The following is a 72089-nucleotide window of genomic DNA, read 5'->3' as shown; positions in this document are numbered from 1 at the left end:
TGCCTTTTGAACTAAAAAAAGGGTCGACTGTCAGGACTGTCAGTTTAATTGTGGCTCTGGAAAATGACAGACCAGGAGAATAGGTTTTGTTCAATCAGTGCGCATGTGTATGGTTTCTATTCCTTTTCATTAAATATGTTGCTGTATAACAGGGGTGGACAACCCAAGGATCAGTTTCGGATGCCAGCACAAGGGACATGGATGCACCACGTGTCAGCCTCTCCCAGTTGGTGAACACTTTGATGGCTGGGTGCTTCCTTTCTCGTCCTTATTTGCATTTTCAGAGGCGTGGCCAGCAGGGGGTCTCATTTTCAAGGCTGGGGGTCACAGGCTTGCTACGCTCCTGCCTAGTTCTCATGATATCAGTCCTCAATCCCACCAGTTCAAAGGACTGATCCCTGAGATCTTACTGTTGTAGTTTCCATTATCCCTTCCCTTGTCTTAGTGAATCCCTTGCAAAAAGCTTCTTACTCTCATATGGGTATTGTTTCCCCACTCAGATTTAACCCCCTTTCTTAGGGAGTCCTTGGGTCAAGCATGAAAGATTTCTCCTGATTGACCTAATGGAGGTGCAAGGGAATTAGGCAGGAATGTCCATCCTTCTGTGCAGGGGCACAGCAAGGCTGGATGGGCCTGGGGCAACATTTGAAAATGCCCCCCTCTTTCTCCCCTTTCCCTGCCCCCCCCATGACTTTGCTGCAGAGGAACTTTAAGAGCATGTGTAATATTGTGTACCAGGTTAACAAGGGAGACAAGTACAGTGTGGGAATGAAGACATTGTTGGAGATGAACTTCCAGTGCATTGACCTTTTGCACCAACTGTCCTAATGACCACTAGGGGCATTGGGTGTAGAGATAGTGAGTCAGGGTCTCCCTGTCTGTCCCTACTCTATGTGTTTTGCTTGGGCATCTGAATGAGCTTGCATATGGGTGCTCATGCACAAAACCACTGAAAATAACAACTAGCTTGGCCAGGTGCAGAGTATCTGCACCTCTGCCAGCCCACTTCTCCCCTGCCTGCGTCTCCCCCCCACCTTCTTCTCCCCCCCCCCACTGCATCCGCCCACCTGCCCACCAATTCCTGGTGGCCGGGCCAGGCCGGCCTGCTGCCTCCTGTTCCAAACACTGCTTCCTGCTCCTGGCGGCCAGGCCAGGCTGGCCCACCGGCTCCTGTTCCCAGCGGCCGGCCCACCACCTCCTTCTCCCCCTGGTGGTCGGGCCAGCCCAGCCCACTGCCGCCGCCTCCTCCTCCTGGCGTCCGGGCCAGGCCAACCCTGTTTCTGGTGGCCAGCTGGCTGGCCTGGCCCGCCACCATTGTCTCCCTGTCCCCATCCTCCAGGCAGCTGCTCTCATGAGAGCTGCCACACATGGGATTAGCAACGGGTATGCTTAGGATAAATAAATATATAGATATTTTCCCCACAGAAGCCCTGAGAACTTTGCAGGAGAACCACCCTGAGAACTCCCCCCCCCCCATCAGTAAAAGTACCAAAGGTTGTTTTTGAGTAATCACAGTGCTCAGTGACTATAGATAGGTTCAACTGATCTCGATTGAACCCCTGCTCAATCCCTGATCAAACCCCTGCTAACTTGGCGAAGAGGCACCTTTTGACATGGTGATGCTCTTTATTTAGCAGGGGGAGAGTAACTGGCTCTCCACCCCCAGCATAGTACCTCCAGTGACTGTTGGTGGTGTCTATCTCATGTTTCTTTTTAGATTGTGAGCCCTTTGGGGACAGGGTTCCATCGTATTTGCTTGTTATTTCTCTGTGTAAACCGCCCTGAGCCATTTTTGGAAGGGCAGTATAGAAATCAAATAGATAATAAATAATCTCTCACACAGATATCTTTGAGCACATACACTGGGATATGGGGTGGGGGAGGAAGAAAAATTAATTTGAAAAGCAGCAATGGACACCACACATATGCACACAGGTACTCCTTGCCCACTTGGGCGCAAGGTGAATGCACCAATATGTTGCCACACAAGCTGTGTTTTGGGGTAGTGCAGAAAGCACCCCTCTATGCTCATGGGACTTTGGGTCCACAGCCTCCATTTTAGATGTCTCAGTTCATGGGATCATGAACTTTTCACCTGCATGGGTTTAGCAAGACCCACAGCTGGTCACTGAGCATGAGCAGAGCATGGGGCAATGTGCTCCCCAGTCAGATCAGCAAAGACTGAAAAGGTGATCCCACTCCTCTTTTTCAAACACAAAAGGCATTGAGCTAGCGAGCAGACCTTATTTCAAAGGATGAAGCAATCAAGGAAGGATTCTTCCCTTCCACCAAAGATAACACTGAAGTACTCCTTGGGGAGTAACACAGGGATAAACAGTGCATTTCCTGACTCTTTCTAAATTAACAATTTAACTGCCAAGGACTCAGGGAAATGAGCACATCAGAACTGAAGATGTGTAATCTTATGCACCTCAAGGCATCTCACTCTTCTGGATATTCGATTTAGCACAGCTTTATTCAACCCAAGCAACACATTAACATAATTTCCCTTGCCTTTATTGGGCAAGATCCACTCAACCTGATTATGCTTGAGCAGCAAGGAGCTTCTTTGTCTACCACATTCAGGATGGACAGCATGGCTTGGAAACTGCCTCAGGGCATGTTTGGGGGTATATGTACCCCCAGTCAAAGCACATGGCCTCAGAATCTGTTTGGGTAACTATCATAAGGACTCTCATACAAGCGAGTTGTATCCCTTAGCTCCTGTAGCCCTTTGCTCTTTCCCGCCTTTCTGCCCATCTCCCTCAAGGAAACTTTGACCAAAGTGCAACAAACACTCCAGCTTTAACTTGAAACTAAACTAACCTCTTGCCCTTCTAAGCCTCCTCACCCTCTCTTTCGCTTTCCAGCCTCCCCACTTTCAAACACTTTCCACAGCAGGCTCTGGTCAAGTACCTTAGCCAAGCTGATCAATCTTTAATTAGGACCTCAAGCTAAATTATCACCAGTTATACTCTTGCCTAGAATATAAGCTAAGATTTATTGCCTTGCCTACCTAAACGTCTGCATTCTATATCGCCATACCCCTTAATAAAACTTTTGAACTGCATCTTTGCCTCCTCATCATTTCCAAAATGCAAAACTTGCTCAAATTGATACTGAAATGAAACTGCCCCCTCTAAGCCCAAAGCACAGTTGGCGCATCTAGCCAGGGCTCTGGGGCAGTTTTGGTAACAAATAGGAAGAAGATGGGGCACCCCCATCTTCTTTTGAATCCTATTCACCAGAAATGGGCAGGATGGATCAGGATGGACCAGGGGGAAGCCTGCTGTGTGAACAAACCAATGTTTGCGGGGGGGGGGGGTAAAGAGCCATTATCAACTGAAATAAAAAGCAGCACTGTGAACAGCCCCAAATACCTCTAATTTATGCTTATTGACACTTATATGTACTTTATATAGTCCAAGGTGACCTACATCTCCATCAGTAGGGAGACCTCAAGCAGGTGTGTAGCAATGTTGGAGGTAGCTGGCCACATCCCAGTAGTAACCAGCAGAACACTAAGGAAGAGCACCCACTCCAGTTACAGAGTAGTTTGCAGGGCTTGGTTGTTGCAGCTATTTAGAGAAAAGACATGGAGATTCTTGTAGAACTTAATACTAAGTATTCATTGGTGACGTACACTTTTAGATAGGAAAGCCCTAATCCTAATCTAAAGAACTACATAATGAATAGATAAGGAGGGAGAGAGATGTTTCCGTCTTCTCTCTAGGAGGAAAGGAAGGATTGTGACTCAGCACAGGAAGTGTGGAAGAGTCAGATCAGGGGTCATAGAGTAGAGACAGGTAGAGCAGTTAGGGAGACCCTTACTTACTATCTCTACTCCCAGTGCCCAAGTGGTCATTAGGATAGTTGGTGCAAAAGGTCAAGGCACTGGAATTCCTTCTCCAGCCATGTTGGCATCAGGGGGCAAGGCCAGGATGGCCCACAGAGCATGGCCATGCTGTCTGTTGGTCTTTCCCTGCCAGAGACTGCTTTGTTCACTGGCTGGATGTTTCCTTCCTCTCTCTCATGAGTGAAGGAGAGAAAGGAAACACCCAGCTGGTGAATGAAGTGCTGACTGGCTGGGAGAGGCTGACAGGTAGCCTGGCTGCATCCCAATGCTGGCCACATGCTGGCATCAGAAGAATGCCAGCACACTGGCATCAAGGGATGTGGCCAGCATCAGGATGCAGATGGGCCACCTGCCTCTCCCAACCAGCGAGTGCATTGTTGCCAGCAGGGTACCCTGGGGGGAAAGGGGCACAGGGGCTAAGGGCATTCCCCTGGCAGCCCCTGGAACTGGCCAACAGGGAACTTTGGTCCTTCCCCCATTCAGTGGTGGCTATGATGCTCCCCTGAAGTGTGTGTGTTCGTGGACTCCAGCTCGCTTCACTACGGTGATGTGCCCTGTGAAGGGTCCTGCGGTGTCTCTGTAGCTGTTGTCTTGTGTTGTGTTTGGGATGTGTGCTGTGTAGGGTGATGTTAGGGGGTCTTCCATTGCTGCCCATCAGTGTGCAGCCTTCTATGTGTGGCTCACACAGGAGCACCACTGGCGTGCAATGCCATGATGGATGTGTGCCGTGGTATTGCCATGGATGCTGTGTGCATGTCTGCCAGTGTGATACACTCCCTGTCTCATGGACAGTGATCTTCTTCTCCTTTCTGTTCTTCTGCTTGAAATGCAGAGGCTCCCAGCTACAGTAGGCATATATTATGTCCGTGTTAGTGGCTGCTGGTGTCAGCAGGACCAAAGGATTGCACTGCCCAAGTTAAGGCACTAGTCCTTTCACTGGACTGCCCCATCTCAGTTTTCACAGGAGGAATTGCTTGCTTAAAAGAGACCCCATCTGAGTATTGCTTCAGAGATAAAGCCAGAAGTAGACCTTATTTCTGGAAAAGCTGCGGTCAAATCCTTAAGTATTCATCGTTGACTAATTCACCATTCAAAATATTTTTACTTATCTTGAGCTGATGAGCATTCTTGTCTAAACAAGCTTTTCATTCAGTTCCTGTAGTTTCCCTGGGGGCCATCTCTCCCCTGGAGGTGGTGGGGATCCTCTCAGCTTTTCAAGTCCACTTGCTAATTCATTTAATTTAATATAGCCCATTGTGTCAGCATTCACACAAAAGTTGGATGTTGAAAATCTGGCATGCCCTCCAGATGCCAACACTTAATTTCCCATCTCATGCACCTTCTGTGTAACTGCAGCAAATTAAGGACATAAGAAAAGCCCTGCTGGATCAGGCCCAAGGCCCATCCAGTCCAGCATCCTGCTTCACACAGTGGCCCACCAGATGCTTCCGGGATCTGGAGGCAAGAGCTGAGGGCATGCCCTCTCTCCTACTGCTACTCCCCTGCAACTGGTATTTAAAGGCATCATGTCTCTGAGGCCAGGAATCTGATTAAGGTGTGAGAAACGTCAAATATTTCATTTCAAAATCCTGATAAGGCTCAGACCCACCTTTGGCATTGTATACTAGCTGTGAATCATCTCTAGACTGAACTCTTTGCAACACATTTTGGTGCAGTATTTAAAACTTGGCTTCCGATTTTCACTCTTACGGTATTTAAACAAACATACTCCCCATTCCTATGTGTCATCAAATATTTTATTCAGTGGGTTTAGTGTTCAACCACAAGATTTCCTATAACTGCAATTGAAGGGTTTAGTGGTGAACATACCAGCAATGATTTCTGCAGAAGCTCACACACTAGTGCTGTGGTTGTAGAACTTTCTCCCTGCAGGGAATCTTTCCACATTGACTTGTCTGCTGGGGAATTCCTGCCTCTCTCTGCTGTAGATGCCCACTGCACTGTACAAGGTTATGACCATTTCCTAGGACGAATGAATATGAAGCACCACTAGCCAGGCCTTTTGAGTCATCTTGTTGTCTGGTGTTGGAAAGGATTGGAAAGAATGCTTGACAGTGGAGCTTGGTGGCTCTTTCACACATTTCCCCCTATAGCATTTGGGGCCCAGGAGAGGGTTCGGGGTTCGGGTGGATCTACCATTGAATGCTCTGCACACAGACTGCTGGCACTGGGTGTGGGCTGCTGAGTCTGCTGCTTTCAACAAAAGTTCCCAAACCACTTTGAGAACTTTTGTTGAAAAGTGGTATATAAATATTTGTAGTAGCAGTAGAGGGGAGCTGTCGCAGGTCCCGGACCCACCATTTGTCATCTCTTCTGCAAGCCCTCCTACCCACCCTGCCATTCACCACTTCTGCCACAGGCCACCTCCACTGGCCTCCACAACTCACCCACTACCTGCCACCATTGCCACAGGTGGCTGGCTTCCTTTTTTTGGTCATCTTGCAGTAGAATGACGTCACTGTCCAATGCCTGTTAGCAGTGGGAAGGCTTGCACTGGGGTGGTAATGTCATTATACTGTGTTGGTACCAGCAAAGGGAAGCAAGTCGGCCATGATGCTGAGTGGAAGCCAGTGGTGGGCAACTGACAGCAGGTGAGCTGAGGAGGCCAGGGTGGGTGGGGGGCTATAGCAGGAGCTTCCACCACAAATAGACTTGAGTCACTGCCAACGTCGCTACATCACTGTTAGGGGCATTCCACCTCAATAAACCCTTGCTAACACTAGAGATGATGGAGAAATGAGAGGAAGGAGTTTACTGAGCCATACACAGAAAGTCAGTCTAGCCAGCTGGCAGCACTAGTGCCCGAGAAAGGCTAAGAATACGGCACTTTTAATCATTGACTCCATGTAGCTACAATGCCTGGAGGGAAGCCCCAGGAAAATGGGTAAAATGCATTAACAGTCTTCTTGCTCTAATTCCAGGGCATTCGGTGTCCAGGATGGTTCTTCTCCTACATCCTGGACAGGATGTCCAATTTCTGGACATGTGGCAAACTGACCTAGAACATGTTGGAACTGGGATCCTTGTAGCATCTGCTCTCAGCTACAATGTCTCATAGTGACCACTGGGGAGCTCTGGGATCATGGATGAAAAGTGCTGGACCCCTCCCCTCTTTGTCCTCACAGAGGCGATAGTCTCCATTTTTTCTCTCCCAGAGATGGATGTTTGTTTAGTCTCTTTCTTCAGCCATTTGTTTCTAACCTTGTTAAATAAATCCTTGTTGTTCTACAATCCTAAAGAACGATCTCAAGACCTCTTGTTTTGCTGCTTTCTCACCAAACTGGTTTTGCTCTGCTATTTGGGGACTGAACTGCCATTCTTCCCGTGCAGAAGACATCCATCCACCTGCTGCAGCTGTGCACTGCTGAGGGAGACTTATAGAGATGGACAAGAGATCTTTCAGGGAAGCTTGTCTACCATGTGGAATACAACAAATATTCATATACTGTTTTCCAACAAAAAGTTCCCAAAGCAGTTTGATTGATTGATTAAGAGCCATCAAGTCAGTGTCGACTCTTATCTGTCTTCAGCTTGGCCTTTAAGGTATCTCAGTGGTGCATTCATTGCTGTCGTAATCGAGTCCATCCACCTTGCTGCTGGTCATCCTCTTCTTCTCTTTCTTTCAACTTTCCCCAGCATTATGGGCTTCTCAAGGGAGCTGGGTCTTTGCATAATGTGTCCGAAGTATGATAGTTTTAGCCTGGTCATTTGTGTCTTGAGTGAAAATTCTGGATTGATTTGTTCTAGGATCCATTTGTTTGTTTTCCTGGCTGTCCATGGTATCCTCAAAAGTCTTCTCCAGCACCAAAGTTCAAAAGCGTCAATACTTTTTCTATCCTGCTTCTTCAAAGTCCAGCTTTCATGTCCATAGAGTATTATGGGAAAAACCATTGTGCTAGTCTGCTGCATATTTCTTGACTTGCTGGATCCTTTACTGTTGATGGTTGATCCTAAAAGGCAGAAGCTGTCCACCACTTCAGTGTCTTCATTATTGATTCTGAGGCTGGTTGCTGTACCCGGTGTCATTAGTTTAATCTTCTTTACATTTAGTCGTCCCATTTTTTTCACTATGCTCCTTGACTTTCATTACTAGAGCTTGCAGATCATCCACATTCTCAGCTATCAGAGTGGTGTCATCAACATAGTGCAGGTTATTGATTTTTCTTCCTCCAACTTTAAATCCACACTCATCTTCTTCCAATCCATCTTCTCTCAGTATATGTTCAGCATATAAGTTGAATAAATAAGGAGAAAGTACACAGCCTTGCTTTACTCCTTTGCCCATTTGGAACCAGTTTGTTTCATCATGTTCCATCTGGACTATGGCCAGTGCCAGATTGGGGGCACTGAGAGGGCGGTGGAATGTATGTGGGGAGGGCACCGGGCTTTGAGCATAATGGGTACTTAAGGGTGGGAGTATTGAGTGCGGTGGGGCACAGCGGCACCCCGTGGGTGGGGTGCACTGGGAATATGCCCTGTTGCCCTATAGGCCAGTCCAAGCCTGTGTTTCCTGCCCTGTGTATAGGCTTCTCATGAGAACAATTAGATGTTCTGGGACACCCATTTTCCTAAGGATATTCCACAACTTGACATAGTCAATGCAATCAAAGGCTTTTCTGTAGTCAATAAAGCACATATTGACTTCTTTGTGGTATTCTTTGGCTTTCTCAATTATTCAGCGTGCATTAGCAATGATGTCTCTTGTTCCTTGGCCTTTTCTGAAACCAGCTTGAACATCCGGCATTTCCCTTTCCATGTAGGGCCCTATCTGCGTTGGATGATCCTGAGCATTATTTTGCTAGCATGTGAAATTAAGGATCTTGTGTGATGGTTTGCACAATCTGTTAGGTCTCCTTTCTTTGGTATGGGTATGTAGACTGACCTCTTCCAATCTGTTGGCCACTGTGTAATTCTCCAAATTTTGGTTTGGTTAGAGCTTTGACTGTTTCTTCTTCTGTTGCCTACCATATTTCTGTAGCTATTCCATCAATTCCTGTAGCCTTCCAACTTGGTAATGACTGGAGTGCTGATCTAACTTCATCTTCCCGTACTGGAGGTACTTGCAAGTAGGGAGTATCTTCTAGAGTATATTGGATGTTGACGTCCCTGCTGTACAGTGCATCCTTCCATTTCTGTTTGATCTTCTCTGAATCAGTTACTATCTGTCCTTTGGCATCCCTTAACATACCAACTTGAGGTTTACATAGATATAAATCAATAAAATGGCTCCCTGTCCTCAAAGAGCTCATAAACTAAAAAAGAAACTTATGATAGACACCAGGAACAGCCACTGGAGGGATGCTGTGCTGGAGATGGATGGAAATGAATCAAGGTTTATTTTAGCATTCCAAGTAATCACTTGAAAAGCTTTCCAAAGCTTTTTGAATATTCCATATGACACTTAAAAGTCTTAAGGTAACTACCCCTTCTGCAACCAAAAAGCTTTACTTTGGGGTAAAGAGAGGGGACGGCAACCATTGAAAGGTTCCCATCAACACAGCAGTGGCAGAGGACAGTGTCTTTTCTTACTGGGGGATCATGGTAGTCAAGGCCCATGATCTCCAATAGGAGTAGAAACTCTACTGCCAGTTCCGTGGTCCCCAGCAGAATGACTGTAGAAAAGATTACAAGCCCATTGATTCCCTGTAGGAAACAACACTCCCTGCCTAATTTGCCATCCAGGAAAGGCCTTATAGGGCTTCTGCTGTGTTGATGGGAACCTTCTACCTCCTAACCCCATCCCATTCCCCAAGATACTTATGTTTTGGTTTGGGGAAGGTGAAGAGACTGGCAGATGAGCAGAGCACTGCAGAGGTGGGGTGTGAGCCCAGTTCAAGATCCCAGTAAAGGTCGACTTGAAGGGGACCTGGGGAACTGTGCCTGCCCCAAACGGGAGTTGCTCTATTTGAGCAGGGGAAGAATGTATTTTCAAGCACCCACTTTCAAGCTCAACCTTTAAATGTGGATACTATTCAAGTTTAGACCTTTCGACTTACGAAGCTTTTGCAATGGCTGAATTGTAATACTTGCCATTTTACTGTTCCTGTTACTGGCTGGTTTGGGAGGGCAGAGCAAGAGCTCCGTCCTTGTAAGGAGCCAGAAACCTTGCTGTTCTCAAGGCTTGCCTCACAGCACAGCTTGCCAGGCAGGAGATGAGGAAATAATTTCTGCTTTCCGCAGAAGCCCAGGAATATGTCCCTGAGGGCTTCACTGAAGGGTGTTGTGGCTGGGCAGGATGTCATCATCCAGCAGCATCTGGGGCTGCAAGTCAGAGAACTGTCATAAGCAATGTGAACCATCATATGAAGCAACAAAGAAAGCACAGTTAAAATATACAAATATAACATCTTAAGTTAGACTGAACGACTACTGGTAGTAATAATTTATTACGGTCAAAAGACCTGAAATACAACAAGAGAATAAGAGCAGTTTGAGATGCCATTAAATACAAAGCAGCCATTTAAGATATAATTTCCTCCTACGTTTAATCACAGCTGCTAAGAGTTTTAGCTAGACTGAACTGTTCCCTCCTCCCTCTGGGACATATTTGTCAGTACAAAACCACTTACATCACACCTCCTGATCATGGCTTTACTGCATTCATGGATTATCTCACTAGTTTCAGCCTCACACATACATTATTGACTAGTGACTCCTCCTGTGGGTGTGCAAAGGTCAGACACAGGCCAGATTCATTGCTTTCCAGGAAGGAGAGAGTTTCAGGAGGGGAAAAGGACATAATTTTTCTTTCCCTTTGAGGCCTTCTCCTGTTGTACCATATAGTAGTAGAGCAGAAGTGGACAATCCTGGCCTTCCAGATGTTGTTGAGCTACAATTCCCATCTTTGGGAGGATGGGAATTGTAGTTCAGCAACATCTGGAGGGCCAAGTTTGCTAGAGAGTCAGGTTTGGGGCTCACAACAAGCCCCACATCTGAGCATTTTTTAACATGTCATTTGTGGAGGGTAGGAAGCATCAGCTTTTTAAATGAAGAGTCATCTAAGGATGCCACCTTCTCTCAGCAAGGGCCTGTAATTTTGTTGGAGATGGGAATTCTAGTGCATCGACCTTTTTTGCACCAACTATCCTAATGACCACTAGGGGCATTGGGAGCAGAGATAGCTAGTGAGGGTCTCCTTACCTGTCCCTGCTTGCCTCTGCTCCATGACCCCTGCTTTGACTCCTCAGGTACTTCCTGTAGTGAGTCAGTCCTCTTACTTTCCTCTGAGAAAGAAGATGGAAACATCTCTCTCTGTCTCCCCCTACCTATTCATTATGAAGCTGATAGATAGGATAGGTCTTTCCTATCTCAAATGTACTTCACCAATAAATCAATTTAGTTTAGGCTCTACAGTGATCTTCATGTGTGTTACTTAAATCGCACAACAACTGAACTCTGCATTTTGTAAGAGAGTGGTAGTTTCCTTGGTGAATATAACTGAATCATACATTGGGAATTAAAATATGGCTGTGATTCTAAGCATGCTTACTTAAAAGTTAATATGTTTAGGATGGGAGAATTAATGTAAAATACACTGTTATTTCTTTTTAAAGAAATATATAATGTGGAACAAAATTCATCTTCCCAGGCACTTTGCCACTTCTGCATCCCCCAATATCGCCCCCCCCCCCGGTGTCTCCACTGGCTGACATGCCACACAATAGTCCATGTGTGTTTTAATGAAGTACAGTTCCATAAGAGCACTTTTGTGCAACTGCACAGAACACACATTGAATGTTGCAGTGCATCAGTCTCTGTCTATAGCAGGGCTGCACAACTTCGGCTTTCCAGCTGTTATTGGACTACAACTCCCATCATACCTGACTATTGGCCACTGTGCTTGGGGATGATGGGAATTGTAGTCCGACAACAGCTGGAGGACTGAAGTTGTGCAACCCTGGTTTATAACAGCCTAGTTATCTGGTGTAAGCTATCACCCTTGGCAAGCACATACCATATACATGAGGTGCCCTGTATCACTTTACCTTAATGCTGCAATCCATCTCTTTCAAAAGAAAATCAAATACAAAAGTTAAATACCTCCCTTGAAGGAACTTTTTGAGGAGCCCTAATTTATGTCTCTATAAAGTCAGATTATTAGATGGAAAGTGTGATTGATGTTCTGAGGGCAAATGTTAGTTGAAGCTACTTGGGCAAGCAGAAACAGGCTCAATTGGTCTGCGCCAAAAGATTGGAGAAAAAGATCTGTGTCTTAAAAGGCTACATCTGTTACAGATTAGCTACATGCTTCTGCTTTCCAAAACACTGTGTGCTGGAACATGAAAAACAGGCCCTCCGTCTTTTCCCTTTTCTGCTTTTCTTAACTGGGATGTGACTTTTTTTGGAGCAAAAAATTGCATTTTACATGGTTTAGCGGATTTAACCCAGCCTTTGTCCTAAGGCAAGCTCACAGAAGGGGAAGGAAAATGCTGAATCATCTTTTCTCTTGCTTTCACCCACCAAGACTGCTCCCCAAAACTTTCCTGGTATATAATAAGCTGCCATCACACCCATTTATCAAGAGCTTATTCTCCCCTGGTTTGGGTGAATTTCCAGGGAAACTCTCCTTCTCTTGACTATTGGAAAAGTACACAAAAACCTCCACATGCAAGCCTACATGTGATGAGAAAACTTGGTAGAGTTGCTGAACAATCAAACTGAGGCATTTTTGCACCAGAGTAAACCTCTTTCCAGCCCCACTTTCCTGAGTTAAAAATCCACTCAAAGAGGCTGGTTAAAATTGCAAAGAACAAACAATAAAAATAAAAATAAATTTTATTCAAAATACTACAGACTGTTTCCATCTGAGGGCTTCCCAGCTTTTAGTTACAGGTAAAAGGAACATTCAGTGGCTGCAAAAATACTTCCAAAAGCACCCTCAGATGATACTGGGACAGCACACTTTAAAAATCTTGGTTACCCAGTTGCAAAGTACATAGATGTAAGAAAATACAAAAAACACCTTTAAGAGTTTACAGAGACTTTTGCAACACCCTGTTGGAATGGCACACACTCAGCATTTCTTAGCTTAGTTGCATTACAGATAAAACACCAGAGAACAATTGTAAGGATATGCAAGGCACACAAAAGCAAAAGTAAGATTCTGATGCAAACTGACTAGCAAATGGTTCCCTAGACTAAATTTCCAGAAGCCAGAAGTCCTGGCTTCTTTCCCCCCCTTGAACTCACCCCAAACTCCAGAAGAGAATTCAAGCTTCCTGCAATTCTGTCTCTCAAGAATAATGTCCTTCCATGAGAGAATTCTCCAGGCTAGCTGTTGACCATGAGGTAGCAAAATTCCATTGCTCCTCACTAAGCTTTCCGCCCATCCTCTCTCAGCTCCCACCTAGCTGCTTCTCAACAAAGGGAAGCTCTCTTCCTGCCGCATGGCCCTCAAGGTCCTACCCACTGTGTGCTGAGTGGCTGATCCCTAGAGTGCACCACCTGCCAGTCAGTACAGGGTTCACTTCTGGTTCACTTTTTAGGGGAAAGAAGGGGCTGTTCAGTGACTGATAACTACACAAGGTAACTTTTTTTTAACATGAATTTCACTTTACAAGGTTAAAAAGTACACTTTACAACAGGTGTTGTGATCCAAAGCTTGGGATTTCTAAACCCACCGTGTTACTGATTTTTTTAAAGCTGGAATTTTCAGGCCCCAAACAAAAAGGTAAGTAAGACACTCAAATTGGGATGTGCATGAACCATGGTTCGTGCACTTTTGGGGCTGGGGGACTGGAACTTTAAGAAAAAGGAGATCAGGTCCTTTAAAGTTTCTTTTAAAAAATTCACGAAAGCACACCACGCATGTGCTGTTCGAAAAAAGGGAGGCGTGGCATCCTGCCTCCTCTAGGAAGCAATTGACCAGAGAAAAACCTGGTGGAAGCACAGAAAAAATTTGGAATGCAGAGAGGAGGGAAAAAACGCAAGGAAAGCGGAGAGGAGCCACATCTAATGTGTCCCTACTCAAACAGCCCCATTAATTCCCTGAATTTAACTGCTGCAATTCTGAGGTGAAGTGGATTCACTCCTGGGATACCCCGCTCCACAAACCCCCGTTGGAAATAGCTCCTGGGCAACAAAATTATTGTAGTATTAAACCAGTTTAAGCCTGTAGAGCCTATGCATTCTAAAGGCCGTTACATGTTATGACCGTGTATAGAAGCAATGTCAATTGTGAATGGCAGACGTATGTTTACACTGCAGCTTTTCTTGGCAAAATGTACAAAAGCAGTATTCTGAACTGTTCCAATTTGTTTATATGCCACTTTTCTCCCAAAAGAACAGGTCTTTTTAAAATGTACAAGACACTAAGTGTGCAGTTTCAAAATAACATCTGTGCAGTTCAAAAATTCAAGTCATACAAAATTATATTATGTTAGATCATTACTACAATCTGCTCTACGTGGGGCTGCCCATGAAGATGATTTGGAAAGCTTCAGCTGGTGCAGAATGCTGCTGCAAGAATGCTCATGGGCGCAAGTCACTTCATGAGTATTACACTCATCCTACAGCACCTTCACTGGTTACTAGTCCACTTCCAAGCTAGATTCAAGGTGCTGGTCTTGACCTTTAAAGTCCTACATGGCTTGGGGCTAGGGTATTCTTAGCCCCATGGCTTGGGGCTAGGCTATATAAGGTATGGGAGACCGTATTCTTCCATATGAAACTGCCAGGGCTTTCTGTTTGGATTCTCAGGCCCTGCTCATGGCCCCGCCATTGATGGTGAACCAGCTGGCAGGGATTAGAGACTGGGCCTTTTCTGTTGTGTCCCCTTGACTTTGAAACATCCTCCTGGAAGAGCTTCGCCATGCTTCCTCCATCAGTGTTTTTCAGAAGCAAATGAAGACACATCTTTTCAGGGAGATTTTTAAGCATTTTATCTGCTGCTTATATCTGCTAGGTTTCTTAGTTTTTAGCTTTTAGTTATAGCTTTTAGTTATAACTTTTAATTTGAAACTTTTAAAATTTGTAACTTTTAAATGTGTTAAATTTTATAATTTTCTAAATTAACCTTTAATTGTTCTACATTGTATCTATTTTATTAATATATGCCACCCCAAGCGGTAGTGTATTGGGGGGGGGCAGGCTATAAATATGTTAAATAAAATAAATAAATAAATTTTAAAAGTGACTGATACAATGAAAAAAAGTAAGGTGAGTAGTCCAGGCTTCTCTAGAATCCAGACTCTGATCAAGTGTAACAAATTCTCTTCTCCTTGACACCGATGCTTCCTGCAGACTCCACTGCTACAGAGCAGTGCTATTCTTCATAATGAATTGTATTGGTAGACTTGGTATTCTTCACCAGTGAATGCAACACTCTTCTGCAATAATGCTGTCGAATTCCCAGTTCTGAGAATTTTCTCCTGCTCTACATAGGCTTCTAAATGGCAGCACAACAGGCATGCACAGACAAGGAAAATGCACAGCTGGGTGTTCCAGTGTTGCACACTACATGTGTAAAATTATATTCACATTCCATTGTGTAGTTCTGAATTTTCCTTTTTAAAAGCCCTATAAAGAAGGCTCACATGGCAGTAAAGCCAGAAAAGCAAACTTTAAAAATATCAGCCACCTTGCCAGCCCTGACAGCATGTGCGTGCACACTAATCCCTTCCTGGTTGTTGTTTCCATCTATTTCACTGAGGAACACTGTGATTAAAACATGACTGCATATTCCACAACTGACGTGCGGATGTGTATTATTATGCTTGTATATGTACCAACATACACTGTGTTAAGAGGTTCTGAAAGGCCTTTTATGGAGACGCTGTTTTGGTTTTTCCAGAACCTGGCCAACTCCTTATTCATGCTGCAATCATCTTCAGTGAAGCCAGTCATTTCTAACAGTCAGGTAATGTGAAATGCTGTGGTTAGATTATATTTCCCCTTGACAGGAAGCCAGTGCCATCACGCCTACTCTCGTCACTTTCTCGGGTTTTACATCCCTGCTCCAGGCAATATTTCAACTTTCCCTTTGGCTTTGCTCTTAGACAACATGTCCACTTACTTAACTTCTCCTTTCAGTCCACTACTATGAATATTTATATGCTGCTTTTCAAAGAAAGTCCCAAAGCAGTTTACACAAAGAGATAAACTCATACATACATACATACATACATACATACATACAATAAGATGGTTCTCTATCCCCAAAGGGCTCACCATCTAAAAAGAAATATAAGACACCAGCAACAGTCACTGGAGAGATGCTGTGCTGGGGATGGATACGGCCAGTTGCTCTCCCCCTGCACTACTACTACTCCTCCTCTCCCCCTGCTAAATAAAGAGAATGACCACTTTTTAAAAGGTGCCTCTTTGCTCAATTAGCAGGGGAACAAGGTTGCCTTCTAATCCCTCCAAGTCACCCCTCTATGTTTTCACTGCTAGTGTCAAGCTTCCGGCTTTTTTTCTTCACCTTCCTTTTTCCCCTCATGGGATGTTCCCCTTTTGTCTGTTTAGCCCAGATCTCCTGACATTTCAGCTTCCTTTTTGATGATGTAACTCACACATGGCTATGGCTAGAGAGAGATGATAGTATTTGTTTAAATGACTGAAGGTGGCTTGAAAGAGAGTGCTGCACAGGAGAGGATACACACAACCTTCTTTTAAAAATCAACCCTCTTGAAAATTAGAAGTGGGTACCATGTTCCAGAGGTTAAAAGGACGTCCTGGAGCTGGAAAGGCTGAAGAATACTGCTATACACACTGAGATGTAGAGATTCAATCCAACAAGCTGAGCTTCATGCAGATGAAAATGGGAAACTGGACTTGATTTGGGTTGAGGGATGGGTTGGGTTTTGTCACGGTGGCGGCTATATTAATACCATTACCAATGCTACAGATATTCCTTCCAGTCTATGTTCTGCATTGTTATTGAAAAACCAATAAAACATTTAAAAAGGGAGGGGGGAAACTGGGAAACAATGCAGACCACAGACCACAGAGTAATTTTGAATATAAACAAACATAAGGCTGTATTACAATTTTTCAACCCATATTCATTTCAAGACAATTTGGCAATGTATTTGGTTTGCTTTATTGGGAGTTAAGAACCTGGGTTTAGGTTTGGAAATCTACTAGGTTTATAAATGATCTGGCTCTTTATACTGGGAACTATGAGTTTAATTGCTACGGGTCTGGAGGGCTGAATGTCTATACCCTTCCAGAGTTCTCTATAAATAAATGGTTTATGGTGCTTATTGGAAGGGAAATGAAGAGCAATTGAACTACTGGAGGCTGAAAACAGCACTGAGTCTTCTGGGTGGGCACATCTGTAGGCATTTCATAATGAAAAATGCCAAAGATATTTGCTTGACATTGGATGTCATACAAATATCTAATGTTGGAAGTCTCATAAGACCATCTTCTGTTGCTTGCACATCCAAGTTTTGTCCAGAATCTCAAGCTCTGGACCTGGAGGATTCAGATAGGAATTCAATCTGTGCACCATTGCAATGCTTGGGATAAAAAGGAAATTATTGAAAGAAGGCCAAGAAGTCACAGCAAAGCGACCTTTTTGTAATTCTGCAGCAGGCTGTGTGGAAAACCCTGAATAAGGAGGCCATGGGTCAGCTTTAGATTTTATTAACAGAAACACTGAGTATAGAATTCTGGAAGCTATGTGGCATTCTCTGTATTGCTGAGGCCTTGAGGCTCTCCACAGGCGCAGTGCAGAGAGACTAAGAGGGTTCTGTGGGGAGTGTGGGCTTGGACCACTCTCCCTGCACATGAGCAGGCAGCTTGCCCTGGGCGGCCAGATTGGCTGCCCACACGATTACGGCTCCGTCACGGAGCTGGTTGGGGTAGTGGGGATTAGAGAGTCCCAGAATGCCTCATGTGAGTGAGCAGACCATTCTGGGGAGCCACCCAATGCTGAGAGGCTTGTTGTAGCCTCCCGGTTGGATGGCTACTTGTGAATCACCACAGCATGGAGCTGCATCAACACATGATCAAACAAATAGGGTTAGCTGAGTGCATGCTCCACTAACCTCGTATAAAGGGGGCCAATTAAGCGGGCTTGCTGCCGGGAGCCACACGGCTCCTAGCAGTTCTCACACGTGGTGGAAACCAGGCTGGGCTCCCTTGTGTACTGCATTAAGTTTTGGTTGCCAGAGGTCAGCAAGAGTCAAAGGTTGGTACGAGCAGCAACTCCTCCCAGATTCTTAAGGAGCCACTCCATGTTGGTTATAGGCCCTTGTGACCACATTTGACAGTGCTCAGCTCATCACTGTTGGCTGACCCAGATGCTGGCAGAGGCATCTATGGTGTGGCCAGGAGAGCGGAAGGGGAAGAGCCTAGTTCAAGTACGGATTTCAAAAGTCAGAGAGATAGGGCAGGGGAAGCCAGTCCCTTTCAGTCACAAAAAACGTTTAGTAGTGATAAGCCACAACATGTAGAAAAGCTGAGCTTTCTTCTTCATCTTTTGTATCCTTCTAATCTACTGCGTTCTGTTACTCTAGTCCTGAGTGGTCTTGGATCTTCTCATCATACAATAGACTACAATAGACAATAGGTGCTTGAGTGCATAGATGATATTTCTGCTGCTTCATTTTGTGGAGAGCTGTGTAATCCATATTTCTTGTCATTCACCGTGTTCACAAAGGATTTGCTCTGTATTTATTTATTTGTTTATTTATTTATTTAATCAGATTTGTACACTGCCCCAAACTTTCATCTCTGAGTGGTTAACAATAGCATAAAACAAGTTTAAAACATATACAAAAACTAAAAACAATTAAACAATTTAAAAATAAACCAGAAATTAAAATCCCTAATTTTTTTTAAGAAGCTAAGAAAGCTTGGGCAAAAAGATGGGTTTTCAAGTGTTTTTTTGAAAATTGCCAGAGATGGGGAGGATTGTATCTCAGCAGGGAGTACATTCCACAATCTCGGGGCAGCAACTGAGAAGGCTCGTCTCTGTGTAGCCACCAAACGAGTTGGCGGTAACTGGAGACGGACCTCCTCAGATGACCTCAATGGGCGTAGTGAAGAAGATGCTCTCTTAAATACCCAGGGCCAAAGCCGTTTAGGGCTTTATAAGTTATAACTAGCACTTTGTATTTTGTCCGGTAACCTATTGGCAGCCAGTGTAGCTCCATCAGCAAAGGAGTAATATGGTCTCTCCGAGATGACCCAGAAACCAACCTGGCTGCCGCATTCTGAACCAGCTGAAGTTTCTGGACTATGTACAAAATCAGCCCCACGTAGACTGCATTACAGAAGTCAAATCGGTTAAGCAATTTCACATTAGCCCACTTCCACCTCAAAAATCTATGCACCCGCCATCTTGAATTAGTATGGATGACATCATCACAAACTATGCCATTGAGGTGTCCCTGTGTGTCACTCACTGCAACTGTGCCCAATTTGGTTCAAATGGGTTAGGCAATCCATAAATTAGCCTGCTTATGCCTCAGACGTTCACATGGCTGCCATCTTGAACTAGAATGGATTACATCATCACACACCATGCCATTTGGGCATCCCTGTGTGACCCTACAGCTGTAGAAATTTTGGTTCAGATAGGTTAGGTGGTTCACAAGTTAGCCGATTTGTGCCTCAAATGTTTACGCGTCCATCATCTTGAACTGGGGTGGATGACATCATCACAAACTATGCCATTGAGATGTCCTTATGTGTCCCTACAACTGTACCTGATTTGTTTTATATTGGCCAACATTCCATCAGATCACTCTTTACAATTCCCCATACTTTCTTATAATATGTAATTTTCTAAATTAAGGCCCTATACTATACGTTAATTCCAAAGGTATCCATTGACAGAATAGGTGCAGAACATCTCTGGGAGAATAAAGGACAAACTCGGCACACTCATTAGGGGGTAGCCCATGAAGCACAGGCCCCCAGTGAATTGCCCAGAGTCCCAAATCTCAGCAGCTACCTCTCTCCTCCATGCCCTCTTCCAGAAAGGAAGGGCAGGAGTGGAGGCACCTGAAAAGCGCATGGGAGAATGCTCCTGGCCTCACCTACCTCGCTGCTGCTTCCACCTCCAAAAGTGCTGTATTATAATATTAGATACTTTAAAAAAAAAGAAACCTAATTATTGTTTGGAGTGGGGGGCGGGATATGCCTGAGTTTAAATATCAAACCAGAGTTTAATTATTAGAAGGGTGGGGGAGTTGTGGGCTCAGGTCCTAGATCTGCAAAGGGCCTAGCAACGCCCCTGGCTGGAAGTTTTTTACTCATCATAGTTTTATCAGCACTTACACCCAGGCCTGAAGGTAACTGCCTGTCCCCTTTTGCTGGTGTTGCCTGCCATCTGCAGCTGATAGAATTGGCTGCTGCTCAGACTGAGTGAATACAACAAGAGGTATGATGTGGCTCTGACACCCAGTATTGCTGGCATTAAGCACATCAATTCCAGTGTGTCAGGAAAGTAAGCACAGCTGCTGAAAACCATGGCTATGCCAAAAAAATGCCATAAACACTTGGCAAGTCTGGAAATTGGTTTAATTTACATTTTGCTCAGCAGTGCCAGTTATGGGCTGCAAGAACTACCTCAGGGAGCAAAGCTTCTTCAAACATGAATTGTCCCCTTTGCTGGGAAGGGTCTGCCCTGGTTTGCATTTGAATGGGAGGTGTGTGAGCTCTGTAAAATATTCCCCTTGGAGGATGGGGCTGCTCTGGGAAGAGCACCTGCATGCGGAAGGTTCCAAGTTCCCTCCCTGGCATCTCCAAGATAGGGCTGAGGGAGATTCCTGCCTGCAACCTTGGAGAAGCCCCTGCCAGTCTGTGTAGACAACACTGAGCTAGATAGACCAATGGTCTGACTATTGGCAGCTTCCTATTTCTTTTGTGGTGCATGTAGGAACAGAAGATGCCTAACTGGTGACAGTCAGTAACCATGTGGGGAGTGCATACAATGTTTGGTGGATGGGGGAGCAGGAATCATGTATGTGTAACACGTGGGAAACATGCTGAGTGGGAAACACAAGTCTTTCCCATCCAATCTGCCTTTTGTATTTTGAAAGTCCAGTGTTCGACTGATCGAAACTGCTTTGGAAGAAGAAAACAAAAGACAACTGTCCAGCTTGAACTCCTGACTTGATCCTGCTCTCCTGTCCTTTCAAGCACTTTACTTGCAGCTTGCCAAGAAGGCCCACATGACAAACTCAAGAATTACAGCCCTGTAATTAAATGGGCCACCTAATGGCACAGTGGAGAAATGGCTTGCCTAGCGAGCAAGAGGCTGCTGGTTCGAATCCCCGCTGGTGTGTTTCCCAGACTATGAGTAACTCCTATATCGGGCAGCAGCAATATAGGAAGATGCTGAAAGGCATCATCTCATACTGTGCGGGAGGACTAGGTGGCCAGATTTGGCTTTTAAAAAGCCAAATTCTGGCTTACGGCATAATAACCACCAAACAAAATAAATCCCCCCACTTATAATTAAATACACATCTGTTCATCCAAACAAGGGGCTAGGACTGGTTCAACCTCTGTCTCATGCACCAGACAGACATCAGTTATCTGTCTCTGGGTCTACTCACAGCCGAGTTAGCTACTCCCTGACCACACTCACTAGCCTGAACCAGCTACTACGCCCTATGGGGTGGTTACAAATGCATGGAAGTCGGCAGCAGGGCAAAACTGTGCAATCTTAGTAGAGCTGCCAACCCTCCACGATTGCCCCAGAATTTCCAGGAACTGGCGTCAAACTCTAGGTAACTACTGAACGCAATCCTGGAGATGGGTGGCTTGATACAATGAAAAATATTTGGGCAGGGCAGGGGGGACCCTCCAGGAAAGGCTTCAGTCATAATTGGCATTTCTAAATCCCATTCCTCCTCCTGGAGTTAACTGATTTGAGGCTCAAGTATAATATACCTTTGATCTGCATAAAATCAGCACTGGAAATATTTGGCGGGTGGTACAGATGTGTTGTACTACTGTTTCAGGGACAGAGTGGAAGTGGAGCTACATGGAGCACATATCTGACTGTCAGATGCCTAAGCCTGCTGGAGGGCTCTCACATTCCATTCATTGAAAAGGAGAGGGCAGTCTGTATGCCCAAAGTGATGCACACCTGGCTGGGGCTTTTACGCACAGCAGTTTATGGGGAGGCTTTACTGCAAACTCAAAGTTGTTCCAAAAAACCGACACAAATAGTGGATTTTTTTACCCCGGATATAAATCGGGTTACACTCTAATGCAAAGTGAAAAATCTGAATTGTGTGTGAGTTTTCTCCTCTCCAGTAGGTGGCTGAGCCAAAGATCCCCACCTAGTACTCTGGATTGGTCCCTTGGATTTCAACTTCCTCCCAGGCTTTTTCCTTTTTAGAAAAGGCCCACCATCCCAGCAGTTGCTCTAGTGAGGCTTAATCTTCCACCAAAGCTTTCCCATCACTACACAGAGGAACTAGAGGGAACAGTTCATTACAGTGTTCAATTGTGCAAAGCTTTGGTCTGGAAATCAATGACAGAGATTGGGTTACAATGCAATCAGATTTATTAAAGGTAATAAGGGAAAGGCAAAAAGAAAGGCAAAAAGAGTGATCAGTTAAACATAAGCAATACAATATCAACTGATATGCCTAATTTAAATCTCATGAAGAGCATTTTTGCTTGAATTCTGAATTAAAATCACCTCAAGACTGACCAGAGAAAGAGTCTTAGAGAGCAGCTTTAGACTTTAAAGAGAACAAGAGGGTTTGGAGGATAGGTTTGTTAGTATACCTAATTCCTTCTGGGGTGTCTTGAAGCTCAGTGGATGCTGAAGACCTCTTCTGAAAGACCAGGCAGGAACGTGGGGTGCAGAGGCAAGAGTGCTACACGCAAGCCAGGAAACGAGAAAAAGTATAAAAGTCAAAAGGACAAAGTTCCCTGATGCAACCGATCTCAAAAGGACCAGATCCCTGATGCAACCGAGAGTGGTGCATAGCTTGGACCTGGGTATAGGTTCAGGCTCGAATGGAACAGCCACAAGGGCAAGGAACGGACAGATGGAATAGCCAATGCCAAGACACAAGCACACGCAGGTGGTAGTTATGGAAGAAACACACATGGCTTGATGGTGTTTGAAATACAAATAGGCCGAATCCTCCCCTGGGGCCACATGTGGACCACACCTCTTTGCCGAGGAGGGCAACATCTGTGATGCACAAAAGAATACACTTTGTCCTTGGAGGAAGAGCAGGATATAAAATGTAAAAATAAATAAATAATAAATAAATAAAATTGGTTAGGGATTATGGGAGTTGAAGGCCAATAACACCTGGGGACCCAAGGTTGGGAAACCCTGCTCTAAGGCACAATGGCTGTAATGGTTCTGAGTGAACTGCATGAACCAAGGGAGAATGAGCAGATTTAAAATTCATCTGCTGACTAGGAGGATCCATCCAGGTACAAGATAAGAATTTCTTTAGAAAGCAACAACCTGTTCCTGCCAACATACATAAGCCCATTAGTGCTGGTGATTGTTGGGTGGGAGTGAGACAGCTTTTAGTCTGTGTTCCTGTAGCAACAATTAGCACTACTAGAGTCAACAATGGAGTTAACTATTCCTTAAGAAATCGTTATTCTAACTCAAGTCTGCTTCAGCCAATCAACTTCTTTTGTGTATTTATTTACACAACGAGGAGCTATGGGGAGCACTGCCCAGCCTTGCGTTCGCACTTTTGACCTGGAGATTGCTAGCCAAGTGACTGGCTTAGGAGTTTTCCATATACAGGTAGTTGAAGAGACGTCATACACCCATGAGTCTCAACCAGGGTGGAGCCACCATTGGGCCAACGGGTTCAAAGAACCCAGGCGCCGGGTGCTTTAGAAACCAAGCGGGGAGTGGGGAAACAAATATGTGGGATGGGAATATGTTAAGTTGCGTGCCGAAATGTTTCTGCTACTGCATATTTGCATGAATATACCTGTTTTATATTCTTACATTCTTCTGATTTCAGTTGCTGTTTGTGCCCTCAAGGACCCACATGTTAAAAATACTGCATGGGTTATGGTGTGTGTGTGTGTGTGTGTGTGTGTGTAGGGGGGTGATGCTTATCTTGCAGGGGGTGAGGTGGGGGCCCTCCAAAGGCCTTTAGGTCCAGGCGCCACAATTACCTAGGTGTACCACTGCTTGGCCTTAAGTGCTAGAAACTTGCTTTTTAAACACATTGCCCACAGTTCTGTGGAATCAAAACATACATACAGCCCTGTTTTATTTTAATTTCTTAATTCCAATTTATCACTTAGGTTTTGGCTGGGAGTTTGCTGCATAATCCTAGTCTAAGTCTGCTAAACAAAATGTCAGTCCTTGGTAGCTGGCAGCATCTCTATCAGAGAGAACTTCAGGACCATTACAAAAAGTAGCAGACCAAACCACTTTAGGACAATATGTCAGCCAGGAGGAAAACAAATGGGTTTTAAACAGCCTTCAGGTTTTACAGTGGAAACTTTTTCATCATCGTCCCCTACTTTCTTACGTGGGAGATTTATGTGATTGCTTGGCTTTCAGCAATCTTATGTCCTCAGTAGTTTATGGTTAGGTTGCCCTCCTGAACTCTTTGCAGTGGAGGAGGATCAGAGGCGTTCCAACTATTAAATAAGAACCAAACTAGAGAACCAGGCACTGAAGACCTCTCAGCTGTGTGGGCTGAACTTGGAATCCATCAGAATAAGGTTTCCTTCGTCAGAACTAAATATTATTGTTATCTGTTTTGATAAGAGAGCTGTTCACAGCACCCTCTACGAGTATGGCATGCGAGCCTTCCTCTGGCATGGGGGAAATAGTGGAGTTGGTTTATGGGATTATGAGATGGAAGGAGTGTTTTCTGGAGCATTGTAGTAAATATTAAATACCTGTTGTGAGTCTCCAGCCCGAACCAGTTTAACATGTTAACTTGCCAAAATGCACAGGGATTTTTCCAGTGTCACCATTTATAAAATTCATTCAGTTTCCTCAAATATTCCTTTTTAGCCTATTTTCCTTAAGGAAAGTAAGCTTATGAGATCACCTGGCATTCTGGACAAATATGAACCAAATTGGGTACAGTTGTAGGGATACCTCAATGGCATCGTTTGTGATGATGTAATCCACCGCAGTTCAAGATGGGGGATGCATGAACGTTTGAAGCTGAAATGGGCTAGCTTGTGAGGATGTCAATTATAATGGCAATTGGAAAAGCGGGATATTAATGTAAATATATACTGTATATATAGGAACACAGGGAGCTACCATATACTGAGTTAGATCAGTGGTCTATCTAGCACAGAATTTTCTTCACAGACTGTCAGCGACTTCTCCAAGGTTGCAGGCAGGAATCTCTCTCAGCCCTATCTTGAGGAAGCTACAGAGGGAACGTGGAACCTTCTGCTCTTCCCAGAGTGGCTCCATCCCCTGAGAGGAATATCTTACAGTGCTCACACTTCTAGTCTCCCACTCATATGCAACCAGGGTGGACCCTGCTTAGCTAAGGGGACAAGTCATACTTGCTACCATAAGACCAGATCTCCTCTCCTAGACCAGCTCTCCTCTCCTATAGTGAAAAGAAAGTAGGCAGATTTATTCTACCAGAACAACTTGTTTAGAACTGAAATTAGGAACATAGGAAGCTGCCATATACTGAGTTAGACCATAGGTCCATCTAGTTCAGTATTGTCTACCCAGCCTGGCAGCGGTTTCTCCAAGGATTCAGGCAGGAATATCTCTGAGCCCTATCTTGGGGATGCCAGGGAGGGAACTTTGAACTTTCTGCTCTTCCCAGAGCAGCTCCACCCCTAAGGGGAATATCTTACAGTCAGGGGTGCACCAAGGTAATTTGTGAGGTCCCCTAAACTTCCTTTGGGGGGCCCACCCCACCAAAACTCCGCTTAAAAAAACAAAAACAAAACAAATAAACAACTCTTACTGCGACAATCTCCTCTGTGCAGGCGTGGCTCTCATTTACTTAAAGATGCTGGCCCAAATGGATGGGCACAGCGTCACTCCTGCTCCCACCCCACTGGGAGAAGGGCTGCTCCACACCCCCTCCCACCGCAGTCACCCCTTGGACATGGTAAGAGGGTTTTTGGTGTGTTTTTTTAAGCAGAGCTTTGGCGGGGCAGGTGCAGGATGGCTGCCAGAGGGGGGGGGCGGCTATTTGGAGGCTCCCCTGGACCTTGGAGGACCAAACCGGGTCCCCAACATCCAGGGTTTAGTGCACCTCTGCCTACAGTGCTCACACTTCTAGTCTCCCATTCATATGCAACCAGGGCAGACCCTGCTTAGCTAAGGGGACAAGTCATGCTTGCTGCCACAAGACCAGCTCTCTTATGCAGCACCTTTTAAAACAGTTAAGAGGTTAAGTTGGAATTTTTCTTTGAGGCTTTGCCAGACCTTCACAGAAGCTCAGGATGGCCCACCAGCTCTTTTGCTAGCTGCCTGGGATTTTGAAAAAAATTGCGCTGCCCAGTAGTGAGGCAGATAGTGGACGGCAGCATTCACTTTTTCATAAAAGCATGGAAATTGTCATGAATATTGTATACATTACAAACATAATAATAAATAATAAATAATAAAATATTTTTAATAAGAAAGTGGGTGGCATGTAGAAATCAACAGTGGTGCCTATACAACGGCACATGCAAATCCGTTACAGAAGAGTATGCTTATGCTCCAGTTTGAAAAACCCAATGCTATTGCTTTTCTTTTCTTTTCTTTTTTTGCATTGACAAATATGGAAAATGGCATGAACGTTGAATAAATCACAAATATTAGTTTAAAAGGTTCTACATGCAGAACTCAAATATGGCATCTTTTAAATATAGTGTAAAAGACTGTGTGTGTGTGTGTGTGTGTGTAATTAATTATATATACTTTGTCATAAAGCATAAAGATATAGATATGTTTAGGTGGCTACCTATATAACAATATTCATCACAGGCTTGAATTGAGAAAGTAGCATTCAAATGGCATGTAATATTTAATTGGATGGAATTTAATCAGTATTTACATCATAACACATACCTTAGGAAATTGAACGAATGCATCTGAATCATAATGTTTACATTACTATGCAGTTAAACTCAGCTGAGTAGAGCTTTAAGAGCAAAGCTAAGCAGTGAAGAAAAATTCATGGATTATTGAAATAAAAGACAGAGATTTCTTATGAAAGTGAAATAATATATCTGAATCGTAAGAAGCAATGTTTTAACATTAAGATATGGTTCAACTGAACTGTAATATATAACACATTCCTGAAATTTTGTAGGGGTGGTGGTGGGGGTGGGGTGGGACAGGTTATGAGTTAATGAAACAAAATTCACAGATTGAATAGCTTTCTAATTCAAGCATGTACACAGTCCAGTGTCCAGTGCAGTTGAGACCACTTTTGAAACATTTACGCCTTCCTTTGCAGCCTGCTTAGCAGGCACATTTTGTGACAGGTGGAAGTGTTGTCCAAAGGGTTTTCCGAGAACCTTGCTCTTTGGTCCGATCCACTGGACTCGCTACGTTTGGTTTGCAGGCAGTTGCTTGGCTCCATACTGTTCCTGCTTGGTAGGCAGCCCATTCTGAGTGCAGTAAGGGGGCACCCTGTGTTGGTGGAATATCAAGATAGGATTGAACCCACATGGTCTGAAGGCCAAGCTCCTTCAGTGATTATTTATTTATTCAATTTCTATACCGCCCTCCCAAAAATGGCTCAGGATGGTTTACAGAGAGAAATAATAAACAGAAATAAGATGGCTCCCTGTCCCCAAAGGGCTCACATTCTAAAAGGAAACATAAGATAGACACCAGCAACAGTCACTGGAGGTCCTGTGCTGGGGGTGAACAGGGCCAGTTACTCTTCCTCTGCTAAATAAAGAGAATCACAGAACTGGCATCACAATGATGTCTGTGTCACTTGCTTTGTTTAAAAGAGCCTTGCAAACCAATTTTACTGCATTTTTTTGCATGGACAAATATGCATCAGCCTCTTCATGCGCAAGCAAGCAGCCAGATTATCTTTGCCAATATTTCGATTGCTTAAGACATTTTCTCCTTTTGTTATAATTATGGTATTCTCTGTGCTGAGTCCTGCTAACTTTTCTGCTAGAAATTAGAAAAACTCACTCTTGTTGCTCAAATCTCTTAAGAACGCTTCCAATCATTTGGTCTTGTGTTGCTCCTTGCAACCCTCCAGGCTCAGACCTTTGCCAGACCTGGTCTCTGCTTTCAGGTTGTCCTGCAAGGCGGTACAGAAATTCAATCAATCAATCAATCAATCAATCAATCAATCAATCAATAGTATATTACATCTCTTGTACTTTCTACAGTATGCCTCCACTGGATGAAGAAGCATATCCCTTGTGTAGCAATCAAAACTTCCTGTTTTATGTGGTTTCAGGATATTGACCATTGCTGACCCATCTGCAGTGATATCTGCTGGTGGTTCTTTCTGCAACACTGTTAAATCAGCTTCAAGAATCTCATTCAATTGAGATTTCAATTGTGTGAAGTTTCTCATTGTCATGGAGTGCACAGGAACAGTACATAAGAACATAAGAACAGCCCTGTTGGATCAGGCCCAAGGCCCATCCTGTCCAGCATCCTGCCTCACACAGTGGCCCACCAGATGCCACTGGAAGCCTACAGCAGGAGTTGAGGGCATGCCCTCTCTCCCACTGTTACTCCCCTGCAACTGTTACTCTCCTGCTGTTGCTCCACTGCAAGTAGGAACATAGGAAGCTGCCATATACTGAGTCAGAGCATTGGTCCATCTAGCTCAGTATTGTCTACACAGACTAGCAGCGACTTCTCCAAGGTTGCAGGCAGGAATCTCTCTCAACCCTATCTTGGAGATGTCAGGGAGGAAACTTGAAACCTTCTGCTCTTCCCAGAGTGGCTCCATCCCCTGAGGGGAATATCTTACAGTGTTCACAATTCTAGTCTCCCTTTCATATGCAACCAGGTTGGACCCTGCTTAGCTAAGGGGTCAAGTCATGCTTGCTACCACCAGACCAGCTCTCCTCTCTCCAGTGTAGCTGGAGATGACTGGTTTGCATAGTTAAAAATACTGTACTTCCAAATCCAACTGTCTGTTCTGACAGGAAATAAAGAGTCAAGAGAAAAGGTTATTATCTTCCTTCATTGCAGCCTGTGGAGCAGCAACCTGCTGTTTGAAGTAGTACAACTTCTTGTTCTTAATAGTTTGATAGAAGAAGTTTTCAGCTTCATTGTCTAGTCCCACCATGAATGAATTGAACTGTTCTCTGCCTCTGTCGCAGCATGTAAAACTCATGTCAGCACAACTGCAATCTGCAATATCTCTGGTGTGGAGAACAAGCCTGCCCCATGTCCAGCAACACATTGGTGAGCTTGCACACTCCATCAAAAAATACTTGCTGAGCTTGTCCGTGCCATTCTTGGCGACTGCTGCTCTCCCTTAAATCTTTTCCACCGGAAGCAGTCTCATATTCATTCACTAGATGGCTCACTTCCAGTCCAGCAGTGATTATCCAGTCCATCAGCCCCAGTGCTGATGGGTTCTCCGTTATCCCAGCTACTCCTCCATCACCCTTAATGACTTTATTTGCCTGCTTGGTCAAGCAGCAGAGCTGAGTATTCTTTCTCCCGTTCGTGAACCACAAAATGGCTTTTGTGAAAGTGCTCAGCTACCCATGGGTGTAGGTTTACCAATGACATCATGGGGTGATTCTCATGGATCGTCGAGAGTGGGCAGAGGGGGTGTGGGGCGAGGAGGCGGCTTTTCACTCACCTTTGCCCCCAGACCAAACTGTCTTGGGTGCACCTTCCACATGTTTCACATTCCAGAAGGAGTGCAGAGGGATCTCCAGATGGAACTAGTTGTTCTGGCCACCATGCATCCCACAATGCACTGAGTGATGTCCATGATGCATTTGGGGATTCTCCCATCAGACAGGCACTCTAGGTGCATGTGTGTGTGTCTGTGTCTGTGTGTGTCTGTGTGTGCATGCAGCCCAAGGAGACACATGATACCCAGCAGCCGGGCAGAGGTGCACTTAAGTAATTTTGGAGCCTGGGCCTACAGGCCTTTGGAGCACCCCACCCCACCAATTAAGCATCATCATGCTCGGCTGGGTGGCCTAAAGAGGAGTTGGGAGCTGTGGAGGCCCTGGACTTTGGTACAGGGGTAAGAGTGCCTCTGCAGCCAGGTAAAGGGTGCACTTGGATGCATCCTTAAGAGAGCTAGGCTGTGTGGAGGCATCGGGTTAGGCTGGTCCATGGCTCTTAAGTGGATGGGGAGGAAATGGGAATAGTGGGGGTGTTATCAATTCAGATTAAGCTTCATGGTACAGTACATTTGCTTCTCTAAATGAATGAATAAGGGTGAGGATGGTCAATTCCATCAAAAGTATCAGGTACCAAAAGTGAAATTCTGGATTTCCCCATTTTCGCTTCTCATACCATGTTGCAAAGTCCATGAAATAAGGTCACATGAATTCAATCGGAGTAATCTAAATTTGATGTCTAGTGGGGAAAACTAGCTCAGGAGTATAGACAGAGTGTAAGCCAGAAAGAGAAAGAAAGAAAGAAAGAAAGAAAGAAAGAAAGAAAGAAAGAAAGAAAGAAAGAAAGAAAGAAAGAAAGAAAGAAAGCCTAGTTAAATAGTTACATGATGGCTGATTGAAATACATTTTGCCACAGGCATAGTCCTCTTTTGCAATATAAGTGCTGACTGGTGCATTTAAGGAGAATGCTTACTTTCTCTCTGACCACAAAAGTTTCTAACCACATTTCTGCCATATCTCAGGTCTGAATCACTATGAATCTGAGGAATATTAACAGTTAACTTAGCTGATCTGGCGCAGAGCATCTGCGCCCCTAGTTTGCCGTCGCCACCTTACCCCCCCGCTGCCACTTGTTTGCCTGCCTGCCCCACCCGTCTCCTTCTCCCCCCACCTGCCCACAGCAGCCACCTTCTTCTTGTTCCCTGCCCACTGCCCACCATCTCCTCTTGTGCCACCCGCCCCCATTTTCTGGCCGGCTGGCCTGGCCGCTGCTTCCCCTCCTCCACTGCCTCCTTCCGCCCACCTGTTGCTGTTTTCTTTGCCCACCAGCCAGCCTCTGCTACCATTCCCCACCATTCCCCCACCCCAGCCGGCCAGCACCACAGTTTTCTTCCCTCCCACCCATGGCTATCCAGTAGCTCTCCGAACTCTCGCAAGAGCTGCCACACATGCGATTAGCCACGGCTATGTCTTAAGTGGAACAGCGGGGAAATGCTTGACTAACAAGCAGAAGGTTGCCAGTTTGGATCCCCACTGGTATGTTTCCCAGACTGTGGGAAACACCTATATCGGACAGCAGTGATATAGGCAGATGCTGAAAGGCATCATCTCGTACTGCGCGGGAGGAGGCAATGGTAAACCCCTCCTGTATTCTACCAAAGACAACTACGGGGCTCTGTGGGCACCAGGAGTCGAAATCGACTTGATGGCACACTTTATCTTTATGTCTTAGAGAATTAACTATATAGATATTGTAATGCCATATTTATGTTTAGCCATTGTGGTGTATTTTTAGCCATCATATTGAGTTTTGGGGGTGCCAATTGTTACTTTCCAAAACCATACATATATGACAATGTTTCTGCCAGGTCTGTATCATTATCTGAATGATTGGGGTGATTTTTAACATTTAATATTTTGATGCCATATCGACCTTTTGCCACCATATTGAATTTTTGGGTTGTCCCCCATTATTTTTCAAAACCATACATATCTGACAACATTTCCACCAAATCTTATGCTTTTAAGCAAAAGTGAATGATTTGGCTTGTTTTGACCATTTAGATGCCCTATTACAGCCATTAGCCCTACCTTTAAAGGTTCCGTGCTGGGCTATCTGAATTCAAAGCCAGTCTGAGAGAGAAGATAATAGCTGGAGGGAACTGTTGGAAATTATCTGTGGTGAGAGAATCCCTTTCTCATTATAGCAGAGTGCACAGAGGCACAACACAGCGGATTTAGTTAGGCATGCGTGTATGCTGAGAGTAAAGTAACTTGGAGCCAATTCATAGTTTCAAATCAATATATAAGGCATTTATTAAGGAACTCCATTCTAGATAGGAAAGTGAGGAGTTAGGATCTCTAATCTATCTATCTAGCTGGATGCAGATGGATTCTGCATCTTCACTGCACATATGGTGCAGGGAGAGAGGCTTGCCATGTTGCAAGGTGGAAGGGCAGGTAGGGAAGAGAGGAGACGAAGGAAGTTAGTCCCTAAGATTAGCAATCTACATATCCAAAGGGATAGTGTCAGAGCAGTAGAGAAGGGATGACCAATGTCTTGACCCTCTAGCCCTCTGACTCACTAGTCTGTCCTCCACTGTCTGAGACGAGACAGCGCAAAGTCCTTAACTTCCAACAGGAACATGGTGTGTAGATGATTCCAGCTGCCCTCTTCCTATTTGTCTTATCTCTGTTAGACCCCAGGAAGGGCATTTTCTATGGCCAGGTTGACCAGTCTGCTTGACAATGGTTTTAGAAAAAACTAGGCTTTGGGGCCTGTGATGGCAGGAACATGCCCTCTCTGCTGTCTCCATTTTGATCTTGGTTTTTTTAGAAGTTTCAAGTGGTTTCCAAATGTCAAAGGGTGTTCTTTCAGGGGCACACTGAAGGGCATGACCAAGCACATCTTGGTAGCTTTCCCAGTTTAGCTTGAGTTCTACTTCAAGGGCGATTTGAAGGGATGTGGCATTTTGACAGGATGAGCATAAAGTGGTTTACCTATATGCAGTTTTGCTATAGGTAGTTTCATTAAAAATACCTAGATACAAATTTTGCTGAACTCTACGCACAATGTGATTGACCAGTTGATTTATAGGTCACAAAGGGGTGACAAATTAGGTTATAGGTTATCAGTGGTCTGAATTCTTCTGACCAATGATTATTAAGACATACAAGGGGACGAAATTGGGGGGGTAATGCCAAAAACAGAATATGAGATGGGAGGTGAAACCACAGAAAAGAGAGAAGGGAGGGAGACAGGGAGAAAGTGTGAAGACAGTTAGCTTTCGATTTATGACAGCCAAATCTCTGAAATTGTCTGTTATTGCTGTTTGCTGAAGGCTGTCAAGATTTGGGTGAGAATAAACACTGTTAATTTTTAATCACTTGTCTGTGTGTTTTCATGGGTCTTGGAGGAGCAGAACAAGCCAAGCAAAAGGCAAAGTAGCTAGACTTCTGAATGCTCTTCCCCTTTAGGAAGAGGGAATTCTGATGTGCCAATCTCTTACATCTCCCCCCATTGTTTTGCTACCTGCCTGGGATTATTAAGATCTGCTTGGCTCTCTTCATGGTAGTTCAGCAACATCTGGAAGCCCCCAGGTTGGGAACCACTGTGCTAGAGTTTGTTTGCTTTTAACTTGCAGGAAGGCTTTTGTTTGAAACAAGACTCAAAGATGGCACACACACACACACAAACCAATTGTCTAAAATAGTAGAGTAGATGTACATTTTTACAAGTCACCATTTTGTGACTAGCTCTGTCTCCCAAGCCACCATTTGATGCCAAGAGCTCCCAGGACTCCAGCAAGCAAGCAAGAAAAAGTAGCTCCCAGAAGCCTTAAGTCTTCTTAAGAAGCCTTAAGAAGCCTAGCCTATCAGACCACCTCAGGATTCCGTGATGTCATTCTGTTACCCATGTAATTTAGGCAGAATAAACCTAAGGCCTGGAACACTAGTTTTCTCTTTGATGTTTCACAAGTTTCCAGTGGGAAACATTATTATCATCCCTGTGTGAAAATGGGTTCATCTCATTATTGTTGGAGCTAGGACCTTGGCAGCATCAGCTCTCAGCTGCAATGTCTCATAGTGGTCACTGGGCGGGGGTGGAGGGGCGGGGTTAGGGTCATGGATAAAAGTGCTGGACTCCTCCCCTCTTTGTTCTTCCAGTGTTAGTCTCCATTTTTGTCTCTCCAGAGATGGCTGTTTGTTTAGTCTCTTTCTCCTTTCAGCCTTAAGCTCAGCTTTCCTATCCTTTTGTGACTTCTAAATAAATCCTTGTTGTTCTTCAAACTTAAAGAACTGTCTCCAGACCTCTTGCTTGGCTGAATTCTCCCCCCAACTGGCTTTGCTCTGCTAATGAGAGTTGAACTGCCCTTCTTCTCCTACAATTATCACAAAATGAATTAAGTGAATTGGCCCTCACTAATAGTTGCCAAACCATTCAGTAACGGTTTCCACAGATGCATGCGCTAAGGTCATTGCCATATTAGGATCACAGCAGCAGGGTACAGCTCTGTATGCACAAAATGATGTGTCACAGTTGAAACCAATGAGGAAGCCTGCTGGAGCCAGAAATATGCACAAAGCTATAGATACCTTTTTTGGTCTTTCAAGTATTTTGCTTAGGTTTTGTCAGGGATTTTGCAACTCTGATTCTACTAGATGGAAAAAAATCTTTGCCATTCTCACCTCTGTAACTTGCGATATTTCAGTGCTCTGTTCCGGCACCTTATCCTCTTTCGAACACACATTATGTTTTGAGCTCCCTAAGGTCAGTGAATTCTCATCTTTCGGCTCTATCTATTTTGTCTTATACTTTTTATTCGATTTTCACAACACAAAAGGACAAACACAAATAATACTCTATCTAGTGGCTCTATCTAGTGGTCAGTGCGTGCATTAACAGGATTGATGTTGAAGTACTTCTACAGTAAGTCTATTCCATGCTCTCTGCTGTTGGAGGGATGGCTATAGAGTTTTCTTCTAAAGCTTGTCATGGCTAAGAGCCACAACGAAAATACACACCATATTTATTCCCAGCTAGGGTGGCTGGACGCAAAGGAAGATGAGGATCTTATACCTTTAACAGCTGGGAACAAGAAGGAATTTTATCAGGTGATGCCTTTCTCACCCTGCATGACAAGTTGCTTGCACACAAACTTCCCGTCCACCCCACCCCACAACTAGTTAAGACTAGTTAAGACTAGCAGTCCCATCATCCATTGCACTTGGCCTCCCTGTCTATCCTGCCCTTCTACCACATAACAGTATCTACCACATATTAGTATCGAAGAAGCTTTTAATACTTTCAACCATCGTATCCTTCTGGAACATCTGAGAGTGTTAGGAGTGGGAGGCACTGCTTTACAGTGGTTCTGCTCCTATCTCTCAGACAGATTCCACATGGTGTCAATTGGAGACTGTTGCTCTTCAAAATCTGAGCTTATGTATGACATCCCTCAGGGCTCCATACTGTCTCCAATGCTCTTTAACATCTACATGAAACTGCTGGGAGGGATCATCAGGGGATCTGGTGTGGGGTGTAATCAGTATGCGGTTGACACCCAGATCTACTTCTCCATGAGGTTTTACAGACAGGACTTTCCTCCCAAATCGACTCTTGATTAGAGTGTGCCAGTCATATTTGCTGTATTTAACCTGACCTTCCTATGGGCTATCAGGGACCAGGACAGACATGGCTTTGTTTTTCCCCCAAAGGGAAGCTGCGAATTCTGGCTTAGCCGAAGGTATATGTCCAACTTAAAATAATCCTCGATTTCCAGTGGCTTTTGAAAAAAACCCTCAGTGTTTCTGCTAAGCTCAGGCGCTTGTCTTTGTTGTGTGCAGGGGAGCAGCCGAGGGCTATGTGAATGTTCCACCTAATCCCTCGGATTAAACTGCCTCGAGTCCTCTGCAAGGTAGATTCGCTTTTCAGATACCCCACAGCATAAAGCCCTGTCTGTAAAACCTCCATGTCAACTTCATCAGGAGATGGCATAACCTCCCTAAATGCCTGCCTGGGTACAGTAATGGGCTGGATGAGGGAGAATAAACTGAAGCTGAATCCAGATAAGATGGAGGTACTTATTGTGCGGGGTCAGAACTCTAGAGACAATTTTGATCTACCTGTTCTAGATGGGGTCACACTTCCCCAAAAGGAACAGGTATGCAGTCTGGAAGTGCTTCTGGAGCCACACTTCTCCCTGGTATCTCAGGTTGATGTTGTGGCCAGAGGGGCTTTCTATCAGCTTTGGCTAATATGCCAGCTGCACCCATTTATTGAGATGAACAACCTCAAAACAGCGGTACATATGCTGGTAACCTCCAGACTGGACTTCTGCAATGTGCTCTATGTGGGGCTGCCTTTGTATGTAGTCCGGAAACTCCAGTTGGTGCAGAATGAAGCAGCCAGGTTGGTCTCTGGGTCATCTCCGAGGGGTCTAGGACAACTCTCTGCGGCCAACTCTCTGCAACCAACTCACTGTGGGACACCTCAACATGGCCAACTCACTGCAGGGGCAACTCAATGTGAATCTCCAACAAGCACATTAAGGCAGGAATCTTAAGGAAAGATACTAGGAGATATGCCCGTTTTCAATATGCAGAGGCATGCAGGCTTTCAATATGCAGAGCCCAGGACACAAAGTTTTTAAAACGGCATTGAAATGCAGGGAGATAATATTAAGGAAGGAATCTTAAGGAAGGATGCTAGGAGATATGCCCATTTTCAATATGCAGAGCCAAGCTGCATGAATACTGGCATATCCAAAGCTGCACCTGGCTCGTTTCTCCAAAGCCCTTTTTGTTTTAATGCAGAAATTCAAATAAAGGAGGCTTAGAGCCAAGCTCAGCTGCATGAATACTGGCATATCCTGACAGGAGCGCACTTCCCATCCCAATAGACAGAGCAGGGAACTGTTTTGAAGTGCGGGACACTATCGGGCTTGCTGGTTGTGACTCAAATTCAAATAAAGTAATAATTGCATGTCCGCTGGTTGCTGGCAGGAGCAGACTGCTCTCCGCCTCCTTCGCCCACTTCCCATCCCTATAAAGAGAGCAGGGAACTGTTTTGAAGTGTGGGGCACTTGAAATGTGGGGCGGGCTGTTTGTTTGCGAAGAGCGAGCAGGGAGTTGCTTTGTGTTGGAGATTTGCACTGAGTTGTTCCCTTCAGTGAGTTGACCGTGTTGAGGTGTCCCACAGTGAATTGGCCACAGAGAGTTGGCCGCAGAGAGTTGTCTCATTCCCTCTCGGAGAGACCACATCACTCCTTTGCTGATAAAACTACACTGGCTGCCAATAGGTTTCCAGACAAAATACAAAGTGCTGGTTATAACCTATAAAGCCCTAAATTGCTTAGGCCTTGGATATTTAAGAGAACATCTTCTTCATCATGAGCCCCATTGAGGCCTGGAGAGGTCCATCTCCAGTGGCCGCCAGCTCGGCTGGTGGCCACATGGGGACGGGCCTTCTCGATTGCTGCCCGAAGACTGTGGAGTGCACTCCCTACTGAGATACGATCCCCCCCATCTCTAACAATGTTTTAAAAACCACTTGGAAACCCACCTCTTCACCCAAGCTTTTTCAGCTTCTTGAATTTTTAATCTGTTTTGATTTTTAGATTGTTTAAATTGTTTTAAGATTTCTGTGTATGTTTTTAACTTGTTTTATGTTATTGTTAACTGTTCAGAGATGAAAATTTGGGGCAGTGTACAAAACCCTCTCCAGGGTAAGAGTGCTGTTTGCAGATCAGTTGTTGTGTGTTTACAAAGATCAAGGTAGGAGGAGAGTGATCATGTGGGAGCTGGGGGGTGGGTCGGTTAGCTTTTTGTCAGTGACAGAATGGGGGGAACAGATGACCATGTTCACCCCTGGCCTCAGGCAGATGTGCACCTAGGTAATTTTGGAGCCTAGACCTAAAGGTCTTTGGAAGGGTGGTATAGAAATTGAATTATTATTATTATTATTTCTTGTTTACACAGTCAGACAGGTGTTATTGACTGGTTTGTTTTATCCAGACATCGAGTCCTTCCCAAGGACCTGGGATGCCAGAATTTTATTGTCAATTGTTATAGATATCGTCGCAGAATATAGGCTGTTCCCAGTAAAGCTGCTTTTTGTAATTGGCTGATGGTGATTTCTGTGGCCCCTATGGTGTTGAGGTGCTCTTCAAGGTCTTTCGGAACTGCACCCAGGGCGCCAATGACCACTGGGATTATTTTGGTCTTTTTATGCCACAGCCTTTCAATTTCAATTTGTAGATCTTTGTATTTGGTGATTTTTTTCTATTTCTTTTTATTCTATTCTGCAATCCCCTGGTATTGCTATGTCGATTATTTTAACTTGTTTTTCTTTCTTCTCGACTACAGTTATATCGGGTGTATTGTGTGGCAGATGTTTGTCTATTTGTAGTCAGAAGTCCCATAATATTTTTACATCTTCATTTTCTACCACTTTTTCAATTTTATGGTCCCACCAATTTTTGGCTACAGGTAGCTTGTATTTTTTGCAGATGTTCCAGTGTATCATCCCTGCTACCTTGTCATGCCTTTGTTTGTAGTCAGTCTGTGCGATCTTTTTACAACAGCTGATTAGGTGGTCCACGGTTTCATCTGCTTCTTTACAAAGGCAGCACTTGCTGTCTGTTGTTGATTTTTTGACTTTTGCTCTTATTGCATTTGTTCTTAGTGCCTGTTCTTGTGCAGCCAGTATTAAACCCTCAGTTTCTTTCTTCAAGTTGCCATTCTTAAGCCATTGCCACTGCCAGGTCTTGGTGATGTCTGATTTTCCACTTATATTGTGCAAATATTGACTATGCAATGGCTTGTTTTTCCATTTTTCTGCTCGGTTCTTGACTTATTCTTTCTTGTAAGCCTGCTTTGTTTCATTGGTGTTTAATAGTTTTTCATTATTGACCATTTTAAGTGCATCTTCTTTACGGTCCTTTATAAATTCTGCATGGCCTCTTTTCTTCTCCTCTACTGTTTGTTGGACATGCAGCATTCCTCTTCCACCTGAGCTGCGAGGGAGGTATAGCCTATCTACATCACTTATTATTATTATTATTAACACACAATCTACCAGATGTTATTGACTGGAATTGGTACTTTAATTATCGGGCCCTTTCCAAGGGTCTAGGATAACTAAAGAAAAATTAACAATAGCGTTGTAGTATTTTGTGCTGTCCTGATTAGTGTGGCCTTCTGTAGCTGATGTGTTGTAATTTTATCGATGCCCAAGATGTTCGGGTTCTTTTGGTACTGCACCAAGGGCACCAACAACTATTGGTACCACTACTGTTTTCTTTTTCCAGAGCCGCTCAATTTCAATCTGAAGGTCCTTGTTGTAGTGATTTTCTCCAGCTGTTTTTCGCCAACTTGTCTATCCCTTGGGATTACAATATCAATTATCAGAACCTGATTCTTCTCGATGACTGTCAGATCTGGCGTATTGTGCGCTAAATGCCTATCAGTTCGTATTCTAAAATCCCAAAGGATTTTTGCCTCCTCATTTTCTGTGACCTTCTCAATTGGATAATTCCACCAATTCTTGCTTGCTGGCAATTTGTAATTCTTGCAATTTGTTGTTGTTGTTAATAATAAACATATTTTATATCACCCAAAACTTACATCTCTGGGTGGTTTAAAACAAAACAAAATAAATGACAACATAAAAGTTAAAACATTAGTTTAAAAGGAAATGACAGCAGGATGTCATAAAAATGACATTACAACAATTTAAAATTTAAAAACTATTAAAACAGTATTTAATTAAAAGCCTGGGTGAACAGATGTGTCTTTAAAGATTTTTTAAAAAAATTTCAGAGATGGGGAGGCTGTTACTTCAGCAGGAAGCACATTCCAAAACTTCGGGGCAGCAGCAGAGAAGGCCCCTCCCCGAGTAGCCACCAGACAAGCCAGTGGCAACTGCAGACAGACCACTCCTGATGATTTCAATTGGTGGTGGGGTTCATGACGAAGAAGACATTCTCTTAAATACCCAGAGCTCAAGCCATTTGACTCTTGACATCTTCAAATCTATTCAGGAAATGGACTAGATTCCTGTTAGAAAATACTGCAATTTAAAATACCTCCTTTAATACATCCTTGCAAGCCGCAGGTGGAGTAAGGATGTATTAAATCACAATTTGTGCTCATCATAACAAACTTGGATGACCACAGCTTCACTGTTAGCAGAACAGGAGATGGGATGGCTTCAGCTAACTTCCTGTCACACCAAGGAGTTCCGTCTTCAGACTTTTGCCTAGATTTTAATAACTCAAAGTGACCAGCAGGTGATGCCTTCACACTGTTTTTGAACTGAATTTTTATCTCCTGAGTTTCAAAATCCTATTTTTTAAAAACTCTGCATAGAAGATGATGAACTCTTGATCTTTTAATATTAATGTTTAGAATTTATACAGCACATGTCAAAGTCTCAAACTATCATTTCCTGTATATTGCCTCAGTAATTATAGGAAGCTTTTGATTTCGCTCTCATTCGCATCGGAAAGAAAGCCTAAGTATCTGCAACCAACCTTTATTTATTTATATTACATTTTTAGCCTGCTCTTCCTCCAAGGATTTCACAGTGATATAGAAAGTTTCCTTTCCCATTTTATCCTCACAAGCACCCTGTGTGGTTAGGCTGAGAGAGAGAGAGAGAGAGAGAGAGAGAGAGAGAGAGAGAGAGAGAGAGAGAGAGAGAGAGAGGTGGTGGGGGGAGGTCACTCATTGGAGATTTGAACCCAGTGAGACGCAGAGGGATTTGAAACCAGGTCTTCCTAATACTAGTCCCACATGCTAATCTCTACACCACACTGATTCTCAAGCCCTATTCACATGTTATGTTCAACACTCATACAATGAGTGTACAGTGTACACAGGTTCAGATCTGTTATACGGATCTTATGTTGAATGCAATTACAGCAGTACATTTCCCATCTGTATCATGCATTTGAGAGACCTGTACCCAGGTTCACTTTTAAAATGAATGCAGGTACAGTCATTCACACAAACACATGCACAAGTGTACAGACATCAGTATACTTATACAACATAATGTTTGGATAATGTTTCCGTTTTGCTTGCATCCCTCCCTTTTTACTTCTGCCTCTAATATAAACATTAAAATCATTAATATTAGAAGTATTAAAACTATACATTTATTTAAAAGCCCGTGTAAACAAATATGTCTTCAGTGCCTTTTGAAAAGTTGCCAGAGATAGGAAGGCTCTTATTTCAACAGGGAGTGCATTCCAAAAGTCTAGGGGCAGCAACAGAGAAAGGTCATCCCCAAGTAGACAGCAGATGAGCCGGTGGCAACCACAGAGGTACCTCTCCAGAAGATCTCAACAAGTGATGGGGCTCATGGTGAAGAACACATTCTCTTGAAAACAAGGCCTAAGCTGTTTAGGGCTTTATAGGTACTGTAACTAGCTTAACCTGCACAGAGCATCTGCACACTGGTACTTGATTGCTCCCCTCACCCTCTGCCACAGCCCCCCTCTCCTCAGAGATCTCACCCTCACCTGAGCTGCACTCCTGCTCATCCTCCTCCATCCCATTGCTTCCACCCCCCTCACCCCTCTTGGTCACTCCTCCATCTCTTCACTCCATCCCCCTCACCCCTCTTGGTTGTGGCTGCAGCGTTGCTGGGGCCTATTAGCCAAGCTGCAGCCCCCTATCCCCAGAAACCTCCCCACCCTCACCCGAGCCCCACTCCTGCTCCTCCCCACAGAAGCAGCAGCAGCAGCAATTGACCAGACCCTTCCTCGCTGCTGCCACGGCCACCTGTGCCCCTCAGGCCATTGACAGGCCTGGGCCCATCCCTCGCCCTTCCTTCTTTCTCTTTACCCCTCCCTTCTTTTTCTATTTTTCTCTCTCCTCCACTTGCTCTTCCCCTCTGTCTTTCTTTTCCGCCTTTCTTTCTTTCTCTCATATATATATATATATATATATAGCGGTGGGGGGAGAGATTTTCCTCTCCTCTACAATCCAGAACATCTTCCGTCCAGTAACAGTTGCTTTCCAACTGACCTTAACCATCACAGGCTCCTCCTCTTTATCTGCATATGGAATCCCCACTGCCCAATCAGCACAGTGCCACAGGTTCCTCCTCCTTATCTGCATATGGAATCCCCACTGCCCAATCACCATGGTGCTTCTGCCTGCAAACTCTTGCAAAAGCTACCACACCCGGGATTAGCCACGAGTACGCCTTAGAGAATTTTATATATAGATAACGAGCACGCTGTATTTTGCCTGGAAACCTAATGGCAGCCAGTCTTGCTCTTTTCACACAGGAGTAATATGGTGTCTCTGAGATGACCCAGAGACCAGCCTGGTCACTGCATTCTGTACCAACTCCAGTTTCCAGACTACTTACAAAGGCAGCCCCACATAGAGCGCATTGCAGAAGTCCAGTCTGGAGCTTTCCAGCATATGTATCACTGTCTCTGGAGTTCTGACCTCGCACAGTAAGTACCTCCGTCTTATCTGGATTCAGCCTCAGTTTGTTATCCCTCATCCAGCCCATCACTGCCTCCAAGCAAGCATTTAGGGAGGATCTATGTCAGTGTTCTCTGAATGCTGTTGACATGGAAAAATAGATTTTGGTGTCATCAGCATACTGATAACACCCTGCACCAAATCTCCTGATAATTTCTCCCACCTGCTTCATGTAGATGTTAAACAACATCGGAGACAATATGGAGCCCTGAGGGACACCATGTGAAAGTTCAGATTTTGAAGAACAACAGTCTCCAAGAGACACCATCTGGAATATGTGAGGAAGGAGTAGAACCACCCAAGGCAGTGCCTCCCACCCTCAACCCCCTCAGACATTCCAGAAGGATACTATGGTCAATAGTATCAAAGGCTGCTGAGAAATCCAAAAGGACCAACAGAGTCACACCCTCTGTCAATTTCCAGTTGGAGATCATTCATCAGGCCAACCAAGGTAGTCTCCACTCCATAGCCTGCCCAAAAGCCAGTTTGAAATGGGTCTAGAAATAGGTTTCCTCCAAGACCACCTGGAGCTGGGAGGCCACTACCCTCTCTATCACCTTGCCTAGCCACAGAAGGATGGAGACAGGTCTGTAGATGCTTAACTCGGATCCAAGGCAGGATCCAAGGCAGGCTTCTTCAGAAGCAGTCTAATGATTGCCTCCTTGAGACCAGGAGGCATCCTGCCCTCCCTCAGAGAAGCATTTATAATCTCCACCAGGCCTTCTACAACAGCCTCCCAACCTGATAGTATAAGCCATGTTGAGCAAGGATCAAAACGGCAAGAGGTAGGCTGCATCATTCCAAGCAACTTATCCACATCCTCAGGCATCACAAACGGAAACTGATCCAGGGTCCCCACATAAGCAGGCTCATACTGGCCCACAGGGCAACAGGGCATATTCCCGGTGTGCCCTACCCGCGTGGCGCCCCTGCGCCCCAACTCCCACCATTAATTACCTATTCTGCTCAAAACTCGGCGCCCTCCCCACATACATTCCACCGCCCTCTCTATGCCCCCAGTCCGACCCTGCACATAAGAGGAGCTGCTGGACATCTTGGCATCAGACACTCTAACAATTGTGGAGTTTGAATCTAAGTCGGCCAATATGAGATATTTTGTCCACAAAAAAACCTCATTTAAAACACTGCAGTAAGTACTGATTCAAGGAAGAAGGGGCAGGCACTAGCCCCCTCACTACCCTGAACAACTCTGCCGGACGTGACTTGTGTATGCGATATGGGCAGAAAAGAATCACTTCTTTGCTGCATGTATCACTTGAGCATTGTTGGAGATGGACTTCCAGTGCATTGACCTTTTGCACCAACTGTCCTAATGACCACTAGGGGAATTGGGAGTAGAGATAGTGAGTAAGGTCTCCCTACCTGTTCTACCCGTCTCTACTCTATGACCCTGATATTACTCTTTAGGGTTAGGGTTAGGGAGAGTCAGAATCCCTTCCTTTCCTCTTAGAGATCAAAAGGAAACATATATATCTCTCCCGACCCATCCATTATGCAGTTCTACAGAATAGGGTTAGGTCTTTCCTATCCAAAGTGTACTTCACCAATACGAGAATTTATATGTATCTTCTCTAAATAGCTGCAACAACTAAACTCTGCAACTAACTCTGTACCTGAATTGGTTAGCTACATTAGTGCTCTGCTAATTATCTGGGGGATAAAAATTACAACCCCCAACAAGCATAGATCTTCAAATGTGCTCTATGTAATAATCTGTCTGATTCGAGTCAAGTCTTTTCCCACTTGTGCTCTAGTCGTCTACTTTACCGCTTCAGCCCCCGTAGTGCTTCTGTATATCAAGGGGCCAGTTTCAAAGTGGGAGGGGACACTTGGGAGTGATTGAGTCCACTGCCCTGTGAGTTGGTTGTTCCAATTCTCCACCAGGGCATCAACAGGGCCACTGGCACAGCCAACACTAAATCCCTTCAAGACTTCTTGAAATCCTATTGGATCCAATAACCTTCTTGGGCGGATCATCCTAATAGGTCCCTCGCCCCTGTGAAGGTGGGAAGTGATTGTGAGTCCGACCTTAACCAGATGGTGGTCCGTCCATGACAATGGGGAAATCACAGGATTCCGCACCCATGGAATACCACCCTGATGAGAATGAAAGATCAAATCAAGAGTATGACCAGCAACATGTGTCGGTCCAGAGACCACTTGGGATAGGCTCATAGTCATCATGGCCACTATGAACTCCTGAGCCGCCCTGGACAAATTGGTCCCAAAGTGAACATTGAAGTCCCCTAGCACCAGAAGCCTGGGGGACTCCAACACCAAGTCCGAAACCAAGTCCGTCAGCTCAGTTAGGGACTCTGTTGAACAGCGGGGCGATCGGTACACCAACAGAAGTCCCAGTCTATCCCTGGTCCCCAGACTTAAGTACACACATTCGATATGGTCAGACACTCTAACAGGGATCCTGGTAAGGGAAAGGTTATTCTTATAGACCACAGCCACTCCACCTCCCCGCCCACGGTCCCTCACCCACGCCTCAACAGAGTAGCCTGGAGGAAAAACCTGGGACCAGACAGGGCCACCAGCCTCCCCCAACCATGTCTCTGTGATACATACTGGGTTGGGCCCTTAATCCAGAATCAGGTAATGGATGACTTCAGGTTTATTCTGGACCAACCTGTCATTGCAAAAGAGCAAGGTGAAACTCTTTGGGTGGTTGGCACTGCTACACAAGATCAAAGAGCTGGCAGGACAGCCAGAAGTTGAAACAGCAATTAAGTTTTTGAACTCCCTTCCCATACAACAGCCTGCTGACCTGCCAACGTTACTTCTTCTGTTCCCCACCACTACTGGAATAAACGCCCCATAATCTGCAAATATGCCCCCTGTCTCCCCATCTCCCGAAAAACCCAGGCACAACTCACCCCGGATTTAAAAACAGAAGCTGAATTAAAATACCCATCCATGAAGAATCTAGGACCAGGCAGCTGGCCTTCGCTTGCCCCCGAAGTGGCTCCCCCTTGGTGTTGCCCCTTCAGTGGCGGGCTCACCACCACAGGCAGCATTCCTATAGAAGGCCCGGAGCTGGGCAGGTGGTACCAGGAATTGCCGGGTCACTCACAGCAAAATCACAATAAAGTCACAATAAAAATGAAACAATATATTTAACAATCTTGAAAGGCTAAGCCATTTCAAGGCAACACAGTCAACAATGTATTGAGGATAGATCCAGAAGCCCCACATCCCACCCAAGCCCTCAGTCCCACCACCAAAGGCCAGCAGCCTGCAGGTGGCCACAGCCAACGGCTGCACCACTCCACCCGCCCTGGCTTTATAGCTGGGCCAGACACACATCCACTGCTCTCACCAGCAGGGCCCAGCTGGCCACCATGACCCACTCAGCCAGGGAAAGGAGCAGCCTGCAGGCTTCAGGTAGGCAGGAGATAGCAAGGCCTAGGACGTTCCGCTTCTGCAATCCAAGTCTCTCAGGCCACGTAGCAGGCAGGAGGGACGCAGCTGTTCAGACCCCCTCCAGCAGCTCCTACAACTTCCTCCATTAGTAGGAACATAGGAAGCTGCCATATACTGACCATTGGTCCACCTAGCTCAGTATTGTCAACACAGACTGGCAGCTACTTCTCCAAGGTTGCAGGTAGGAGTCTTTCTCAGCCCTATCTGGAGATGCCAAGGAGGGAACTTGGAACCTTCTGCTTTTCCCAGAGCAGCCCCATCCCCTATGTGGAATCTCTTACAGTGCTCACACATGTAGCCTCCCATTCATATGCAACCAGGGTGGACCCTGCTTAGCAAAGTGGACAAATCATGCTTGCTACCGCACCTCTCCTCCCATAGATTAGGATCACAGAGAGATGGGGCTTTCAATGCTTTGCTCCCACCATTGTCCCGGTCCGGATCAGGCCCCCTGTTGCTGCTATTTGCGCCAGGAGAAAAGCTCTCATCATCACCAAGTGTGATACAGGCAGAAGGATGGTCCTGGGGAGGGAGTGCCGTCATCAGAGCCTACTTTGCCATGTTTAACAAGTGTGGCAAAGACCTCTTGTGCCAGTGCAGGTAAATGAAGGCAAATTCTCTTTGTTGAAATACATATTACTTCAAATCAGCTTAACAGATAATTAAATTATTATATTTAATCAAACAGTATCTTGGTTCTCTGATTTATCCAGCCAATCCTCTGGGAATAGAAATACTTTATAAGATTTCTTTCTTCTGCCCTGACTGTACTGGCGTGATGCTGGGCATTACTGGATAATAATTGGCTGTAGAGCTTTTGCCATGTAATTAGCAGGGACGGTCAACTCTCTGAATTAGAGAGAGCAAGTAAAGGACGAAAGGAATCCGAGCTAATGGAAGAGGATTACGCCTACTGAGACATAGGTATCGGCAAAGCTTTGTCATGCTTTCGCCACAGTATGATGCTTCTCTGGGCGATCACAAGGATAACAGGATTAAATGCTTAATTCAATCAAAGTGAGAGGCTGGAGCCTAATAGATTAGACTGGCAGCAGGAGAGACATCTCAGATTCCACCATGTACCAGCCATATGCTGGAGTACATAAAATGATACAAGGGCTTAACCAAGCTAGGAAGTCGCAGCTTGGTAATCCTTTCCCCAAATGCCTGGTTTAGAAAAAGGCGATTCTGTTCAGTAAAGGAACATCAAGAATGATAACTAGCTATGGAGGCAGGGGAGGTGCTGGCCTCCCCCCTCCCCCCCTCAGGAATATTCCAGGAATATTCAGCAACAACAACAATCAGCTGTAGAAAAGGCACCCATACAACAAACAACAAAGGCAGCTGAAGTTTTGCTTTGCGAGCTGCCACATGGACGTGTTTTTCCCCTCCCAACTGTTTTTAACTAAGATGTGTAAATAAATTTCTCCTCCATAAAGCTGAGTTTTCAAGAGGTGCTGGGAACATGAGCAACCTGTGCAATTTCCCTTCTTCTTCGAGTATCTGCCTTTCAGAGAAATTCCCTGAACGTTCAGCTTTCATTAAAAATAAAAAATAAAAGGTATAGTTTTTTGTACAGTATGTGGCGATACAAGGGAAAGGATGCAGGGAGGATTTTATCCAATTGCTTATGAAGAAGCTAACCTGCTTCCAGGGCTAGCCTGAGTGGGTTTTGGTGACTTCGGCACCTCTGACTTCAGCATCTCCCCAGCCAAGAAGTGCAGAGTCTCTGCTTCAACTTGAGCTGCACAGACTATTCATTTGCTGGGTCGAATGAACAACCCATGTGGATGACCAGTTAATGACTAGCCCATGTTAGTTTGGGGATACACTGTGAAAGGGGAAAGAGTGGAGGGACTTGGAGGAGAGTGGAGGGGACGAGAACTGGTCTTGTGGTAGCAAGCATGAATTGCCCCTTTGCTAAGCAGGGTCCACCCTGGTTTACATATGAATGGGAGATGACATGTAAGCACTGTAAGATATTCCCCTTAAGGGATGGAGCCACTCTAGGAAGAGCGCCTGCATGCTTGCATTCAGAAGGTCCCAAGTTCCCTCCCTGGCATCTCCAGATAGGGAGAAGCCACTGCCAGTCTGTGCAGAAAATACTGAGCTAGATGGATCAATGGTCAGTATATGGCAGCTTCCTATGTTCCTACTACTGCTACCTTCCTGGCATCTCCAAGAGGAGGAGAGTTAGTCTTGTGGTAGCAAACATGGCTTTCCCCCTTAGCTAAGCAGGGTCCGCCCTGACTGCATATGAATGGGAGACTTGATGTGTGAGCACGGTGAGGTATTCCTAGAGCTACTCTGGTTCCAAGTTCCCTCCCTGGCATCTCCAAGATAGGGCTGAGAGAGATTCTTGCCTGCAACCTTGGAGAAGCTGCTGCCAGTCTGTGTAGACAATAGTGAGCTAGATGGACCTATGGTCTGACTCAGTATATAGCAGCTTCCTATGTTCCTAAGATAGGGCTGAGAGAGACTCCTGCCTGCAACCTTGGAGAAGCCTCTGCCAGTCTAGAAAATGCTGCGCTAGATGGACCAATGGTCTAATGCGGTACGAGGACTCCTATGAGTCCACCCGATGCTCACCCTCCCTCTTTTGCCAGTGCCACCTCCCTCTCCTCAGCAGTGGTCAACCAGTTCTCTTGCCCTGAGAGGCAGCTCTTAACAGCTCCGAGAGCAGCTTCCTTCTATGACCAACTAGGCCCAACCACAGCCAAGGCAATGATCACATGCAGCACTTTCTTCCTGTTTGGGGTCTGGACACGTGAAAAAAAACAGGCTTCTGCCTGATCAGCTGAGCAGTAAGAGAGCAGCATGAGGCAGGGACAGAGCACTCTGAGGGGGAAGGGGAGAAAAGCCAGCCAGAGACCAGCTGGGAGGCCGGCCCTGCCCACTTGACTTCTGCTCCGTGAGCTGCAGCACTGCCCCCCCCCCCGCCAATTGGTTCCCTAGGCAACCATCTACGAGGTTCTGCCTAGTGGACAGGCTAGCCTGCCTGCTCTAGCCTCCCATCGCCCTGGTTCCAATGAATGCCAAGATGAGATGGGGTAACTAAATGGCAGTAAGCCCTTATGTTTTAATGTTATATAACTAATATATAACTGCCACGCAGTGAAATGCCAGCATTCTCAACTCCCTAGAGCTGCTGCCTATATAAAAGGCAGTCCTGGGGAGTTACGCAAGAGCGCGCTTGCACAATGACCTAAAACAGCATGTGCTTGCACAGGGCTACTTCCATTGTCCTTAATGGAAGCACAGATGCACAAGTGCACATATATGAACATAAGAACAGCCCTGCTGGCTCAGGTCCAAGGCCCATCTAGTCCAGCATCCTGTTTCACACAGTGGCCCACCAGATGCCTCTGGGAACCTACATGCAGGAGTTGAGGGCGTGCCCTCTCTCCTGCTGTTATTCCCCTGCAACTGGTACTCAGAGGCATCCTGCCTCTCTGAGGCTGGTGGTGGTCTATAGCCCTCTGACTAGTAACTGTTGACAGACCTCTCCTCCATATGTTATGGCTCTGCTCCTTTCGTCCTTTTCACTTTTTCTGAACTGCAGCACACATGCCAAGCTAGATCCTAAGAATGAAAAGGTCTTCTCTATAACTGCGGCAGCAAAAGGCCTCCCTGCATATAACCTGCTGCCCTCGGCAGTAATATAAGGATCGTCATTATGATGTAGAGAAAGTGAAAGTGACTCCCCCTCTCCCACCAACTGCTCCCTTCCTGATACTAGAACATGGGGTCATCCAATTCAATTCATGGGCAAGGAAATTCAGGACAGGCAGAAAGAAGTACCTTTTCCACATAACATAGCGTTCTTCACTGCAAGGGCCAATGGCGGCCCCCATCAACCCTGAGTTCAGCCCGTTGACTAATTGTTTACTGGGCCTGTGCGAAGGAAGCTTCAGCCAAAACTGCACAGTCCCAGGGGCGTAACTACTATTAGGCAAGGGGAGGCGGCTGCCTGGGGGCCCCCACGCCTCGAGGCCCCCCCCAGAGGCAAGTGACATGACTCCCCAACACCCGCAGAGCTTCCTTCATTATGATCCTTCCTTCGTATTTTTCCTTCGACCTGGCTAATATCTCTCTCTCTGTCTCTGCAGTATGAGATGTTGCCTTTCAGCATCTTCCATGTAGCATGTGTATAAATGTATCTGTAAGGGACAGAGAAGAGCCATGAGATTTCATAACCCCATGTGAATTAATGACCTATTCTTCTATATAATTAACTATATAACTATATAAATATAGTTATATTTATATTTGTAATGATATAGTAATAAATATAACTATATAAATATCCACCATATTCATAATGGGGGTGTGAGTGCACTATATATTGTGAAGTGTGTGTGTGTGTATCAGCGAGGGGCCCATTTTAAAATTTTGTCTCTGGGCCCACTCCAGCCTTGTTACACCCCTGCACAGTCCCCCTGGCACCATGTGGAGGCAACCATCCCCACTGTGCAGTAGTGGTTGGGTTCCTTTAAGGCAGGGCTGCTCAACTTTGGCCTTTCTGCAGATGTTGTCCTACAACTCCCATTACCGCTAACTATCAGCCACTGTGGCTGAGGATTATGGAAGTTGTAGTTCAAAAACAGCTGGAGGGCCGAAGTTGAGCAGCCCTGCTTAAGGGAAATGGAGCCCTCTTGAGCCCCTGCATAATCTTGGAAGGCGTGCATGGGATGCTGGGAAGTGTAGCCCATCCCAGTGCCTTCCGCCTAGAGCACTTAAGAGAGGGCTCCGTCTCTCTTAAAGGGCCCTCCAGGCACGGGGGAAAACGCAGTACTGTGCAGCAGTCAGCACACCGGGAAATGGCGGCATGGTCCACACTGGAAAACTTGTGAAGAGCACTGACATAACACACAATGAATGTATGGACATCACTGTCATGCAATGTGGGGATGACAGGGGCAGTTCAAGACATTTTCCTCCCTGAGCCAGAGGACAATATGACACACTCACCCGATTTGTGGGCAGGAAGGCAGTATTCTCAGGCCATATGACTGAGGTAGTGGTGGTAACATGTGAGCACTTTCAGCCTGTGTCACCAAGCCAGGCAGTGTTTGCAGGGGTGTTGCTGGGGTGGGAGAAGAAGCGCTACATCCTAGCAGAGTGAGGAAGGGAAAATGAACTGTGTGGCCCAGCAGGCCAAGGAAGGGTAGCAGCAGTGGTGGAGGGACCTGGCACTTGCTCTCCCCTGAACCCCTCCTTACACCACAGGCAACCACCTCATCCTGCTTCATGACTTCCTGTGAGCGATGAAACATCGGAGTTTAGGAAACTGCCTTATACCGAATCAGACCATTGGTCCATCTAGCTCAGGGATTCTCAGCATTGTGTCCCCAGATGTTATTGGACTTCAACTCCCATAATCCCCAACCAAAGGCTGCTGGGTCTGGGGATTATGGGAGTTGAAGTCCAATAACATCTGGGGACCCAACATTGAGAATCCCTTATCTAGTTCAGTATTGTCCACACTGACAAAGTTTTCAAGAAGGACTCTCAGCCCTACCTGGAGATGCCAGGGATGGAACCTGAGACCCTCTGCATGCAAGGCAGATGCTCTGTCACTGAGCTACAGACACTAGCTAAAATACTTTAATAAGGGATTGGACAAATTCATTGAGGACAAGTCTATAGATGGGTTTTCGTTATTATAGCTATTTGGAGCCAAGCTGGGCCCCTTTCTACTGAACCTACTCAGATAACAACTTTAAAAATATATCTTTAACTCTTCCCCAATAGCCTTTCCTTTTGTCCTTGGCCTGTCCAAGGCAGACTGGACATTCCTGTTTGCCAGAAATACTTTTGCATACAGAAACACCACCACCCATATGCATCAAGGAAATAGTTTTATTCCATAGTATAATAGAAGCTGTGTGCCTGTTGATATAGCACTAAAGGTTGGAGAAAGTACATTTGTTATGTCAACAGAGGTGAATGAATAGCTCAGTTCCCAGTTGATGCTGAGCATGGTTTTTTCCTCACCACACCAGTCAATGCGCTGGCTTTGCACTTCCTGTGCTTTCCCCCCACCAACACCCTAATCTACATCTCATTGTGCTGGAGGGGGAAAAAACCTTTCTTAGCTGATTGACAAAATGGAGAATAATCACATTGGACTAACTTTGGGAAGGAGTAGATCTTTAGTCAGGGGCGTCCCTTTCATGAGGCAAGGTGAGAAGGTTGCCTCAGGCAGCTAATAAATAGGGCACCAGCCAGGCAGCCAAATGTCACCAGAGTAGCTCTTGGGGGCTAATCTGTCCCTTGCAAGCCTTGCAGGGAGTTCTTCTCTTCATACTCCTAGCAAAACTTGCAAGAAAATCCTAAATGGCCTAGGCCCAGGGTATTTAAGAAAATGCCTTTGCCATGATTCCCACCACCAATTGAGTTCATATGGAGAGGTACATCTGCAGTTGCCCCCAGCTCATCTGGTGGCTACTTAGGGACTGGCCTTCTCAGGGGTGTAGCTATAATTGAGTGAATGGGTTCAAAGAACCCTGGCCTCTGAGCTCCTGAGGGCCCCACAGCTCCACCCCTCCCTATTTTCTTCATTGTCTTCCCCACTCCGAGGGGTTGCCAGAGAGAGGGGCGAACACAGGCCCCCTCTTCCCTAGCTACGCCCCTTCTCTGTTGCTGCCCCAAGGCTTTGGAATACGCTTCTTGCTGAAATAAGAGCCTCCCCGTCTCTGACAACTTTTAAAAGGTTAGTCAAGACACATCTGTTCACCCAGGCTTTTAATTAGATTTGCAATTCTAATAGTTAACAATTCTAACATGTTTTAAATTTTGGATTGTTTTAATGTTTTAATTTTGTGTTGCTGGTATTTTTATTGTAAATCGCCCAGAGACATGCGTTTTCAGCGGTATAGAAATTGGTTAAATTATAAATAAATAAATAAATAAATAAATAAATAAATAAATAAATAAGAAGCATGAAGAAGGAGAGGAGGATAGTGGCTGTCCCTCCTCCCTGGCCCTGATGGACTTTCAAAGCTTGCATGGGTTTGGTTTTGAAAGAAGTCTGAGACCCAAAACGAATCAAGTTGATTCAACCAGCGCTCAACCAACGTTGGCTCAAACAATGTTCAAACAACACAAGGCAGAATTTGACACCTCACCTCAGGTGCTACAATACCTTGGGCTGTGCCTACTGTCAGTATCAAAAAGGCTGGATGTGGCTAGCATACGCACACACCCCGCTGGAAGCAAAATGAATTTGTGTGTTGCCAGGATTGCCTGCAGAGGGCTGAGTAGTAGTAGTAGTACTTTATTACAGCCAACGGCCACTCAATACAACAAAATAACACACACAACAGTACACGACACATCAAGAGAAACTGCAATAAAAACAGTACAGTAAAAGTATCATATATGAAGAATTTTGTCTAGATAAAATCAGTTCACCCTCCTACTATACTATGCCCGCATCTAGCCTCTCAACATGTCTTCTGCGGAGTTTACTTGCAATACAAAGAAACTTGGCTACTTTTGTCAAGATGAAATCATCCAAGTCTGCAAGTAAAAACTCCACCTTCTCCTGACCTGAGGTCAATCTACGACCTCTTAAAAGGGGAAAAATTAATTCTGTTCTTAGCTCCTTATAGAAACAACAATTCAACAACACATGTTCAGTAGATTCAACCTCTCCTGCATGACAGGGGCACAATCTCTGGAGATAAGGGATTTTCAGAAATCGCCCTTCCAGGACGGCTGAAGGAAGGGCATTGAACATTGCTCTACGGTGTTCAACGAAGGATAGCTTTATCAAGTATCGAGCCGGGAGCCGACTATCAGCTTGGGCCCCCATAAAAACCCCAGGTCTTATTTTACTAACATCCTCCTGCCTGGCAATGTCCATTATACATTGGTTTATGGCGTCTGAGGCCTTCTCGAGGCCCATCTGTCTTATCACCAAAGATGAAAAACCCAACCTACTTAATCTGTTGTCAATGGCCCGTTTCCATCGGGTCTTAAAGGAATCTTCTAGGACTAACGGGGGCAGAGGGCTGAGGATTAGCTGGCCCTACCTTTTGACAAGGGACTGGGCAAAATGGCCATTTGATCTTTGTCACCTCTACAACTTATTATTTTATTGTGGTTATTGTGTAATTGTATGAAAAACATAGGCCGACATGATGTGCAGCAGTATATCAGCTTATAAGGGTACGCGGGACCGCAAGGAGCACTTCTGTGGTGATGGCTTGTTGTGTAAGCAATCGGGTGCAGATGGAGAAGGGGGAGTGATTTTTGCTTCTCTCCCCTCCCTCCAAAAGCCCTTTCCATCTACATATATAAATCCCTCAGGGCTGCACAACCCTCAGGGACATATTTATGCAAGTGGAAAGCACTTTTGGAATGAGGGGAGAGAATCAAAAACCACTTCCCCCTCTGCACCTGCTTGGCTGCTGAAAGGGTCATTGCTTCAACAGTGTTGAAGGCTGCCTTTCTTAAGCTGGCATACTGCTGAGAATCACATTGGCCCTATTATTTATTTCATTTATATCCCATATTCTTCTTAAGCTGGCATACTTCTTTAACTGGCATACTGCTGAGAATCACATTGGCCCTATTATTTATTTCATTTATATCCCATCTTTCCACAAAGGAATTTCCCTCAGTTTATGCTCACATCAACCCTGTTAGGTGGGTTAGGCGAAGAAAAAGTGACTGGACCAGTGAGTGAGGATTTGAACACAGGTCTCCCCAATGTTAGACTCTAGCCACGACACCATGCTAGCTGTGCTGTATTGTACTATGTAACATTCTCTTATTAAGCATTCTCAAGGTAACTTAGGAAGCTGCCTTCTACAGAGTCACATTGGTCCATCTGGCTCAGTATTATCTACATGGCTCTTCAGGATTACAGGCAAGAGTCTTCCCCAGCCCTACCTGAAGATACCAGAGATTGAACCTGGGGCCTTCAGCATATAAAGCAGATGCTCTACCACTGAGCTACAATGCCATCTACCCTGGAGGTGACCTCCAGTCCAAAAGGCAGGCTGATTTTTGAGCATCGGGTGCTCCAAGAGTATATAATTCTCTTATCATCACCAAAAGCCATAGCATTAAATGATCCTTCATAAAGCCTCCTTAAGCATCTTGGTTAATACTACTAGGGATGTGCGGTTCGGTCCGGATCCGGACCGGTTCGTCCCGAACCAGTCCGGATCCGGCGGCTCGATCCCGGACCGAAGCGGGCCCTTCCGGGACCGAGCCGGACCGAATTCGAGCCGGTTCGGTACCGAACCGGCTCGGGTTTCCCGAACCGGTTCGGGAGTGAAATTGAGTCTCTGAGTGTCTCTCTTACTCTTAGTCTCTTTAAAGTTCCAAGTGTGTCCTCCATTTTGTGTCTCCTTCCCGAAACTTTTGCTCCTCCTTGCATCCATTTTGTGATGCTATTTCCAGGCATTGTATTGGCTGCGCTATTGATCCTTGATTGGCCAGAATGAGTCCTTTGGTCTGGTAGGCTGCTTGGCTGTTGCACTGTTGAGAGCTGGCACCCTGTTGGCCGTGGGGGGAGTGCAAAGGTGGGGGCTCCCAAAGGAGGGAATTTCAAACCTATATAAACCCAAGCCTCTTCTCTGGAAACTTCTCTTGGCTGCAGTTGTGGGATCATCTCTGAGAACTGCTTGCCCTTTGCTGGCTGCTCTGGTGTCTCTGTGAGTCCTGACTGTGTCCTGTGTCTCTCTGTGTGTGCTCTAATCCTTTGTCCACCTGCCCTTTGTGACTCTCTGTGTGTCTCCTCTCTCTGTCTGTCTCTTGTCTGTATACTGTGTGTTACTTCACTTTACTTTCTTCTTAATTTCCCCCAATTTTCCCTGTTCCTTGTCTGTCTGCTTTTCTCCCCCCCTCCCCCCCTTTCCCTTCTCATCCTTTGGGCCTACCCTCCCCCTCCCCCACTCCCACCCACTGCATCCTCATTGCTTTAAAACTTCTTCCATTAATTATTGCTCTTTGTCCTGCCTTGTTTTTGTCCAACTTTTTGATTTTCACATTGCATTCCATTGGTTTCATTTATATATTGCTTGCTGGTTTTGCTTAAATTGTACCATTTTGTTTGTTTCTGCTGCTGCCCTGCGAGTTGGTTCCCTGAATCCCTCCCCCCCACCCCCAGAGGATTCTGTTGTTGTTTCTTGTTGTCCCATATAATCAGTTTTGGTTCCCTGCTCCCAACTTGCCCCTCCAAGTCCAACCACACCCCACCCCAACCCCACCCCATCCAGCCTTCTCCCAAGTTTGCTGCTGCCAAACAGAGTCCAGTTTTCTTTGCTTGCAGTTCCACTTATTCATTTGCTATTATTAATTTGCAGCAATTGTGGTTTCATTGTCTCTGTTCACTTAGTGGCCCCCCTCAGAGTCTGTGTTTGGTTCCCCCTCCCCACACCCCCACCCCCAAGTTTTTTCTGCTGGTTAGAGTCTTTCTTTTCATTGTTTTTTTTTTAAACTTCTGGCTTGTGTTCTCTTGATATATATTGCTTTATATATTTTGCTCCCCTCCTCCTCCTCCTCCTCCCCCCCCGCCTGCCCCCCCACCCTCCCTCATCCCAGACCCTAGCCCAGGCCCAGCTCCTCCCCCAACCACCCCATCCAGCCTAATCGCTGCTGCTGCCCGAGTTGTTCCAGTTTCTCCTTTGCTGTTTGTTGTTGCCCCCTCCCCTTCCCCCAACACCCCTCTGCCACACACTAGCCCCCAACCACACACACCCTCTCTGCTCCCCCCACCGCAACCCTTTTTTCTCCTTGCCCCTGACTCTCTCCACTTACCCCAGGCCCCCTGCCACACACTAGCCCCCAACCACACACACCCTCTCTGCTCCCCCCACCCCACCTCTTTTTTCTCCTTGCCCCTGACTCTCTCCACTTACCCCAGGCCCCCTACCACACACTAGCCCCCAACCACACACACCCTCTCTGCTCCCCCCACCCCACCTCTTTTTTCTCCTTGCCCCTGACTCTCTCCACTTACCCCAGGCCCCCTGCCACACACTAGCCCCCAACCACACACACCCTCTCTGCTCCCCCCACCCCACCTCTTTTTTCTCCTTGCCCCTGACTCTCTCCACTTACCCCAGGCCCCCTACCACACACTAGCCCCCAACCACACACACCCTCTCTGCTCCCCCCACCCCACCTCTTTTTTCTCCTTGCCCCTGACTCTCTCCACTTACCCCAGGCCCCCTGCCACACACTAGCCCCCAACCACACACACCCTCTCTGCTCCCCCCACCCCACCTCTTTTTCTCCTTGCCCCCGACTCTCTCCACTTACCCCAGGCCCCCTACCACACACTAGCCCCCAACCACACACACCCTCTCTGCTCCCCCCACCCCACCTCTTTTTTCTCCTTGCCCCTGACTCTCTCCACTTACCCCAGGCCCCCTACCACACACTAGCCCCCAACCACACACACCCTCTCTGCTCCCCCCACCGCAACCCTTTTTTCTCCTTGCCCCTGACTCTCTCCACTTACCCCAGGCCCCCTGCCACACACTAGCCCCCATCCATACACATCCTCTCTGCTCCCCCCACCTCTTTGGACCGCTGCTACTGCTGTCCTCCCCCACACCTGAATCCCCCCTCCCTGCTGCGCTGCGCTCCTCCTCTCTCCTCTTTCTCTCTATCATCTCTCTTTCTCCTCTCTCTCTCTTTCTTTTCTCTCTCTCTCCTCTCTTTCTCTTTGTCCCTGCCCCCCCCTCTTTTCTCTCTCTCTTAGTCTTTTCTCTCTCTGCTCCCCTTCACTTTCCACCTCCTCTCCCACAGCTGCAGCCGCACACAGTAGCCTACCCACCTGGCGGCTGCCATCGGTTTTTTTTTTCTTTTTATAGTTTTTGGTTGATTTTGTCTCTGCTTGGGGGTGAGTTGAGCGACACAAATAGTGTTGTCTCCTCACTTCTGCCCCTCCATCGTTGTTGAACTACCCCGGTTGCCTGTGTGCCTCGTGCGGCCACCCTGCTGTGTCCCAGCCCAGGGTGGCTGGCTGGCGGCGGCGAATCCGTGACCAGCAGTGAGCGGCAGGAGAAGGACCGGAAGAAGAGGGGTTAGTGCGTGTGCGATTGTGCACCTTTTGTTGCCCCTTTCTCTCCCTAGCTGGCGGTTTTAAATAGGGACACCCCTATTCTGAAATGCATTTGGGTGTGGGGAGGAGGGAGGGAACCTTGGAGAGGAGATGTACTGTTGTAACTTGTGTCTTCATGCCCATGCCCAATAAAGAAATTGCTGCTGTGTGTTGCGTTGCATTGCATGCGTCTTGCAGGTGGTTTTTGAACAGGTGCCTTCCAGAGTGCTTCCTTGCCTCTGGGGCAGTCTGAGTGGGGTCCAGGGTTCTGATGCTGCCACTACATGCTGGGCCCATGCCATGCCAGAGTGCTTCCTTGCCTCTGGGGCAGTCTGAGTGGGGTCCTGGGTTCTGATGCTGCCACTACATGCTGGGCCCATGCCATGCCAGAGTGCTTCCTTGCCTCTGGGGCAGTCTGAGTGGGGTCCTGGGTTCTGATGCTGCCACTACATGCTGGGCCCATGCCATGCCAGAGTGCTTCCTTGCCTCTGGGGCAGTCTGAGTGGGGTCCTGGGTTCTGATGCTGCCACTACATGCTGGGCCCATGCCATGCCAGAGTGCTTCCTTGCCTCTGGGGCAGTCTGAGTGGGGTCCTGGGTTCTGATGCTGCCAATACATGCTGGGCCCATGCCATGCCAGAGTGCTTCCTTGCCTCTGGGGCAGTCTGAGTGGGGTCCTGGGTTCTGATGCTGCCAATACATGCTGGGCCCATGCCATGCCAGAGTGCTTCCTTGCCTCTGGGGCAGTCTGAGTGGGGTCCTGGCTGGGCTCTGATGCTGCCACTACATGCTGGGCCAATACACACGTATGATGATGATCATGATGTTCAATCCATGAGGCTGCCATCAAGTGTTTGCTGCTGCTTGCTTGCCATGGCATTGGGCAGGCAGAGTCACAGAGTGGGTGGGTTCAACCTCTGTGTTGGTGTGACTGGGTTCTGGTTTTGGTTGTGTGCAATTTAGAGTCACTAAATAGGCTGCATTGAGTTTGATGCTCCCCCCACAGGAGCATTACTTGAGAACCACCCCCCAGAACCCACACTTTGTGTTCCAGTTCACTAAATAAGGGTTTCCTCCTTTGATCTGCAGGTTCCCAAGCGTTGACTGTGTCCCTCCCCCACCCCAGGTAGGTGCTGTGCCCTCCCCCCATCCACTCTCCCCCCCCAAAAAAGTTAAAAACTTGCCACCCACACCACAACTACTCCACCCAACTGCCCGTGCCACCCTCCCACACCGGGGTTCCACCCTTTAACCCCCTATTTTTCTAAAAAAAACCCTCCCAGACCCATATCCCCAATTGGCTTGGTAGTTGACTCCCAAATTCAAAAAGGACACCTTTCCCCCTCACTTCGATTGGCTTCCCCCCCCCATATCAAAAAGTCTTCCTTTCCCCCCAATTGGCTTCCTTTTTTGAAAACAAACTTCCCCCCCGCCGCCTCCAAATCAGCTGCCTTTTTTTTGGCCCCTAAGCCCCTCCAAATTATTTTTTTGACCCTGTCTGGCCTTCCTCCTAAAGTCTCCCTCCTTCTGACCTAGCAGCATGTCTGAGCGCCGTGTGGCGGGCAGGGCTCGCTCAAGGCTGGCAGGCAGAGGTGGGAGAGGCCAGGTGCGGGGTGCGCCTGCGGCACGGGGAGGGAGAGGATGCGGGGAGCCTGAGGACACCCCAGTTCTCCCCATTGGAGAATTCTTTGCTCCGGCCCCATCTTTGGTGCGCAGGATTCAGTTCCCCACGCCTGCTGCCGCCAATCGCGGCAGAGGCAGAGGCACCGTTAGGGCTGTGGCGGGTCCCTCCTCGCCGGCGGCACCAGGTGCTGCTGAGCTACCGCCAGTTGTTGAGGTGGAGGAGACTGTGGAGTTGGAAGAGCAGGTAGAGGGCGGTGAGGACCGTGCGGCTGGCAGCGATGCAGCCAGGTTCTCCCTCCCTCTGGGGCCCCTTCCCCCTATCCTTTCGCTGCTCAGTGGGGCCCCCCCTCGTGAAGCCCGACACTGGTGGGGAGCGGTCTGGCGAGGTGGTGGAGGAGAGGCCTGCCTCTCCGATGCCAGTTCAGCCGGGCCCTTCCTCCGCTGTGGAGGGCGGAAGGGGCGGGTTGGGTGGCAGCAGTGGGCAGGCAGCGGCGGCCGCCCCCCCACCTAGGACTGCAGCCACCCTGCAAGAAACGGCCTAGGACGGCGCCCAGGGCGCAGGAGGCCAAGGGCAGTGGTGCATGGGTGAATTTTGAGGTCCCTCAAGATGACCCATTCCACGCCTGCTGTGTCCACTGCAGGATGCTTGTCAGCCGTGGAAGGGACCCTGCGCACCTGGGTACGACGCCTATGTGGAGACACCTAGAGCGTCACCACCCAGGTCTCAGGGGACAGGCTGGCAGCGCTAGTGCGCCTTGTGCATCTGCCACTAGGGCGGGCAGCGGCAGTGTGCCAGCCAGCAGGCAGGCTACACTGCCCGTCCAGCGGTGGACGCAGTCCTCGGGCAGCCAGCGTATTGTTCGCGTGGACCATCATCACCTCACCCGCCTCATAGGGGAGATGATTTCCACCGATGACCAGCCGTTTCAGGTGGTCGAGAACAACGGCTTCCGCCGGATTCTCCAATACCTGGCTCCCAAATACGTCATCCCCTCAAGGACCACGTTCAGCCGGAACGTGGTCCCCTCCCTGTACCACCGGTGCAGGGAGCTCGTGTCGGCCGAGCTGCGTGCAGCTCCGGCCGGGACAAGCGTGCATTTCACGACTGACCTCTGGACCAGTGTCAGTGGGATGCACGCTTCTTTCCTGGCCCTCACTGCCCACTGGTGGGGACCGGAGAGTGAGGGGACCTCCGCGGGCGATGCTTCCGGGTCCGGCGCGGCTCCCGCTGCACTACGGCACAGGTGGGCCGTCCTGCACGTGGAGACGATGGACACGAGGCACACCGCGGAGGAGGTGGCGGCCGTACTCGACCGCCAGATAGAGGAGTGGATTGGCGGGTGTCCACACCTCTCCCGCGGCTTCATTGTCACCGACAATGGAGCCAACGTTACCGCCGCTGTCGAGACAGTCATGGACTGTGTGAACATACGGTGTATGGCACACACGCTCCATCTGACCGTCAGGGACGCCCTTGGCCTTAAGGAGCTGAAGGCGTCCCAGGAGAAGGGGGCCCGCCCCATCCCAGCTGCTGTTGCTGCCACGGCCGCGCTTGTGGATAAGTCTCGCAAGCTGGCCGCCCACTTCCACCGCAGCGAGAAGTCCAGGAGACTGCTTCGCCAGAAGCAGGATGACCTTGGCCTTCCTCGCCATCTCATCCCTACGGATGTGGAGACGCGGTGGAACTCCACCTTCCTCCTGTTCCAGCGCCTGTTGGAGCAGGAGAGAGCCCTTGTCGCCCTGGTGAGGGACGAGTCCTTGGATGTCTGCGACTTCTCGAACGCAGAGTGGAAGCAGATGTCCGAGGCGGTGTCGGCACTCGAGCCCTTCCAGCTTGCCACGAAGGGCTTGTGTGGCGACACCACTCCCTTGAGCCAGGCGCTGCCCACAGCTGTTGGTCTAGAGAAGCTGATGGGTGGACTCCATATCTTTCTGACCACGCCAGAGGGTCGTGCTCTGGCTGGGAGGCTGAGGTCTGGGGTTGACAAGCGGCTCGTTGATGTGCTGGGAGACAGGGAGGAGTATGTCCTCGCTTGTCTCTGTCACCCAGCCCTCAAGGGCAATGCCGTGAGTGACGACGAGTTGCCCAGGTGGAAGGGCATCCTGGTCGAGAAGGTTAGGGAGGAGGAGGCCGCTAGGGCCCGCAGAGACCAGGGTGTTGGTAGTGGTGCGGGGGCAGCCCTCGTGGCCCAACCCGCACCCAGCAGCAGCATGGGCGGCCAGCCGGCGTCAGCTTCCCCTTCCCCTCCCTCTTCCCAGTCCAGCAGCGCAGCATCCCAGGCGGCGCCATCGCAGCAGCCACTTGCTACCGACTCGAGATCCGCCCAGTGGTTTCAGCGGTTCTGCTATGGCGCCATGCCTGGTATGTGGGAGGCTCGACCTGCCAGGCCCCCCTCCAGTGCTGAGCAATGCGTTGCGCAGTACTTGGAGGAACCTGTGGAGGGAGACGGTGTGGACTGCGCACAGTTCTGGGCGAGCCGCCGCCAAGTCTGGCCGGACCTGGCGGTGGTGGCTGTGCGCCTCCTCTCCTGCCCCCCAACCAGTGTCCAGAGCGAGCGGGTGTTTTCATGTGCCGGGGACGTGGTGACACCCTCTCGCTCCCGCTTGGACCCTGGTCTGGTGGAGCAGCTGGTCTTCCTTAAGGTGAACCTCCCCCTGTTGGGCTACCCCAAGCTGGAGTTTGAGCCGGGCGAGTGATTACCGTGGGTTGCCCCATGGTTGGTCACCTGCCTGGCTCGACCTCTGTGCTTATCCCTACCCTCCCCCCTTCCACCTCTAGCTGAGCTGACGTGACAGATGCTGAGCCGTGCCAGCCAGTCGCAGCGTGTAGTGTGCCCACACAGAGATGCAGTTGTAGTAGTAGTTGTAGTGCTGCGACTGGCCAGATGTTTACAATGCCCACGCCCACCTAAAAAGAAACCCAATGCTGACCAGCACAGGCCCTTTATCTATCCACCTGTCAGCATTTGGGGACCTGGCATGGGCACGGCACACCCCCCCAAAGTAGCACAGCCCACGGAGTACTAGACTTAGCGGCAGCGGCGGGTATACGTTCTAAAATGCAGTGTAGATATGTAAATACTGTATGTAAATAAACATGTAAATAATTTTTTCTTTAAAAACCCCATGTCAAAATCAAGCCTCAAAATTATGCAAAAGAAAGAAAAAAAGGTGACAAAGGGAGAACAAAATGATGAATGCCAAATGAATTGATTTTATTGAAAATGTTACCAGAAATCATGTGTGGGGGGCTTGGTTTACATGGAGAAAATGATTGGGTGATTTTTTCAAATGAAACGAATGAATTATTATCATCTTATGTTCATCTTGATTGTGGTCACTGTTGATGTTGGCTGATGGCAAAAAACCCAAAACCATCAGAATAGCAATGAACTGGCTGCCAACACAACATATTGATTGATAACTGTGCAGGGGGGGAATTGGGTCTGTGTGTGTGTGTGTGTGGTGCAGGCTCAGTCTGTCTCTTCCTGTTGTGTGTCTGTCTGTCTGTCTGTGTGAATGGATGCCTAGCACTGTCTCTGTGTGTGGATGCTTTCTGTGTGTAGTGTGGTGTGTGTCTGTCTACATGTTTTTTTTCCTCCCCCCCATGCCTCCCTCCATCCTTCCCCTCTCATCCTCTCCCCTTCACCACCTTCCATCCTCCCTCCCTTCCAGCCCACCACCGCCTCACCTGCCCCCAACCCCGGTCTGGCAGATGATGAGAGTCTGGTCTCTCCCACCGAAGCACACACGTTAGCACGTGTGTGCACAAATATGTGGCTGACCAACTCTGAGCCGGACCCTCCCCCCTTCAATCCCCTCTACATCCCTCTCCCCCTCCCCTTTCCTCCCCCCTGCCTCCCTGCCTCCCTGCCTCCCCCCTCCTAGCTAGCAGCGCACACATACACACACAAAACACCTGTGGTGGCAAACACCACCAGCACACATGCACTCACACTGGTGCCACCACCTCTGCCTTGGGCCTCTGTGTCCTTGAGCAGATATGTGGTGGTGGACCAGAGAAGCATTTCTTTCCAGCAAGGCAAAAGGCATGCACTCACTGCACACACACACACACACACGAAGAGGTGAAAAGACGAGAAGAGGCAACCTCTAGAACCAGCAGCAGCAGGTGAGTGTCGTGTAATTGTGTTGCCAAGGCCACTGCCCATGCTCAATGCTCAGTCTGCTGAAACTAAAGAACTAGCTACAATCACCCTTCCTCACACGCAGCTCAGCTCAGCTCAGCTGCACAGCACACTGACTAACTAGACACTACAGCTGGTGGTAGAAAAAACAGAAGTCTAGATTCTAGAAGATGTCCTGGTGGATTTTAAACTTTCAAATCTGTGCTAGGATTGCCTCGCCTCCTCCTCCTCCTCCTGCCTGTAATTGTGCCCTCTCCCCTTGCAGTTGCGCCGTCGTGATGGGTTGGTGATGTGCGTGCGCCGTCTACTTAGCTCTCTCCTCCTCATGTTGGCTGGGCTTGCCAGGCACTGGCTGGCAGCAGCTGTTGGCTGTGTGCTAGGCTCAGGCTGTGGCACGCATGACTGGACTGGGAATGTTATTGTAGCGGCAACACTGGTTGTGGTGGTAGCAGTAGTAGCTGTTGCTGTTGCTGGGCTGGTGGCTGCTGGCCTGTGCTGACTCTGCGCACTTGGTCTGGTCTGGTAATTTGGATGCAGATGTAGGGTGTGTGTGCATCATCCATGGGGAGCAGCAGAGCAGAGCAGAGCAGGTTGGCTGGCTTCTGTCTGTCGGGCCTAGTCAGTGGCAGGCACTGAGTGAGGCGGTGGTTTCTTTGGGCGTCACATCACCCATCATGCAGAGCGGCAGGTCTGCTGCTCTGCTGCTCCGCCTCCTGCTTCTTCCCTGTGTGTGCTGCTCTTGTGCTTAGTGTGCTGCTCCGCTGCTGCTGCTGTGCTGGCAGGCAGCACAGCAGTGGCCTTTTTGTTAGATCAGAGAGTGGGTGTTGTCTCTCTGAGTGTCCTCCTCTTACTTGCTTGGATAGGAGTGGTGGTAGTAGGTAGGCATTAAGATGGACTGACTAGGTGTTACGTGTTAGGGCGCCCAGAGAGAGGGGCCAAAAAGATGGGGTGGCAATTGTTGGGTTGCTCCTAGTATTATTGGTGAATTTTTGAAGAAAAATTTTTTTCCATTGGCTAGAATGGGGGTTTGGGGCTGCCCCAGACCCGCCTCTGTGGGGTGGCAGCACCGCCAAAGTGGGTCCGGGGCCATGGCAAAAATGCCCTCAGTCCCTCCCAGCAATCCCCGTAGAGATAGGAGTGATGGTTCTGTTGTTTTTCTGAGGTGTTCTGAGTGAGTGTGGATTCTGTGATAGCAAATGAGAGTGGATTCATGGTGTCTCATTGGAAATCTCATTAGCTATCATAGAATCTACACTCAGAACACCTCAGAAAAACAACAGAACCATCACTCCTATCTCTACGGGGATTGCAGGGAGGGACTGAGGGCATTTTTGCCATGGCCCCGGACCCACTTTGGGGGTGCTGCCACCCCACAGAGGCGGGTCTGGGGCAGCCCTAAACCCCCATTCTAGCCAATGGAAAAAAAATTTTCTTCAAAAATTCACCAATAATACTAGGAGCAACCAATTGCCTTGGGATTTTGGGGGTGGAGGACACCCATGGGTGGCTACCACCCACCCCAGCTTTTTTGCCCCTAAGGGCTCCACATTGTGAGTTATGGGCAAGAATTAATTTTTTAAAAAAAAATTGTAAAAAATCAGAGGAAGGTCCAATCGACTTGAAATTTGGGTGGCAGGTAGAACACAATGTCCCCTTCAAAACCAGCCACTTTTTGTGATCCAAACCAGTTCGGTTCAGATCCGAACCGGTTCGAAACCGAACCGGACCGGGGGGGTGGTCCGGCAAAACCAAAACTGAACCTCCCCGGTCCGGTCTGGACCCGGTTCGGACCCGAACCGAACCGGGAGAACCGGTTTTATGCACATCCCTAAATACTACCAATTTGATTATCAGCAAAGAATGCGTAAAAAAACAGTCAGGATAAATACTTAAAGAAGACTTTGGTATTCACAGGGGTTCTGTTCTCTGCAATTATCATGGATAAGGAAACTGACTACTGGGTCATTAGGGCAATGGCACCCTAGGGGTTAGGTTTCTGGAGGCCTGAAAATAGCAGAGAAAATGGGCAAAAATGGCGGGGGACCAGTGTTCCCTCTAAGGCATGCACGTGTGCATGTGCTCACACATTTTTTTGATCCTGTTAATTTTAGATCCTGCTCAAGCAGGGGCATAGCTAGGGGAGAGGGGGCCTGTGTTCACCCCTCGGAGTGGAGGAGATAATGAAGAAAATGGGGGGGGGGTGTGGAGCTGGTGGGCCCTCAGGAGCTGTGGGCCCCGGGTTCTTTGAACCCATCCGCTCAATTATAGCGACACCCCTCTGCTCAAGTTGAATCAGGAAGGGCCCATTCTGAATGCACATGCTCACATACTGCCTTGACACTGCTGCCCAAAACAAAACTCATTCCACACACAGATGGAAGAAAGTAGAGAGAACACTGTGGGGGACATGAAGCAAAGTGCCCTACCGTGCTCTGTGGGCCTCCAGCAACGCCCGCCAGCCACCCCAGTAAAAAATATGGGTTTTTCCCACAAAAAGTGACAGGGTTTTTTGTCTGTTTAACTGAACAAGCCACAAAATAGCTCCTGCACTCAAAATGGTGGCTGGAAATGACCTCCGAGGTCATTTGAGACCACCCACACCGAACCACGGATAGGTGAATTTAACCCCTTGTACTCCATATTTTTTCCTCGTATTCTGAGGTAGAGTATCAATTATATTTATATGTGTCATTTAGATTTATATAATTGAAAGCAATATCAAGCCCTAAATATATGCAAAATTTAAAACAGGAGGGGGCATATCTCAGCGGTAGAACATTGTTTCATGCAGCACTCTCCTATTGCACCATACTTCAGATTCAAAGAAACAACTGAAGATGAAGTAAAACTCTTGCTCTTTATTTATAGAATGCTTCTGCAGCTAATACAGTTACTGCATGCACTTTCTCTAAATCTTCCCAACTATTAACTCTGCCCCCTCACTTCCTGTTCATCCTCTGAACTCCACCTCCTTGTTGCTGCTTTGAATACAATATATGGTTACAAACATACTTGAGGAAAGTCCCAGCCAGGTTCAGTTATCTCTAATGAAAAAGATCAGAGGGTCAAAGAGATGCCACAATAAGCACTTTGTTCAGAGCTTCTGTTTTCTAAATTGTATTATCAGCTGGGGTGATGAGGATTGGTACTTCAGGGGGAGGGAGTATTTTTTACCCAAGTAAATTTATTATTTTATTTATTTATTTAACACATTCGTATACTGCCCAAAACGCAAGTCTCTGGGCAGTTTACAACAAAACAATAAAAACAACAGATAAAAAGATTAAAACATTACAACAATGAAAATTTAAAATGTTAAAACTATTAAAAACACAATTAAACCAATATCTAATTAAAAGCCTGGGTGAATAAATGCGTCTTGACTGCCTTTTTAAAAGTTGTAAGCTTCAGATGACAGTCTTAGGCAATCACATCAGACTGCAGTCTTAAGCTTGCAAAAATTCTTAAGGAAGTTCCCCATCCATTTTCAGGCAAGTTTTTGCTTCTCTTGCTAGAAAAGCACAATGGACCTCCCTCTCACAGCAACCTCCAGCAAGTGGATATTGCTCAACCTGCCCTCAGCTGGGCAAAATCACACCCTCTTTATAGGAAGAAATTTCCATGCAGGCACAGACAGTGTTCTTATGAGTCAGATGTTGTTTGAACCAATCCAAAGATTTTTGGCTGCTTTTCAAATTGGACAAAGATTCCATATCTATCTATCTATCTGAGAGAGAGAGAGATGCTGCCAATAGCAGATTTGAGGGCAGGTTTTGGTGGTGGGAAACCGTGTGAGAGAAAGAGTTAAACACCTTGCACTATGTACTATCGTCCTATAACATGCTCTGTCTGATGGGTACCATCGTACACCTGTACTGTGTACCATGGTCCTGATGGGACACTGTGCAAAAGAAAGAGACGAGGCCAGTAACATGTACTTTGGCCCTAATAGGTCTTCAGTGTGCATATTGGGGCACTGTCTGGCAGTGTGGCCAGTATGGCGCAATGGAAGGAATGCTGGATTTACAAAAATGACTTATAGCAGGGATGGCCAGTCTGAGGCACTTCAGCTATTGTTTGTTGACAACTCCTTTCACCCGCATCTGCCATTTGTTGTAGTCCATTAATAGCAGGAACAAAGGAAGCTGCTATATACTGAGTCAGACCATAGGTCCATTTCGCTCAGTATTGTCTACACAGACTGGCAGTGGCTTCTCCAAAGTTGCAGGCAGGAATCTCAATCAGCCCTATCTTGGAGAAGCCAGAGAAGGAACTTGGAGCCTAGATGCTCTTCCCAGAGCGGCTCCATCCCCAAAGGGGAATATCTTACAGCGCTCACACCTCTAGTCTACCTTTCATATACAACCAGGGCAGACCCTTATTAGCTTAATGGGACAAGTCATGCTTGTTACCACAAGACCAGCTTTCTTCCCTAGAGACAGAGGCACTCTTACCCCTAGACCTCCGGGCCGAAGTCCAGGGCCTCCACAGCCCCTGGGAGGCCCCAAATCCTCTTTAGTCTGTCCCTGGTGTTGTGGTCGCCCGGCTGAGCATGATGATGCTTAATTTGCAGGGGGAGCGGGAGTTTGCTCCAAAGGCCTTCAGGTCCAGGCTCCAAAATTACCTAGGTGCGCCTCTGGAGAGCCTCAGACTGGCCACACATGCCTTCTAGCAAAAACTCTTGAAAGAACACAAGGCAGCCAGGTCTTGCAGACGGAAAGCTTCACCGCAGGCTCTTTTAGGCATGACATTATGAACAAATGAATGACAAGATCAAGCCAAAAGTAAACACATTTAAATCCCATTTCTTTCTCCATGGAAAGGAGTTAAGCTTGTTTTTCACTTTTGCATATGAAACAATGGGATGTATATAAAGTAGCATTTGGCTAGATTGTGCATAATGGCTGTACTTTGGCCAAGGGGGGGGGGGAAACCCAACAAGAACTGCAACTACCTCTGAGTACCAGTTGCAGGGGAGTAACAGCAGGAGAGAGGGCATGCCCTGTGGCTTCCAGCAGCATCTGGTGGGCCACTGTGAGAAACAGGATGCTGGACTAGATGGACCTTGGGCCTGATCCAGCAGGGCTGTTCTTATGTTCTTATGTAAAGGGCAGAGCAGCATAATAGCACTGCCACAGGCCTGGTCTCTTTTTGATTTTTCTTTTAGCATCTGCGTGTTTGGTTTCTCCTAGGCTGACCAGCTTTCCAGTAAATTAGCACAAGTATATTGGCACCAATCCATGCATCTCCAACGCACAGAACCTGTCCTTACCAGAACTCTCACAATGTCAAAAACAAACGGACTCTGCTTACATGTTTGCCCTTTAGCCTGGCTGTGATTGTGAACAGATGCGAACCGATGGAGCAGGTTTACACTGAGTCAGACCATGGCTCTCGTTAACTCAGTATGGTCTACATTGACTGGTTGTATATCAATGCTCCAGGCAGGGGGCAGGACATCATTAGGGGCTGGCCCCTGGGGCACAGCCCCCCAATGGATTGTTCAGAGCCCTGAATCACATCAGCCACCTGCCTGCTCTATGTCAAGGTGCACGGGAGGCACCTGCACAAAACATGAGCCCCTAGCATCACTTTGCTCTCTGCTGCTTCCACCTTCATAGGCGCTGGATTTTAATATTAGAGACTTTAAAGAACACATGCTGTCAACCTTGGGAGGGTCTGGCTGAGTCTAATTATTAAAAGGGGGGCACAGGCCCTAGGTCTTTTACCTATCCAGCAACATCTCTGTCTCCAGGGTTTCAGACTGGGCCCTTTCGTAGCTCTACCTGGAGACGTCAGGGACTGAATGAAAAGCATGTGTTCTTCTTAGGGCTGCCACGTGTCCAGGACTGGCCTAGACAGAAATATGATGTAAGAAAGAGTCATCCTGGACACAAAATGCCCAGGAATTTGAGAGGGAAGCTTTTTAAAATACATTTTATCCATTTTTCTGGTGCTTCTCTCCAGGCATTGTAGCTACGTGGTGTCAATGTTTAAAAGCCCCATATTCTTACCCTTCCTTTGGCATCAGTGCTGCTGGCTCTTTGCTCAGGTGCCCCTTTACTCAGTTAGCAGGAGTCAGCAGGTTTAACATGGGGGTGGGGGGAGGTGCTAAGAGTCCAAACTATCATGTGAACAAATTGAGGAAAAGAAAGAATAATCTAACTGTGGCAAAATATTCATGTCTATAGCTCAGTTACCATTCCATAGGAGTCCTGGTCTTGTAGCAGCAAGCATAACATGTCCCCATAGCTAAGCAGGGTCTGCCCTGGTCACATATGAATGGGAGACTAGAAGACAGTAAGATAGTCCCCTCAGGGGATGGAGCCGCTCTGGGAAGAGCAGAAGGTTCCAAGTTCCCTCCCTGGCATCTCCAGGATAGGGCTGAGAGAGATCCCTGCCTGCAACCTTGGAGAAGCCGCTGTGTAAACAATAAATGTGGATGTAGACAATCTGTGAAGAAGTGTAGATAATACTGAGCTAGATAGACCAATGGTCTGACTTGGTATATGGCAGCTTCCTATGTTCCTATGTACCAAGAAAACAGAAAACTAGCCATTATCTGTGGTTGCCACTAATTCCCTCTCTTCCCTCAGGTCCTTTTATGGCACATAGCTAAGGAGAGAAATGAGTCTTCTGTCATTTGCCCTGGGATATGGAGATGGTAAGCCAGTTAATGGTGCAACGGGGAAATGACTTGACTAGCAAGCCAGAGGTTTCCAGTTTGAATCCCCACTGGTATGTTTCCCAGGCTATGGGAAAAACCTATATTGGGCAGCAGTGATATAGGAAGATGCTGAAAGGCATCATCTCATACTGCATGGGAGGAGGCAATGGTAAACCCTTCCTGTACTACCAAAGACAACCATGGGGCTCTGTGGTCACAAGAAGTCGACACTGACTCGACAGCACACTTTACCTTTATGGAGATGGTAAGAGACAGAGGGTGCCCTCTCCTACTGCTCAGAAGGAATTCCTGCTGTTCCTTACCTTCTCAAAAATGGCAGTGGAAATGAGACCTCTAGTGAAGAGATCTGCATACTGCTGGGTGTCCTGGTTGCCAGAGGGATGGGTACACTCACCACTAGTGAGCTGAAAAGTGGATTTGTAAATGCCTGCAAGAAAATGTGTTTACTCCATTTTATTGGGTCTTTCTAATATTCAAAGTCAGTGCTCAGTAATCTAAAATAACTAATTTAGATTTGATGAAATGGACGCATTCATTTCTTTAAGCCCTGGTGCAGCTGAGATTCTACTAACCCTTAATGTCAATTAAAATAGAAATAATTTGAACTTCCTGAAATTAATTTCATGACCCTGGACATTACTAAGATCAGCCCAGATCCATGCTGTGTCTTGCAAGAAGAAAACTGATTGTGGGTTTGTAGTGTCCTGAGACAGGATAGAGGAGTTCCTGTTATTGCTATGTGTCCTCTGGAGACCTTTGAAACTGAGAAGGGAACGAATCACATGCAGATAGAAAATCATAACCCTAACTGCAGAAGAAAGGAAGGAATTGCTCAGGAAGAAGTGGGCCATCACATTCTCTTTTTTTTTAAAGCCACATTTCACTGGAATGCTTTCCAGACCTTGTGACTGGCAGGAGAAGGATCTGGGTCTAGTAAGAATCCTATGACTGTGTGCATGTGATAGCAGCTCAAAGGAAAAAATGCATGCTGGAGGGTATCATATTTCCTGTTCTGGATAGTCTCCACTGAGACTCAGTATTTGAGATGATCACATAAGGCTAGGGACAGTGTTCCTGAAGAAGAGGGGTTTTACCTAATGGCATAGTGGGGAAGCAAGCTGCCTCAAGAGCAGGAGACTGTTGGTTCGAATCCCTGCTGGTATGTTTCCCAGACTATGGGAAACACCTATTTTGGGCAGGAGCGATATAGGAAGGTGCTGAAACGTATCATCTCATGTGGCACAGGAGAAGGCAATGGGAAACCAGCATGAGATGAAACCACTCCTGTATTCTACCAAGAAAACACCACAGAGCTCTGTGGTCGCCAGGAGTCAACACCAACTCAATAGCACAACCAACCAACCAACAGAAAAGATGCAAGGGCATATATTCAAGGGACATGATGCTGCACCCTTGCTGGAGCTATGCAAACCTGGGTGTAGTCAGTACCTGTCAAAACTCCCTGCCCCTCATGGAAATATAATAAGGGTGGTAACCAGAGTGCGGTCAGTAGGAGCTCTGCCCTACCTGGAACACTGATTTGCCTCACCTAGGATTGTTTTCAAAACAATCTCCAGATTGTTTCAGGAGTTCAAATTTACGACAAGCAGTGATGTAGTTGCACATTCAGAAGTGCAGGTGCTCTCCATGACAGCCCCCATGGCCATGCCCAGCCCAACAGCCAGAGAAGCTGAGAAGTACCGCTGCTCTGCCCCTGCGCGTCCCCCCTCCACTATACCCCTGATGGTAAGACAGTTTTCATTTGGTTTTAGAAAAAAGATAATTTCTGGTTTTAAAAAATCCCTGGTAGTATTCAAACCCCACCCACCTGACCTCCTGCCCCCCTCTGCTCACCCTAGATTCTGCCTAGCTCAGGGTGGATTTTTCAAATTCAGTATATCACCATGATCAGGTTGAAGTGATCCTGAAAAAAGCTCCCTTTAACTGTTGTAAAGCAAAAGCATGTGCCGTCAAGTCGATTTCTACTCCTGGCATCCACAGAGCCCTGTGGTTTTCACTGGTAGAATACAGGAGGGGT

General features: G+C 46.9%; 1 long non-coding RNA gene across 2 annotated transcripts; it reads right to left on the bottom strand.

Moving 5' to 3' along the window:
* Positions 1-26427: 26427 nt before the first annotated feature.
* On the bottom strand, positions 26428-49452 carry LOC128322799 (uncharacterized). 2 transcript variants are annotated; one of them, XR_008306002.1, is made up of 3 exons: positions 49328-49452; positions 27930-28041; positions 26428-27407 (listed from the first exon to the last, which is right to left on the bottom strand). It is a non-coding gene; the product is annotated as an uncharacterized LOC128322799 (long non-coding RNA). The 2 variants fall into 2 exon arrangements; XR_008306003.1 differs by lacking the exon at positions 49328-49452 and adding an exon at positions 48116-48409.
* Between the last annotated feature and the right edge of the window lie 22637 nt (positions 49453-72089).

Source organism: Hemicordylus capensis, chromosome 4 (assembly GCF_027244095.1).
Source record: "Hemicordylus capensis ecotype Gifberg chromosome 4, rHemCap1.1.pri, whole genome shotgun sequence".
Lineage (NCBI taxonomy): Eukaryota > Metazoa > Chordata > Lepidosauria > Squamata > Cordylidae > Hemicordylus > Hemicordylus capensis.
This window is presented reverse-complemented; position numbering and strand designations above follow the sequence as displayed.